General features: G+C 43.2%; 2 protein-coding genes and 1 long non-coding RNA gene across 3 annotated transcripts in view; all 3 read left to right on the forward strand.

The window, feature by feature from the left end:
- The first annotated feature begins 1,395 nt into the window (after positions 1-1,395).
- Positions 1,396-34,497, forward strand: LOC146967113 (uncharacterized). The gene is made up of 15 exons (XM_085762174.1): positions 1,396-1,773; positions 2,490-2,980; positions 4,892-5,142; positions 5,777-5,941; positions 6,942-7,124; positions 7,964-8,028; positions 9,278-9,454; positions 17,504-17,591; positions 18,274-18,358; positions 22,407-22,502; positions 23,446-23,560; positions 24,651-24,734; positions 24,845-24,931; positions 25,191-25,316; positions 33,888-34,497. Exons 1-15 carry the CDS (start codon positions 1,396-1,398, stop codon positions 34,383-34,385), a joined length of 2,889 nt encoding a protein of 962 aa, XP_085618300.1. The 3' UTR covers positions 34,386-34,497.
- A 1,229-nt stretch (positions 34,498-35,726) lies between these two features.
- Positions 35,727-38,943, forward strand: LOC146967114 (uncharacterized). The gene is made up of 2 exons (XR_015034411.1): positions 35,727-36,713; positions 36,755-38,943. It is a non-coding gene; the product is annotated as an uncharacterized LOC146967114 (long non-coding RNA).
- Positions 38,944-69,007: 30,064 nt separating this feature from the next.
- Positions 69,008-72,089, forward strand: part of LOC146967115 (scavenger receptor cysteine-rich type 1 protein M130-like) — a 23,851-nt gene continuing 20,769 nt past the window's right edge. Inside the window, exons 1-3 of the mRNA XM_085762175.1 lie at positions 69,008-69,194; positions 70,925-71,239; positions 71,315-71,596. Of these exons, the coding sequence (XP_085618301.1) occupies positions 69,008-69,194; positions 70,925-71,239; positions 71,315-71,596 (784 nt within the window). The remainder of the gene's footprint in view (positions 69,195-70,924; positions 71,240-71,314; positions 71,597-72,089) is intronic.

Raw genomic sequence — 72,089 nt, forward strand, 5'->3', positions numbered from 1 at the left:
GTGTGTGACGGGTGTGTCTGAATACTGTCTGTCATTATCTCCAGCTGGTTGTTTGTATTAGGGGTGTGGTGCATGTGTGTGTGTGTGTGTGTGTGTGTGTGTGTGTGTGTGTGTGTGTGTGTGAGAGAGAGAGTCAGTGGTGGTTAATATGTTAATCACACACACACACACACACACACACACACACACACACACACACACACACACACACACACACACACACACACACAGGCTCTTCTTGTTCTTGTCTTCAGGGGAGTCTTTTTTATCTCTTGGCTGAAGGATCAGACAGGATCGTTCACAGATGAATGTTTTACTCTCTTTATATAATATAATATAATATTATATTATATTATATTATATTACTGTATATTAGATCAGATTAGGTAGTTTATAATATAAAATTGTTATATAATATTGATTTAAATCTTCATGTTGAAGCTGAAACCAGCAAATGTTTCGATTGTTTCTTGATAAATAGTTAATAATAATAAATAGTTAGTTAAGTTGCTTCAGTTCATGTCAAACTTTCACTTTCATGTCTCAGGTGCGTCGAGGTCATGAACATGTTGTTTTACATATTAAACAAAGCAGAAGATGAAACACTGATGTTATTTATGATTTATAGTTGATATATAACATTGATTTACTGATTTAAATCTTCACATTGAAGCTGAAAGCAGCAAATATTTGGATCTTTTCTTGATTTCTGATTTATTTCAGTCATGATTATTGATTTTTGTTAAAGGGATAATTCAACATTTTAGCAAATTGGCCCATCACCATAATCCCTATAGTCATAGCAGTAGGTTCGTTACCTTTAATTGTCGGTGCAAGCTATTTAAATAGGGAAATACAGAGACTGTTGATGAAAAACTGTCCCTGAAGGCAACGTGCATCAGCGGTTTTGCATGAATTTCCCTCTAAAACAACTCTGTGTGGTAACGTTGTGTTATTATCTCATAGCGTGGTGAATGTGCAGCTCACAACTTGTCCACCAGAGCGTTGTGGAGTTGTTGGATTGTGTATTTGATGAGTTTGATGAGGGAAACCAAGAAATCCCATAATGAGCCTCCGTAGCGTAGCTCTGAGCAGCTCACGGCTCTGCTCCGCCGTTCTAAAAATAGCTTGCACCGACAATTAAAGGTAACGAACCTACTGCTATGACTATAGGGATTATGGCAATGGGCCAATTTGACAAAATGTTGAACTATCCCTTTAAGTTGCTTCAGTTCATATCAAACTCTTTTCTTGCAGCCGCGTTTTAAATATTTAACACTGATGTTTTTATCTTCTTCCTCTTCCTCCTCCTCTTCCTCCAGCTCCGTGTCTCCATGGTGAAGTGGGCGGGGTCTGATGTCAGCCTCTCCTCTCGTCCTGGACGCTGCCGTCGCCATGCCGACCATGGTTTCTCGACTTCCTAAGTTCGGCTCGCGTTCCAAACCCGGCGCCGCTCAGACGGGTCCGACCGCCGCCGTCGCCGCCGCCAACACCAACACCGTCACCGTCACCGCGGCAACAGGCACCCGCCTCACCAACGGCTTCTACCATCACCCCGGGCCGGCGGCGGTCGTCAACGGCGACGGCCTCGCTGCTGCTTCACCGCCGTTGACGTTGACGACTTCTTCTTCCGCGTTGAAGCAGAACGGATTCATCCGAGCGCCGAGCGCCGCGAGCAGCAGGATGGAGGCGGAGCGCCCTCGCCATGGTAACGCCCCCCATCAGTATTATTATTCCCAGTGGCAACAACAACAACAACAACAACAACAACAGGTGGGTCTTTTGTACCTGTCTTGTACTTATTTGTGCTCATTACAGTGTGTACGCTGAGGCCTGGGAGGCAATAACTCTTGTTTTTATTTTTATTTCTTATCTGGGAGATGTGCAATAACTGATGCTTGTTTGTTTGTTTGTTTACTTTTTAATCTTTTTAACCCTTAACTGGGTGTGTCATGAGTGTGTGTGTGTTAGGGCTGGGACGATACGCTTTTCTCCCGATTCGATTCTTCTACGATTTTTTGGATGGCGATTCGATTTAAATTGCGATTCTACGATATTGGCGATTCTCTCTATGATTTTTAGTCTTTAGCATTTTTAACATTTTTCTGCACACAAACACTGTAGGAGCCTATAAATTAACATACTCCGTTATAAAGTGAACTTAAACCCTTTTCAAAACCTGGACTCTCTGGATGTAAAAAAGGTTAACAAATGCACATTGCACAATATTAAAAAAAATCATTTTTTTTTTATTTTTTTTCAAAATAAAATTTTTTTTTTTTTTTCAAAAATCGATTTAAAAATCGTCAAAAAAGATATCGCGATATGTATGTGAATCGATTTTTTCTCCCACCCCTAGTGTGTGTACATGTCAACTGTCATTTATGTATTTTATGTATATTACGGCAGCTTTTTTACCGTGCACCGAGTCCACAACAAATTTCCCCTGTGGGACATTAAAGTTTATTCTATTCTAACAACAACAACAGGCGACGGCCTCGGTGCCTCAGGGCGACGCTAAAAAGACGACGGCAGCAGGAAGAGGGCGTGGCCTCGGACCGGCTGTGACATCATCATCATCATCATCATCATCATCCAGAACACTTCCTGTTTCTAAACCGGCGGCGGCGGTGGCGTTGTCCAGGACGACGAGCAGCAGCAGCAGCGGCGGCGGCAACGGCGCCAAGACGACCCTGAACGTCCCTCGCAGCGGGACCGCCGCCGGGTGTCTGAGACCGCCGCCGTCGCAGCGTTCCGGTCCCGGGTCCCGATCCGGATCGCCGCTCCAGAAGAAGACGCCGGCCGGCCGCTCGCACTCCAGCGACCAGCTCGACTCCGCCCCCTCCTCCGTCCCGCTGAGCGACGGCGACCGACTCCGCTCGCGCAGCCTCACGCAGGTCCGACAGCCGCCGTCCCCCTCCTCGCCGTCCGTCACCATGGCGCACGATCGAGGCCTCGCGTCTCAGGCTCCGCCCACAAGGTTTGGTTTTTTTTGGGGTTTTTTTCATATTGTAACAATGTTTCCAAGACTACCTGTATGTAGGGACCAGAGCGCCGCCGTTAGCTCAGCTGATCCAGACTGGAAGTCACGACCGGAAGTTGCTCTTCTTTGTGTGTATCATTTCTCAGATTAAAAAAACAACTCAGTAACTCAAATGGTCCATGATAAAATATTGTTTTTCCAGCGGGTATTTTAGTTACAACATGATTGAGCTAACTAAATATTGTTTTGCATGGATCGTTCATTAAGTTATTGAGTTATTAAAAAACCCTGCTAACGGCTAATGGCTAATGGCTAACGGCTAGTGGCTAGCGCCGCTCCTGCTGACAGCAGACCAGGAGAGAGAGAGAGAAAAAAGAAATGAAATGTCGTTGGTTGGTGCTTTGGTTGTGTTTAGGCAATGAAGAAAGGAGTTGGTTAAGTTTAGTAAAAAGAGCAGGTAGAGGCGAGACAGGCCAGAGAGATAATATACACGAAGAAAAGCAACTTCCGGTCGTGACTTCTGGTATCGATGAGCTGAGCTATGGCGGCGCCCTCGTCCCTGCACACGGGTCCCTCTCCAATGTTGGGTAGCTTTATTTTTTTTTTGTTTTGTTTTGTTTTTGTTTGTTTGTTTTTTCCTCTGGTTTAGTTTAGTTTAGTTTGTTCCTACGCAAGTATGGAAAAGTATGGAATTTGATTTCATACATTTCCAGGTCTGTAAAAGTATGTAAAACAGAAGCTACTGTATGGAAATATATTTATTTTATTAATCTTATCTTGGTTTGGTCTTATCTGAAGTTCTTTGGGTTATTAATTATTTTGTATCTAGCTACGATCTCCGGGAAATGATTTGGTTGCATATTAGCAGACACATTCAGAATAATGAAAACAAATGATACATTGCATGCTCTTTTTTATATTATGCACATCTATCTATTTACTTAAATATCACAAATTATTTGATTTTTTTTTACCGAGAAGTCTGGAAATTAGAGTCTGGAAAAAGTCTGGAATTTGGAAATTTCAAATGTGTAGGAACCCTGTCATTAGCTTGTTTGTTTGTTAGTTGTTGTCTTATGTTTGTGTTATGTTATGTTATGTTTTATATTGTAACAATGCTGGGTAGCTTAAAGGGATAGTGTCATTTTTTTAAAAGTGGAGTTGTATGATCTCCAAATAGCCCCTAAGTACTTTAATTGCAGTAGAAGACTCTCTGCACTCCTCCCGTTAGCAACGCCAGCCCATAATAGCCCTGCCCAGAGATTTACAACATACAGTGTTGTGAACAGACCCAAAGAAACGGCCTATTTTCACGGCCTAAAAGAGGTTTTACCTGAAAAAAAATACACAGTTCCATTGTTCACTATAATATAATTTTTTCCAGCCCCTCTAAGTGCAGGAAAAACACAGTTTTTATTTGGACCTAACCAACTCACGTATCCCTCCGCCCAGGGTTAGCGCCCGCCGATCAGCAGTTGGTTAGGTCCAAATAAAAACTGTGTTTTTCCTGCACTTAGAGGGGCTGGAAAAAATTATATTATAGTGAACAATGGAACTGTGTATTATTTTTCAGGTAAAACCTCTTTTAGGCCGTGAAAATAGGCCGTTTCTTTGGGTCTGTTCACAACACTGTATGTTGTAAATCTCTGGGCAGGGCTATTATGGGCTGGCGTTGCTAACGGGAGGAGTGCAGAGAGTCTTCTACTGCAATTAAAGTACTTAGGGGCTATTTGGAGATCATACAACCCCACTTTAAAAAAATTATACTATCCCTTTAATGTGGTATGTAGGACAGGCATTAATATCAGCATTATGCTTCTGCCTTTTCAGTCACTATTTTGTCGATAATGTTTGTAGCTATTGTGTGATGATGCGACTGAATAAAGAATTTCAATCAATCAAATCCAGGAGGTCAGGGGTCAACGCCCCCTCCGCCCTAAAGAAGCCCCTCCTCCTCCCCGGCCTCGGCCTCGCCGCCGCCGCCGCCGCCAAGCCCAGCGGCGTCAGCTACAAGCTGTCGCGCCCGTCGCTCATCAACAAGTCCCGCCCCCTGAGGGCGACGACGGCCAATGGGGCGAGAGGAGGAGAACAGGAAGTGAAGCAGCGGCAGAGAGGAGGGGGCGGAGCCGAGACACCGCCGTCCACGGGAAACAGCGCAGGTGAGACGGTGATGTCACATCTCGTCATACGTCTTTAAAGGGACAGTTCAACATTTCTTCAGATCCTCCTCTAACCATAATCCCTATAGTCACAGCAGCAGGTTTGTTATCTTTAATTGTCGGTGCAAGATATTTTTAGAACGGCGGAGCAGAGCCGTGAGCTGCTCAGAGCTACGCTACAGAGGCTCATTATGGGATTTCTTGGTTTCCCTCATCAAACTCATCAAACACACAATCCAAGTTTTAGAGGGAAACACAGAGACTGCTTGATGAAAAACTGTCCCTGAAGGCAACGTGCATCAGTGGTTTTTCATGAATTTCCCTCTAAAACAACTCTGTGTGGTAACGTTGTGTTATTATCTCATAGCGTGGTGAATGTGCAGCTCACAACTTGTCCACCAGAGCGTTGTGGAGTTGTTGGATTGTGTATTTGATGAGTTTGATGAGGGAAACCAAGAAATCCCATAATGAGCCTTCGTAGCGTAGCTCTGAGCAGCTCACGGCTCTGCTCCGCCATTCTAAAAACAGCTTGCACCGACAATTAAAGATAATGAACCTACTGCTATGACTATAGGGGTTATGGCAATGGGCCAATTTGCCTAAATGTTGAACTGTCCCTTTAACTCATCCACAGAGAGCACCCCGGAGGCTCCGGAGACAGGGGGGCTGCCCGCCGACCCCGTGTCCCAGGCAGAGGTGTCGATTGTGGGGGAGACGCTGGAGGACATGTCCCTGTCCTCCACCTCCTCTCTGGACCGGAACGACACCAGTCAGGAATACATGGACGACTTCGACCTGGGTAACGAAGACCGGGACCGTCAGCCTCGCGTTCTCATCTCTAATCAATAGATAGATAGACTTTATTATTAGACTCAAGGTCCATTAAAAAAAAAAAAACACACATACAAATTTAAAAGAGACAGTCATACCAGTGTTTCCACATGGCTGACTGGTATCTCACAGCACTGAGTCCAGGATTGGTCAACAGCATTAAGACAGAATTTTGTGTGTCATTCAGTCGACAGATGAATTTATACATCAATTTCCGCAACAGAGCATGAAAAAACACCAGAACAATTTATGTTTCAGCACATTGGCTTGTGTATATAAAATACGCCGTTGCCTGTACATATCCTCATCATCACACAAATCATCAGTGATGATGTGTCCCAAATACTTAACAGTGTGACAAAAAGGTAATGAAAGAATGAATGACAATGTGTTTATTTTGGTCAGGTCATTCAAAATTAAAAGTCCACCAGAAAACATCAGTTCAACTAGAAAAGAGACAAACCGAAAAGGCATGGATGAAGCTATCGCTTATTTTCGCCTACCTACCCTTCTTACATGATCATCTTATTCAGATCACATCATTCAAAACATTCCCTTTTTTTAAACATGTTCACAATTTTACAAGGTAACAAGTTGTTATACACTTTGTACATTATCAATGCTATTTTATAATCCACTAAGTCCATAAATTTGAAGGCTCTTAATTTAATAAATAATTCATTTGATGGTTCTCTATAATTTGACTTGGTGATAATAATCCTTACAGCTCTTTTTTGAAGAATAAAGATCGGTTTAGTATGGGTAGGATATGCATTCCCCCATATTTCTAGACAGTACGTTATGTAAGGAACAAACATTGTACAATACAGAATATACAAAGCACGCTGGTTCAACATATCTTTTACCTTGTATAATCAATTGCCATATTATACAAGGTAAAAGATCAATCAATCAATAATCGATCGGTGCATTGATCCGTTTTCCTGTTTCTCCATATTTGTCAACAGGAAGTGGCGGCGTCGGCCTGATGCTGCTCTCCTCCGCCAAGAACGACGAGGACGACTCGGGGCTCGACCAGTCGTGCGCCAGGTTCGACGACGACGACAAGGTGTCCATCAACGGCGTCACCAAGGCGACGGGACTGTGTTTCCTAGACGACGGTATGGACTGGACCGGCATGAGGCTCAGTGGTGAGTTTGAGTTTAACACGACCGGCGCAAACACCGGGAACAGAAACGTTCAGTTAAAGGGATGGTTCACCCAAAATTCAAATGTCCCTCATGATCTCCTCCCCCTCACGTGGACTAAGGGCTGGGAGAAGTTTCAGAGTCCTCCGTGGCTTCTCTGAGTTACAGCGGGGCAAAAAGACACACCAAAAACCATCCAAATACCTCCATGCTGCTCGTCTGTAATGTCCGTCTTGTATTGAAGCCCCGACCTGAGAAATTGTTCCGAAAAAAATTGAATAAGTCTATATTTCAAGCTCTCGCCCGAAGTCAGCTGAGACCGTGACCCTAGTGCAGGATAAGCGGTATAGAAAATGAATGAATTTATGAATGAATGTTTTAAGCTTGTTTGTAGTGGAAGCTCCCAGTGTTGCTCTGCCGGAATCTCACGTGATGTGCGGAGCCGTGAACTGGGTGTCTCAAATCGCGCAAGATTTGGACAGACTAGGAAGAGCAGTGCTGGGAGCTTCCGCTACAAACAAGCTTAAAATATAGACTTATTTAATTTTTTCGGAACAGTTTCTCATGTCGGGGCTTCAATACAAGAGGGACATTACATACGAGCAGCATGGAGGTATCTGGATGTTTTTTGGTGTGTCTTTTTGTTACGAAGACAGTTGGTATCCATTCACAACCGTTATATGGACATGCACTGCTACGCCGAGACCCCCTGTAACTCAGAGAAGCCACGGAGGACTCTGAAACTTCTCCCAGCCCTTAGTCCACATGAGGGGGAGGAGATAATGAGGGACATTTGAATTTTGGGTGAACTATCCCTTTTCAAGATGTTCGTTTGTCTCCAGGCGACAGAGCGGAGCATCATGGGACGCGTCGCCGCCGCTGCAGTCAGCAGGAATTCCACGACCAGGTACGACTCAACACACCGCCACTGTTTCCTGTTTCCTGTTTCCTGTTTTTCAGAATAAAATGTCATTTTCAACACCTCTACCTCCGTTGTTCAGCTGATGTAATTATGTCGTTAAGACGCCGCCGCCCTGGCGCCTGACTCACCTGTGGACGACCTCGCCCACGGGTGTGACGGCAGCTCGACACGTCAGTCTCATGTTGAACCGAGACTGAGCTTAAATCATTAGATGATTAATGTGAAACACTGAGTGTCTCTGTTCGTCCTGCTTCACTCTCACTCAGCTGATCAATAATAAACCATTAAAACCCATATATAATCACAGAAACACTGAAATCGTTTTAATGTTTTGCATTATTTGTAATTTCATTATGATAATAACAATAATAAACTTTATTTATAGAGCACTTAAAGTTAAAAAAAATAAAATAAAATAAAATCACAAGGGAGAAAATTTAACATTAAAATGTTTCAGCTGTATAGAAACAAACAGGTGGGAAACATCCAGCAACTCAGTTAAAATCAGGAAAAGCTGAACAAAAGCAATGTGTTTAAAGTAGAGACTTCTCCCTCATGCTGATGAATACTCTGAAGTAGTTTTTTATTCCTCAAAGGTCATCTGGAGACCCGGGAGGCCGGTTCCTAGTCCGACCAAAACTTTATATGAGAGTAATAGAGACTGACACAAAAACGTCCATAAAACTACACAACAACCATTTAATATTCCTCCACACTGCTCGTCCACTGCACGTCCAGAGTTTACTGGAAACTACCTCATTTAGGACATTTTTACAGCCTAAACAGTCCTGTATCGCCTCGGGCAAATTCAATACAGGACTGTGTATCTCCCTTCAGGACCCTTGGTCAGGAAAAAGGACTACAGGAGTGTGTCCTGGACCATATTACATACATTTACATGCATTCCCACATTTCATACACCCACAAATACATAGAAACATAAAACCCCACACCCACATTTACATATGCATTCCCCATGATTATGTTCTTTTCATCTTCTTATTTAGTTCTGTAATGACTGAATTTCATTTTTTGGTGAACTATTCACTATTCAGGAAAAATTAAAAGACCAGAACCAGGAAACAGGATGTTCTTAAACTTAAACAGAAGAAACTACGAGACGCAACATCTGAATGATTAAATTCAACAACCACATTAAACCTCCTCATAGTTGATCTGGTTTATGTGAAACTGAGTCCTCTCCCCCCCCCTCCTCCCCCCTCCTCCCCCTCAGGGCGGCTCCTCCCTCGACCTCTCCCCCTCCGACAGCTGCGGCTCCGGAGGAACCTACATGTGGGACGAGGAGGGTCTGGAGCCACTGGGGGGCGCCGTCACCTCCATCGCCTCCATCAACACCAACGGCAACACCACCCACCACATCGGCAGCTTCGACTCCGACCTCAACAGCATCGTAAGGCCGCCGCACATCTGGACACAGATGTTAACACCTATAAGTTAACATGATGATGTTTACGATGGTGACGACAAGAATAAAACAAAACAAAACAAAAACAAAAACATACAAGACAAGACAATATAGAGTAGCATAGTGAGTAATAACAATAATAATAGTTATATTCATAACTATAACAATAATAATGATAGTTAAACAAACAAACGAGAAGAAAAAAGAAAGAAAAAAGGAAACGAGAGAATTAAAGGATGAAACATGAACACTACGGTCAAAGTTAATATCTTTCTTTCTTTCTTTTTATTTATTCCAACCAAGGCAATTTCACAATTTGACAATATCATCACAACATTTCTTCCATTGGTTGGAAGGGAGCAGGGAGAAGATACATCTTATTATCAGCTAATAGAGATTAAAAAAAAAAAATCTTTGCACTAAGCTAAGATAATAAGAATTTAATAATAAAATGTGTAGTTTCTTTTAAACGTGACAACATGAGAATCTCACTGTTTTCTGTCTGATGTTTTCTTCATTTTTCTCTTAATTGCTTCATTATATCAATGATATTGTATTTTCTTAAGCATCTTGTAACCCTGGTTTTGAAAGGTGCTATAGAAATAAAGTTTATTATTATTATTATTATATATAAAGGTTATTTAAAGCAGAAGTAAGTGGTCCGGTCGTTTTCGCTAATGCTGCGTTCCAGGCAGGCTTTTGAAATCGTAAATTACAGCTTCAAGTCACAACTTACGACTTTGTAGCGTTCCAGGCAACCCACTCGTGTTTTTCCGACCTGTTTTACCGGTGAAAGTCACTATAACGGCCACTCGTAACTTCTGACCCGTGAACTCGTACCAGATCAAACTGGTACCACTTCACGGTCGGAAAAATGCGAGTTTCCTTGAACGCACCATAACAGTCCTCGTCCCTACGTCGCCACATTCACGGCGTTCCTTGGCTGCACACACAGCCCTGCATGCCGTTCTCTCTCCTCATTGGATAAAACTTGTAGGATACAAGGAAAGTTTTCTCCTGGGCTCAGAGCAGAGCAGAGTGACTGACAGACCCGTGTTTCAGACCAAACACTCTATAGAAGTGATTGCTGTCGGAAGATACAACTATTTAAGACTTATATTAACACAAATATATCACTTACTTCTGCTTTAATCAGGTCTCTGGTGTAAAAACCAGATAATTAAAGCAGCAGTTCATAAAGAACCAGTGGAAACAAAGACGTGTGTGGTGTTTGACCCAGAACCTGAAGCTGGTTCTGCTCAGTGAAGCTCTGAGGCTTTTACTGGTTTAACTGGGTGAAACAGAGTGAGTCATTAATATTCCAGCAGCATCGCCTACGTCCATCCTCCCTCTCTCCCTCTTTCTCTCTCTCTTGGCTTGAGAAACCAGCAGCCACCAGAAACTGGGTCAGGACCGTCTGGTCTGGTCTGGTCCGGTCTGGTCTGGTCTCGTGTGCTGGTTGTAGAGTGGGAGCAGATGGTCTAGGTCAGGGGTGTCAAACATGTGGCCCGTGGGCCAGAACCGGCCCTGCAGAGGGTCCAATCTGGCCCTCAGGATGAATTTGTCAAGTGGGAAAATTTGAAATTGCACATATTTTTATCAATAAATTTCAGGTGGTTCATAATATGTTTTGTAAAAGGATAGTTCAGTAACTGTAAACATCTTATTAATGTACTAAAACAGAGGGAAATCTCAATTTTTAAAATATATTTAAAGGTTATTATGCTATTATTTTACTGGTCCGGCCCACTTGAGATTAAATTGTGCTGTTTGTGGCCCCTGAACTAAATTGAGTTTGACATCCCTGGTCTAGGTCTAGTGAGACCGGTGAGGAGCTGAAGGTGGAATCAGACAGAATAAGGCGTCGCTGCTGCAGGTTTGGACCCGGAGCTCAGAGCAGCCGGACCATCAGACATCACAGAACCGTTTCTAAAACATTAAAGGGATAGTTCAACATTGGCCCATTGCCATAATCCTTTATAGTCATAGCAGTAGGTTTGGTTTGTTACCTTTTAATTGTCGGTGCAAGCTAGCAACACAACGTTACCACACAGAGTTGTTTTAAAGGGAAATTCATGCGGAACTGCTGATGCGTGTTGCCTTCAGGGACAGTTTTTCATCAACAGTCTCTGTATTTCCCTCTAAAACAACTCAAGCAAGCTGTTTTTAGAATGGTGGAGCAGAGCCGTGAGCTGCTCAGAGCTAAGCTACGGAGGCTCATTATGGGATTTCTTGGTTTCCCTGCATCAAACTCATCAAATACACAATCCAACAACTCCACAACGCTCTGGTGGACAAGTTGTGAGCTGCACATTCACCACGCTATGAGATAATAACACAACGTTACCACACAGAGTTGTTTTAGAGGGAAATACATACAAAACCTCTGATGCACGTTGCCTTCAGGGACAGTTTTTCATCAACAGTCTCTGTATTTCCCTCTAAAACAACTCTGTGTGGTAACGTTGTGTTATTATCTCATAGCGTGGTGAATGTGCAGCTCACAACTTGTCCACCAGAGCGTTGTGGAGTTGTTGGATTGTGTATTTGATGAGTTTGATGCAGGGAAACCAAGAAATCCCATAATGAGCCTCCGTAGCTTAGCTCTGAGCAGCTCACGGCTCTGCTCCACCATTCTAAAAACAGCTTGCACCGACAATTAAAGGTAACGAACCTGCTGCTATGACTATAGGGATTATGGCATATGTTGAACTATTCCTTTAAATATCAGAGTTGATCGGCCCTAAAAAAAAGAAAATTCCCATCCTTCAGACTGTTCTGTGTTGAACTCATAAAGGACGAGTCCAGACGTGTCCTCGGCTCGGCTCGTCTCTAAAGCATCAGCGTCCACGTCCACTTCCTGTCTGAGGTGGAGGAGTGAGTGAAGTGAAGTGAAGTGAAGTCCTCTGGCTCCCTCTGGTGGCCGAGCTGTGAACCACAATGTGTCATGACTGAAAATACTCATGAGATAATCTATCATCTATAAAATAAGAACTTAATTAAACATAGACAAACATATTTCACAAACCTCCAGATGTGAGCAGTTAAAGGGATAGTTCACCCAAAATTCAAATTTCACTCATTATCTCCTCCCCCTCAAATCAAATCAAATCACATCAAATAGCCTTTATTGTCATTGCAACAGACAAGTGCAATGAAATTTGTGGTGCCACATCCATTCCAGGGCTAAAACAGACTAAAACAAGCTAAAAAGGACAACCTCAATGACACACATGTACACTCACACAAGAAAAAAAAAAAAAGTAAGTCATTCAGTTATTAAAAATCAGTACTATAATAAAACCTGTAGGAATAAATAGATATTGCACAATAACATTAAGAAAGTGCTGTTTGGTGCAGTGGTGCAGAGTTATTTATTTTGGCTGGTTGCTGTGGTTAATAAGTCTGATGGCCCAGGGGTAGAAGCTCATGTGGACTAAGGGCTGGGAGAAGTTTCAGAGTCCTCCGTGGCTTCTCTGAGTTACAGGGGGTCTCGGCGTAGCAGTGCATGTCCATATGACGGTTGCAAATGGATACCAACTGTCAAAATGCGAAAATGTTCTGAAAAAAATTAAATAAGTCTATATTTCAAGCATGTTTGTAGCGGAAGCTTCTCGAAGCTCCTCTTCCCGGTTCGTGAAGCTTCCGCTACAAAACAAGCTTGAAATATAGACTTATTTAATTTTTTTGGGAACAATTTCTCATGTCGGGGCTTCAATACAAGACGGACATTACATACGAGCAGCATGGAGGTATTTGGATGTTTTTTGGTTTGTCTTTTTGTTACGAAGACAGTTGGTATCCATTTGCAACCGTTATATGGACATGCACTGCTACGCCGAGACCCCCTGTAACTCAGAGAAGCCACGGAGGACTCTGAAACTTCTCCCAGCCCTTAGTCCAGGGGAGGAGATAATGAGGGAAATTTCAATTTTGGGTGAACTATCCCTTTAAATGCAGATGTTTCCCGTACAGAGCTCAGGTAAATAAAAATAAGAGGTCTAGGTTCTTGTTTTTAGTTTAATTTATTCTCATTTTAAATATTTTAAACTTTCCTTTCATTTTGTCTGAGGACTACATTACCCATGAGCCTCGGCTGAAGAATGTGTTGCTATGGTTCCTGGGTGCTGTAGTTTTTGTTTTATTTTGTTTTTTTTATCCTCCAGCTGCTTGATGATTGTCGGATGTTTTCCTGCTGAAATGCATCATGGGAGTTGTAGTTTTTAGATCATATTAACACCATGAGTCAGTTTAACGAACGTCAGACTAATTGTTTTAGTTTTAATCGTCGTCTTCAGCGGATTAAAGTCGGAGCGCTGCGTTCAACGACGACCTCCTCCAGTCCTGACTGATGCCGAGTGCTCGTTAATGAGCTCGCCGTCTTCACGCGCCCTTTGTGTTAACGAGCTGTGGGTCTTCAAGAGCGATTGACCCTAATGAGCCTCCGTCCTTAACGATCTGAGGACGTTAACGACTCCTCAGCTCCATGTCTGGAGGCGTCACCGCCAGCAGGGGGCAGTGTGGCTCTGTGGACAGGTGGAGGTGTGTGTGTGTGTGTGTGTGTGTGTGTGTTACTGCCATACATGACTAAAAACATTGATCGGTGCAGAGCAGTGAGGAAGAGGAGGAGCTGCAGAGAAAGAAGGAGAAGAGGAAGTTGGAGACTCGAATCCTAACACAATAAGAGGCCTCTGTAAATTAATATTATAATGACTCGGCACAAATTTTCATCCGCCAATAAGAACTGAGCTCAGAAAGATGTGCTGAGTCACCGTCTAGTTGATCATGTTTGCTGCGCATTCATGGAAGAAATTGAGCTTTTATTTTGCTGAAGAGGAAAAGTGTGAAGATTTTATTTTCTACAAGTGAATAGAGTTCATAGAATAAACACGTTGCCTTCAGGGACAGTTTTTCATCAACAGTCTCTGTATTTCCCTCTAAAACAACTCTGTGTGGTAACGTTGTGTTATCTCATAGCGTGGTGAATGTGCAGCTCATAACTTGTCCACCAGAGCGTTGTGGAGTTGTTGGATTGTGTATTTGATGAGTTTGATGATGAGGGAAACCAAGAAATCCCATAATGAGCCTCCGTAGCGAAGCTCTGAGCAGCTCACGGCTCTGCTCCGCCGTTCTAAAAACAGCTTGCACCGACAATTAAAGGTAACAACAAACCTACTGCTATGACTATAGGGATTATGGCAATGGGCCAATTTGTCAAAAAAAATGTTGAACTATCCCTTTAAAGAAGAGGATGAAGGGAGAGAAGAAGGAATAAAGGAGGAAGAGGGAGATAAGAGAGGAGGAGATTAGGAGGTAATGTGTTGATGTGGATGAGTGCTCCCAACCACCGGTGTGTGTGTGTGTGTGTGTGTGTGTGTGGGGGGGGGGGGGGTTCCTCTCAGGTCACTGTGTTGTGACTAAGCTCCTACTGACAGGAAACACTGTGTGTGTGTGTGTGTTCAAACTCTTCGTTTGCACAAGACAAACTCTCTTAAGCTGAAATTTGTTTTTAATTTATGAGTTTGAAAGAAACTTTAAAATCGTCCTATCCACCACTTTCCGGAGAATGCCGCTGGGTGTCGTCATGACGCTCCATTCCACCGTTACTGTGTTGTTGATAGCATAGACTGGTTGATAGACATCGGTCGTGATGACTTTATTAATAATCACGTAATTTTAATGAGAACAATACGGACGAGGTTTTAGCTATAGGCTATGTCACATTTTCACGTCACTATATCACCGTTGCGACTACTCTGATGTTTATGAAGTCTATAAAACTAATTGTTGAACAAACATTTTAGATTAGCTGGGCTAACCGTTAGCTGTTAGCCGTTAGCAGTGTCAATAAACAATAACTCAATAAACGGCCCATAAAAAAAATATTTTCTCCAGCGGATATCCTAGTTCCAACATGACTGAGCTAACTGGAGTAGTTTCATGTCGTGTCCGACAACGGGAGGGTTTTAACAGCTGACGTCCTGATGTTAGCTTTGCTGCTGCTGTTAGCTGTCAGCAGCAGCTAAGCTAACAACTACGACAACCATGACTAACTAGAAAAAGCATTTCCAAGAATGGAAATGGTGTGACTGCTGACAGCAACTGAACGCTGTTGCAGAATTAGCAAATAGTGCAAGCAGTGATCACCATACAAATGTTTGACCAAGGTCGGAATCGAACTCACATCCTCATGGTCATTAGACTTCCACTCTGCCTCTAGGCCACAGTGCACACACAGTTGCAGAGACTGTTGTCTGTTAATGATCTGCACACTGTCAACATCAAGAAAGCTTGAGAGTCAAGCTTGAATGACTTAGAATGAAAATGTCTGTGAATTTCAGGCTGAGCACTAACCATATGGCCACAGAGAACCTGAGTTACAATGAGCTTTATACTATGAGGAATCAAAGACTGTCCAATGACAGCTGAATAATTGGAATCAAAAGTCAAGCAATGAAGTGAAAAGACTGAGGCAGGAATCGAACCCATGACCATATGATCACTAAACCTTTACTCTGCCACTCGGCTACAGAGAGCACACTGCTTTCAAAACTGTTGTCATTCATTGTAATGTGATGATGTGCTGCAAACTGGTATGAGTAATCAAGGAGATAACAAACACCTGTAACCAATTGAAGGCGGGGGAGGAGAGCAGAATTCAACATAACATAACAAGAGTTCTTCCATTGGATTCGAACCAGTGACCTTAGGGTTGGCAAGCAGTTATCCTAACCCCTACACTACAGTGGAGGTGTGAAGAAGAGAGGTTGAGACTTTGATGAATGTGAGATTTTTTGTGAAAAAGTTAAATATTTTAAAAAGTATAAATAGTTAAAAAGAGAAAAGTAATGCCGATAAAGTTCAAAAAAAGCTGCACGTTTTGATATATGAATTGTTGAAATAGCACAAAGTATGAAGGACTAGAAGAAGACCGTAAAAAGGCGGAAGAAAATGGCCAAACAGAAGAACAATAGTGTGACTGCTTCAGCAGTCACACTAATTACAAAAAAAAAACATGCACACAGAAATAGTAATGTTTGTTCAATAATTCATTTTATAGACTTAACAAACATCAGATTTAGTCAAAACGGTTTTGGCAGCCCGAGCCCCCACATTTGGTACCTACACCAGTGGCTAACGCTACCAGTTAGCCGCTCGCTAGAATGCTACTAAAACCCACTTCCGTTGTGGTCTGACGCAATGGATCATGGGAAAATAAAGTGGCGGATAACAACTGACTGTTCTGATGTGAAAATCAATAAATTATATTTGAATAATTTCATTCTTATCAACAACAACAACCAACAGCGTGTCGTCTATCCGTCCCTCAGCTCCTCCCCCTCCGTCTGCGGCTCCGAGCTCATTGGTTCCTACTGAGGAAGAAGAATTGAAAGAATCGAAAGAATCGAAGAAGAAAGAAAGAACGAGAATCTTTAAACATTTAGTTTAGTTTAGTGTAGTTTAATTTATTAATACAGGACAGTGTACAATACCATTAATCAATTTTAGAATAGAGAAAAGATGGTTGTACCAGATTTAGCCACTAGGGCTAATTTCCATCTGTGAGAGGAGTCTGTCTTCAGAACGTCTGTTCAATAAAGTTTACATTTGGGAAATCAAACGAGCAGAAACACACACTACATTAGATAGCAAAAGAAAGGATGAAGAGGAATAAATAAATGTCTTGGTTCAACGATGTTTTCCTGAATATTATTTAACAACGATGATGAATGATGAACGTCTCAGTCGAACCTTCATCTTCCTCTTCATCCCTCAGACGACCGTCGACCTTCTCTCTGTGAGGAAAAATAAGACCGAGAAATAAAAAAAAACCTTCATCTGAGTTTTATTTTCATTCCTTTGTGTGAGTTTGTTGAAGGACGTTAGTTTGTACGAGGTCAAACAGTCTCATTGTGGTTCTGCTACGTTCATTATTTACTGTATCGGAGGTATTATGTGTTATACAGGATGTAACGTGGTAGAGATGCTACTAATATATATAATCTATAATCTATAATCTATATTCTGTCTCAGGACATCCTGAACAACCTGGACTGTGACCTGGAGGACGATGACCTCATGCTGGACGAGGACTTTGCAGAAGACGTGTCTCTGCACAGCGGTGCGTTCACTGTCCACGCCTCGAGTCGGTTTAAATGTTTTCAGTTTGTTTGCAATCTCTAAAAACTATCGGGCTAACTACGGAGTTCAGTTGAACATTTCTTTACGTTCAGATGGATAAAACTTTATTGTCACTGTGCAATAAGATACACAATTAAATGTACTTGTTTATTTATTGTTTTATTCAACTCCCCATTAACTGTTACTGAATTGAATTAATGAATTTATATTTATTTACGTGTGGTGCACCAGCCTATCAGGGCTTACAAGACACATTATCATCATATTTAGACACCAAACTAAATCATCAGAGCACAGACAAAACCAAACAAAAACAGAAACCACATGGAATTCACATCAATAATTCACTTTATGCCTCGATAACCATATTATAACCGTATTTATCATGGTATTACATAGTTCTTGTTCTAGGAATCATAACATGACCCCTCCCCACCTGTCTTGTTTCATGACAACCATGTGCAGCCTCTCAGAGCAACACTCACATTCACACACAGGCAGTAATATATTAAAAAACATAATTTTAGAAGCTAAAACAGTTGAGTGAATACTGATATCTTGATCTATGACGAGTTAACGGTTCGTTACGTGATGCAGCTCTGCTCTTTATGAGCCTTTTTCCTTTTCCTTTGATAAACTCCTGTTTGATGTGGACTGTGCAGATGGAGACGGGTTGTCCCACATGGCTCAGTGGAGGATGAGACAGCTCTGCTGGGGGACGCAGGACGTCCACAATGACAACGAGAGGTGAGCGAAGCGATTAACGCATGTCGTGGAGTTACACTTATTTCTTCCTGCCTCGGTAAAGAACCTTGAGCTCAAAATGATAAATGATCCCAAACCAGTTCCCAGTTCTTTGCAGCTGAAATGTGTTTAAATTCAGATGACTGCTGTTTACTTTGTGCCAGAAGGCGCCGTGGAGACGTTGCTGCCTCTCTGGCATCTTGTTAATTACAGTGTTGTAGCGCTGCCAGCAGCTGAAGAGACGGTGGCGGAGGGATAGGAAGGTCAGAGAGTCAGAGAGTCATCGTCTTCTCTCTGTCACTTTCATGAATGTTATCAACACGCGACCCGTCCCGTTCATCCACCGACGCCTCAGAGTTGACAAGATGGCAAATGTCAAGTCAATAACGGGTTCTGTTTATGAATATGTGCAGCCATGTTTGTGTCGGTTTATTATCACAAAAAAGGGGAAAGTAAATCTGCAGATTATTGTGGGACAGTCTGATTGGATCAGGAGGAGGTGATGTCATAACCTCTGCTTCTCAGAGGAGGAAGAGGAGGAAGAAGCCGTCGCTTGAGCCGAATAGTTTTAGATGAAGTCTGAATATGAGGTTTTATTAATACTTCATTTATACAGAATATTTAGTTTGTTCGTTTTTCTAATTTACCTTTTATTCGTCTCCTTTTAGTAACACACACATATGCACCAACTCGGCACAAGACACGACACAACACGACATAACATAACATAGCATAGCATAACATTAGCATAGCATAGCATAACATAGCATTAGCATAACATAACATAACATAACATAACATAACATAACATAACATAACATAGCATAACATTAGCATAGCATAGCATAACATAGCATTAGCATAACATAACATAACATAACATAACATAACATAGCATAACATTAGCATAGCATAACATAGCATTAGCATAACATAACATAACATAACATAACATAACATAACATAACATAACATAGCATAGCATAGCATAGCATAGCATTAGCATTAGCATAGCATAACATAACATAACATAACAAAACATTTTCTATTAAAGGGTTTGACCTTATCTTTGCCATCTATATAAATAACAGGTCTTACAGTCGACGCGTAGCTGAGCCATTTTGGCCAGTTTTCTTCAAAAGAAAAAAAAAAGGTATCAATCCACTCATTTATTGTTGTCTTTCTTAAAACATTAAAGCAGGGTTGCCAACTTTTGGTCCTGGGCTGGAGTGAGATTCTGTTGGCGGGGGGGGGGGTTGTCTATAATAATAATAGTTATGTTTATTGTAGTTTTTCTCTCTGTCTCTCTCTCTCTCTCACTCACACACTCACTCACACACTCACACACTCTCTCTCTCACACACACACACACACGCACACACACAAACACACACACATTATACCTGCAAACTGAGTAGGCTAGAGGTGTAATAGGTGACAAAATACGTATATCCCTCTAGGGGGGTCTGGGGGCACCCCCCCAGGAAAAAATTGTGATTTTAACATGTATTTGAAGCATTCTGGTGTACTCTGAGAAGAAAATAAAGGGAAAACACAACATTTGCTTCAGATAACAGGGAAAAAAAGCAGATCTGTGGTTCCTATCATTGGCTGGAGTGTATGAAACTGGTCTAGTGGGGAGCTGTGGCTTTTGGCCTGGACCAGCCTATTGAGCCTATTAATATATGAAAGGACAGAACAGACATGTCCTGTGATTTTCAGTCTTCTACTACAGCCTGATGATACAAGTCAGGTCCTGAAATGTGTGTTTCTCTTCTGTAATAAACATTCTACATACCCATTCGGAGTTTGCAGGTATGGCACACGTGCATGCATGCGCAGTTGCGCACACACGTACACACAGACGTACACACACACACACACCTGTTGCTGCGCTGTCTCTCTCTCCTCTGCTCTCTGGACTGAGCTGCCTGGCTGTACTTTTGTGCTACCCAGTCTGCATCTTGATTTTATAGTTTTCAGCGGACTGGCCCAACCAGCCCGACCGCAGGCGTCAGTTCGAGCCGCGTTCAGTCTGAAAACATAACTCGGTCAGGTCAGGTTGTGTCTCGGGCTTCGCTCTCTCCCTCTTTTTTTTGGCCATCGGATTCGGACCAAGTCGGGTCCAGGCTTCAGCACCGTGCCGCTGTTGGTGGAGGGGGGGGAGGGGGGTGTCGCGGATCGACAACTCCCCGTCCTACTGTGCTGTGATCACAGGCTTGAGCAACCGTCCAATCGACACGCGGATCGCGCACACCAATCAGAGAGCCTATTGATGAGTGCCAAGCTTGCTTTAATTTTTTTTTTTTTTTTTTTTTGCCAAATCGCTTGATTTTGGCGTGAGAATTGTTGGAGTGGCGTGAGAGCGTGAGACAGGACCTAAAAGCGTGTGACACACGCCAGATGCGTGAGAGTTGGCAACCCTGCATTAAAGCCTTTATAGATCCCACTAACAACACCCTAGATAGGTCTTTATCCAGCTTTGTGTAAGAGTTATGGTCAAGTCCATCTGGATCACAGAGGCACATGACTTAAAAATAAATCTTTTAAATACATTTTCCCCCTGGACACAAGAATCTCTTTCCAAAATGGAACCACAGAGGGACAACTCCAGAGTTGAGTTTTTTCCACAGGACGTTTGATTTGAATAGTTAGTCTTTTGTGCTGGAGTACGAAAGAATCGAGTCAGTTTGTTTTGCTTAAAGGAGACATATTCTGCCCCACATGGATTTCAACCTAAGGAGCCTGAAAATTACAGATTTTTTTCTGTCAATTCTCACATTTTGGGGCCAGAAGACAAAACAAACACCTAAGTTAATGTTAAAGAGCCTTCAAAAAGTGATATTTCCATAACATAATGTCCCCATTAATGCAAATACTGTAAAAACGTGTGGATGGAATGGAAACATAGTGACCACTGTGCATTTACACAGTTTTAATGATGCAGTGAAGGAGCTCGGTGCAGAGACCTCGTCTCATTTCACATCTGAAAGAAATGTCAAAAACATTTACAGTTCTGTTTTCAAAGACATTATTAGTGAGTCCCAGTCAAACAGCATTCGCATTAGCAGACGACTCCCTGCTCATTAAAGTGAGCCTTCATTTACCTGAGGGGCTTCATTAAAGCAGAGTCAGTGTGTGTGTGTGTGTGTGTGTGTGTGTGTGTGTTTGCTGCTGTTCACGCACACTCACAGGTTTACAAGAATACAGAGTAATGAAATATGAAATCCTGTCAGCTAGTGATGTCACGGTTATACATTTTCTTGGTACGATTATTGTCAGAGAAATAATCACGGTGTTACGATTATCACGATTATCACGATTATTATGCATTAATTAATTTCACAACACTATGAATGTGTAAAATCAAATATAGTCAAAATATAATTACATTACTCATTGTTTACACAAAATATTTCAAGTATCTATTAATATATGAGCAATTCTTAATCCCCAGGGGAAATGTTTGAAATATTCAGGTTATAAATTGTCATCTATACCAAATGTTTGCGTTTATTTTAATCGTTTTTTGTTTTGTTTTGCTTTTTTTTTTTATTAAAAATGACACGCTAGCATTTAAATTCCTACCAATTCAATGTTACGTTAGTTAAATGGACCAGTATCTGTGCATTTACCTTTACTTTTGCGCACAACTGCTGATAAGATTCCAACATCATCTTTTTGGGAAAGTAACGGTATTTAGGAATCTTTACGATTTAAAGGGACAACGAAACCGAAAGTAAAGAAACGCTGGTCGGCTTGACCAGCATTTCCACCACCACTAATAATAACAAAATAACCATAGAGACAAAACCATAGATTTATCTAAAATGGACCATTAACAAGTGGTAACGGAGATTCATCCACATTAATATGAGACTTTTTTATAACCAAATAGAAACTCCTCGTTGTCCCTTTAATTAAATGTTTCGTTTAATACCACGATTAATTGTGAAAACAGGTAATTGTGACATCCCTACTGTCAGCTCAGGTGTGTGTGTGTGTGTGTGTGATGTTGGACATGATGTTGACTTCTCTGTCGTCCCCTCAGCGACTTCCAGTGTTACAAGCTCACTGAGGATCCGGGGAACATGAGGACAGACACGATCAGGGACAGTGACCTGATTCTGGACCTTTGTCCTTCGAGGTGATTCAGAATTAAAACTCGGGTCACTACTACGTAGATTAGCGCTTGAAGGTTTGTTGCATGTGGCCGTCGGCTCATCTCCGCTGCTGCAGCTTCACCATCTTCTCATATTTTATCCAAATTTATTAAAAGTTTAGGCAGAGGAATGTGAGATTCATCAGCGCTGAGCCTCATTTTTATATGTTTTTTATATGACACCAGGAGACGTTCAGATGTACGGTGCTTTGTGCTGGTCCCTTAAAGGGATAGTTCTCAACATTTTGGCAAAATTAGCCCATTGCCATAATCCCTATAGTCATAGCAGTAGGTTCGTTACCTTTAATTGTCGGTGCAAGCTATTTTTAGAACGGCGGAGCAGAGCCGTGAGCTGCTCAGAGCTACGCTACGGAGGCTCATTATGGGATTTCTTGGTTTCCCCTCATCAAACTCATCAAATACACAATCCAACAACTCCACAACGCTCTGGTGGACAAGTTGTGAGCTGCACATTCACCACGCTATGAGATAATAACACAACGTTACCACACAGAGTTGTTTTAGAGGGAAATTCATGCAAAACCGCTGATGCACGTTGCCTTCAGGGACAGTTTTTTCATCAACAGTCTCTGTATTTCCCTCTAAAACAACTCTGTGTGGTAACGTTGTGTTATTATCTCATAGCGTGGTGAATGTGCAGGTCACAACTTGTCCACCAGAGCGTTGTGGAGTTGTTGGATTGTGTATTTGATGAGTTTGATGAGGGAAACCAAGAAATCCCATAATGAGCCTCCGTAGCGTAGCTCTGAGCAGCTCACGGCTCTGCTCCGCCGTTCTAAAAACAGCTTGCACCGACAATTAAAGGTAACGAACCTACTGCTATGACTATAGGGATTATAGAAATGAGCCAATTAGCCAAAATGTTGAACTATCCCTTTAAACAGCTGTCTGTCTCTCCTCCTGTCAGGTCTCCCTGTCTGTCCCCTGGTAGTCCCGGTCTGGGTCTGGATGTGGAGGAGCTGGCTGACGACTGCTCGGCCGTGCGCTCGCAGCTGGAGCACCTGCAGAGGCTGCTGCTGCAGGTGAGAGGGGGCGGAGCCACGAGGACGAGGGCGCCGCGTTTTAACGTGAAAATCCATGTTTTCTGTGTTCAATGATCATTTTTTATTTATGCATTTATGTCTATGTTTGCATTCTAAAGAAAAAAGGGAATATCCGCACACTGATTTAAGCTCCCATTTATTGGATAGCCTACTTGTGACCGATGTGGTCTTCCTCAGGCAAATGGCGTGACAAGTGGCAGGCATATACATATAGGGTCTATAGGCTGAAGGCCTGATGACACTACACCTCTGTCATTAGTTGGATAGGCTTCAGGTGAGCCAATTATAGGCCACTTAGTGTGCCCAGAGGTCAAGAAAGTACAATAAATCTTAACAAACACAATACACAATATACACAGACACACAGGTCAAGTGTTAAAAAGATGTACACAAAAACATGAGATTATAGTCAATAATCAGAAATAAAATAAATGCACAAAGTCTAAAGAACACTAATATGGAGATTTTTAGACACCAAATACCAGTTCACAAAAAGGGCCTAATGTCTAAGTCCTCATTAAGGCCATTAGATGACATGGTATTGAGGGAGTAGATCCAGTAGGTCTCCCTTTGAAGGAGTTTTCTTTCAATGTCACCACCTCTACGCTGTTTCTGGATCCTCTCTATTCTAACGCAGTGCGCTTTTTTTTTTTTATGTTAACATTCTATACATAGGTTTTTTTTATCTATCCCCATGTTATGACGTTTTTCTTGTGACTTTGAATGTTGTTTCCATTTATTACTACAGATATTCATGGGCTATCAAATAATGTGTAATGTGTGATGTTTTCATATGTAGTTATTAATTTAATTTAATAACTATTTATTAATTTAATTTAATTTAAAAAAGTATTTTTACCTGTCTTTACGCACAAGGAGACAATCTTAAGCCTAATTATGGGATTGGATCACACAGCAACACACCTGCAAGCCCATTGGTGGCTCATGTTTATATATAGATGTGTTTCCCATCGTTCTTTATAATAGCACCTGAAGAAGAAACATTGTGCATAATAATAATAATAATAATAATAATAATAATACATGTCTTTGTCCTTTTTCTCCCCAGGAGGAGGACATGGACGACGACACTCTGACCACAGACACTCTGAGTCCTGAGACCAACGACTCGTCCCACAGCTCTGACACGCAGGTACACATCCACCTTTTATGTCGTTACGGCTGAGATCGCCATAGCAACAGCAAAAACAACCTTGTTTACACCGTGTGTGTGTGTGTGTGTGTGTGTGTGTCTGTGTGCAGGTGCAGGCGCTGCTGCAGGAGGTGCAGCAGCTCAGGGAGGAGCTGAGGAGCCGAGACCGAACCATCGCACAACTCACACTGCAGCTGGTCTGTGTCTATGTCACTGTGTGTGTGTGTGTGTGTGTGTGTGTGTGTGTGTGTGTCTGTGTGCATACCTGAACATGCTAACATCACCATGGTAACGTGCAGACATGTGACAGTCGGTACCGTGACAACAACTGTAGCAACTGTTTAACAACCGTAACAATAACTGGTGATGATCTGCTGCTTCCAGGTGAAGCTGAAGGTTTTAGTGGAGAAATAACTGTGTGCCTGTGTGTGTGTGTGTGTGTGTGTGCGTGTGCAGACTGTCCCCACGGCAACCACCAGGTGTCATTGCCAGGAGACGACAGGAAGGATGGATCGACACACACAGACGAGCGTGGCAGAGAGAGAGAGTGTGGCCTCACAAACTCCCTGGAAAGAGCACACTGTGAGTAACACACACACACACACACACACACACACACACACACACACACACACAGAATTTAGACACCAGACAAACAAAATGAACTTTATTGACAGTAGAAGGAGATCAGAACCACAGTCTGTTGGTGATCAGTGTTTGGGCACGTTGCTTTAAAAAAAAAAAATCCAGCAAAAAAAGACAAAAAAATTCTGGCAAAAAAATAAGATAAAATTTCAAAAAAGATGCATCAAAAAAAAAATTCTGGCAAAAAAAAATGTCGTAAAAAAAAAAAACATCTGGCAAAAAAAAAATCCATCGTAAAAAACAAACAAAACTTTTTTGCCAGATTTTTGATTTTTGAATACTCCTTTGTAGAGGTTGGTTGGTTCCAGATAAACGGCTTTTTTCCGACCAGTTGATGGACTGAAACTAAATGTGTATTTAACGTAGCTACACTTCAACAGGTGTGTTATTGTTTAGTGACGGTGCACTGAGTGAGTTGGAGGAAGAAGAAGATGGTGAATGTTTTTGTGTCGAGACGTCAAATCAGAACGGATTAAAAAAAGAAAGAAAAAAAAACTGTGAAACTCTTTTTCTTCTGTCTCAGTTTATTTACGTCTCCTCTCTCTCTGCTGGTGAAGCTGTAGGTGTGTGTGTGTGTGTGTGTGTTTACACAAGTTTACCTCCTTGCTGTTTGAGCCTGAGCGCAAAGACTTGTGGGTAATGTAGTCCTGACGATGCAACCAGCTGCTCTGGTGTTGACGACGGGACGTGACGAGGTTTCTGACGCAATGTTTTTTTTCGTAGGATAGGTCCGGGAAAGTCCCGCCTTTCCCGACTTTCCCGCCTCTGATTGGCTAGATGGGCTCCATTTTCAACTCTGATTGGCTAGAAGGGCTCTCGCCTGATTGGTTGTTTGTTTTGGCTGTGGAACGGCTGTGAAACGCAGGCTGTCTGCAATCTAGTGTGATTAGTGCCTAGATTTACTGGACTCTCTCTACTTATCTGGCCTGTCTACACTCTACCTGCTCTTTTTACTAAACTTAACCAACTCCTTTCTTCATTGCCTAAACCCAACCAATGGCACAATTACACTTCTCACTCAAACTCAAAATGTAAACTTGGAATATAAATTTAAAAACTACATTTTTCGGTCGGAATGTGAAACCAGCGGGGATCGAACTCGGATTCACCACACTGTGACCGCAGGCGAAAACGCAAACCGCTACGTACTGTACGCCATGGCGTCAGAACACACTAAGTATTTCAGTTTGTGTATATTTTAGTTTACTGCAGCACTTTTGTGAGATGACGTTACACGGCCAAATCAAACAACCAATCGGTGGAGAGTTCATCCAGCCAATCAGAGGCGGGGAAGGCGAGACTTTCCCGAAACTATCCTACGAAAAAAAATATTGCGTTTCTGACGAGGTGTGTGTGTGTGTGTTCTGTGTCCGTCTCCCTCCATCTTTTTCTTTCACCTTCGTCTTCCTGTGTCCTCCTCTTCCTCCTCCTCCCCCCCCCCCCCTCCTCCCCCTCCCCCCCTCCTCCTTCTCTCTCTCCTCAGGCTTTCCCTCCTGTTCCTTTCCTCTCTCCACCCTGGCAGTATCAGCGCTCCCGGCCGTACAGGGGCCGGCCGCGGCCCAGCATCCCCTCCCACCTCGCTAGGAAAAGTGAGTCATGTGACCTGTGACCTCACCCCTTCCTCCCCTTCCTCCCCCCCACCCCCTTTCCCTCCATGGACCCCTACTGTAATTCCACCTTAACCCCTGCTGCCATCACCTGGAAACCCCTCTGACTCTTCTCTCTTCGTCTCACCCTCAACGTCCTCTTCATCACAGCTGAAACAAACAGAGAAAAACCAGATCATGTAGATTTTTACAGTGTAGTTAAAGGGATAGTTCAACATTTTGGCAAATTGGCCCATTTCCATAATCCCTATAGTCATAGCAGTAGGTTCGTTACCTTTAATTGTCAGTGCAAGCTGTTTTTAGAACGGCGGAGCAGAGCCGTGAGCTGCTCAGAGCTACGCTATGGAGGCTCATTATGGGATTTCTTGGTTTCCCTCATCAAACTCATCAAATACACAATCCAACAACTCCACAACGCTCTGGTGGACAAGTTGTGAGCTGCACATTCACCACGCTATGAGATAATAACACAACGTTACCACACAGAGTTGTTTTAGAGGGAAATTCATGCAAAACCGCTGATGCGTGTTGCCTTCAGGGACAGTTTTTCATCAAGCAGTCTCTGTATTTACCTCTAAAACAACTCTTCAGTCAGTATATATCTGTATAATACTAATGATAATAATAATAAAAAATAACATCAACATCAGTGTATATGATAATGATAATGATAATTAACAATTAAAACTGTGTAGTTTTTATATATTTTTTTATCATTTCTGTTTGACGACACACATCTTTTAGTTCAGTCTCAGGATTACTGTCCACGACTGAAGGAGCTCTTCAACCAATCAGAGCTCAGCTAGGTGTGACATCATCATCAACCTCCTTCCCTCCCTCCTCCTTCCTCCTCCTCTTCCTCGTCTCGTGTCTCCGTCCATCCTCTTGCTCTGACAGACGTGTTGTTTTTCTTCTCTGCTGTTTGTTGTTCTCCTGTAACGTCCTCCCTCTGTCCTCTGTCCTCTGTCCTCTCGTCTCTCGTCTCTGCCCGACCAGGAGTGGAAACACTCGTCCTGTACTTCAGTGACACCGCCTGGTACAGTAGAAACTTATTTTTCATCTTCCTCGTCCAGTTTCTGCTCTGTCTTTCATTTATCTCCTAAAAGCAGTTTTTATTTTGGCCACTAGGGGGCGAAACAGCTTCACATCCCACTGCTGTGTGTGTGTGTGTGTGTGTGTTTGTGTGTGTTGGTGTCGTGTCATTTTTCTTATAGTTTAGACCGTATCAGACAAGGCCTCTTGTTGTTGTGGTTGTTTCTTACTTTAATTTTCATTCGTACTTTGTTGTTTTTTAAGAAAACACAAGACGCTCTGTGGAAAAACTCTGGAGAGGATTTGTTTTTGTCTTCGTTGAACTCATTTCAGCCACAAGAGGCGAAAGATCAAATCCCCTAAACTCATAAATCAGCTCTAGGCAAGGCAAGGCAAGGCAATTTTATCTGTATAGCCCGTTTTTTACCACCAGTTTGTCTCAAAGGGCTTTACATCCCATCATAACAACATCCTCTGTCCTTAGACCCTCACATCCACTGAGGAAAAACTCCATAGAAAAACCCTTTTAACAGGGAAAACCAGGAGAAAGGGTGAGCAACAGAGGAGGGATCCCTCACCCGGGACGGACAGACGGGACATACAGTAGATGTTGTTACAGACAAGACTAGCGCCCCCGAGTGGCTGAGATGAGAATGACAAAAACAAAATACTCAAGTTTTCCCAGTTAACTAAACTCTTGTGCAGTCGGAACTCGGATCTTTTCAACCGGGAAAAAAAAAATCTCCCCAGACTTCACAGAGAATCAGTCGTCTGACGTCAAACAACAATATGCGGCCATGCAGAACCAACGGTAAAACATCAAGTAAAATGCATTTAACTCTTTCACTGCCAAAGACGAGTTATCTCGTCTTAGCGAATCCAAGCGTAGTCTGCCAAAGACGAGATAACTCGTCTTAGCGTTTTTTTAATGGCAACGCCATGCTGAATGTCTTGCCCTACTCCTCTGTGAAGATCAGACTTGTATCATCAAAATAAAGTGCAGAAAAACACATTTGGATTGAGAGATGTAAAAAATATAGCGTATTCCCCCCCCCCCTCACGGAGCGGAGCGGGTGTCTGACTGCAGCGGCGCCGCTCCGTGACACTCTGGCCGCCGGTGAGAGCTGAGGGGGCGGCGGCGGGGCTCATGGCGGCTCGGCAGCTCGTCGAAGCTCCGTGCAGCTCCGTGATACAAAGCACAAACGTTAGTAACAACAACCCCGTCGATCGCTCGTCGTTAGTCGTCAAGAGCGTTTGGAAAGTCGCCAGATTTTGCGAGAAATCACTCAGATAGCAGCTTGAAAACCCCGCGATCTACAGTAGTGTGGATGAGGAACGGACGGCGCCGGCGAACGTGACGAGAGGTAAACGTGGTGGGAGTGTCTGTACTCTGTTGTGAGCGCACATGTCTGTGGCTGTGAGTTCAGGGGGCGTCAGCCAGAGCTGTCGGCTGTGTGTGTGTAGATGTGTGTGAGACAGAGAGAGTGAGTGAGACCGCTGCCTGCTGACCAGAGGAAGCTGGATCTGATCTAAAGCGCCGTGTTTCGGCTACAAAAACCTGTCGAACTGATCCGCGCGCGCGCGCGCACACACACACACACACACACAGACACACACACACACACACGTATGCACACACGTATACACACGCACACGTCACGTACGCACACACACTAAAAAAAAGGAAAGAAAAAGTTGTAACTCAAAGAAAAGAAAGAAAAAAGGCTGCAGAAGTGTGTGTCAGTAGCTAAATATTTTGTCTATTGTCATCAAAAGTCATTTGTCAGTGTTGATTTAGTTGTTGTTTACAAGATAACAACTGTACAGATGTTGAGGCATCACTAAAGCAAAATATAAAGGAGCCAATTGTACTGGTTCACCTGAAAATGACAGCCGACACAAAAACCTCTTTTTCTCAAGATTTTGGTGCCAAAATGGCATTTTGGGCTAAACTAACCTATATTCAACCGTCAATTTCACAAGACTGGAACAAGATAGAAACAAACAGGTTTTTTTGCTGGAAACTAGAGACCCTCTTCTTTCCTTTGATGGGTTGAATGTGTATGTAGTAACAGTACATAATATTATGGTGGGTCTACGGAAATCAGTCAAAAAGCTGGAAAATGCCTGGCAAGCTGGAGGAAGCTGCTGTGAGAATGGCTGGCAGTCAAAGAGTTAAATGCCAAAATACATTGAAACGTTCTTTTTTAAATTGATTTTCTGTCCTTTGTGATGTTTTTATGCCTCAATGAAGCACTTTGAATCTTTTTATTTAAAAAGTATATATTTTTATTTTATCCCACATAAGACGCTCACATGACAAACTACAAAAATGGGGAAAATAAAGTAGGTAAAACAGCACACGGACAGAAAAAATAAAATAAAAATAAAAATACAACATACGAGCACTTTGAATCTTAAGTTTGCCCCGGTCCGACTTGTTTTTGTTCCAACACTTTGAAGAAAAACTTGACTCGAACGAAGCATTACATCAATGTAAACATCCTTTTCCCCCAAACACCTTGAAGGCATCTCGTCCCTGTTGGTAACTGGAGCTCACGGTGACGTCGGTTTGTTTCCAAATCTGTTTTAGATTAAATTAATTAATTAGAAATTAGATATTGAACAAACAGATCAGATCATGAGGAGCTGAAACTCTCAGACCGACGTCAATTTATAATAATAAATGATAAAATCCTGGACCAGCTGTCTGCGCCGTGTTACCCATGATTCATTGCAGGTCATCACACCTTCTTCTCCTTCACACTGAGCTGAGCCCGCTGAAGTCCAGAGGCTCGTTAGCGACGCTAAAATTAACCCTAATGGACGACTCTTTAATTTTACATTAGCTGAGGTGCTTCACTTCACTTCAGCTCAAACCGCCGGCGATGACATCACTCAGGTCGACCTTCACCCGGACCTCAACCGGCTTCAACCGGTTCATCATCATGAAGCTAAAGGCCGTTACGTTACATTCACTTTATTAGCAATTTGTGCTGAGTTCATGCGATAGAGGAATAATTGGAAAAATGAATTTCTCTGTGTGAATTCACACATTCCTTAAGTGTTTTGCCAATTTTTAATCCATAAAAAGCTTTTAACATCCGGTTGTATCTTTAAATTATTTAAAAGTCACAGACAAATATTATTTATCAGCTGCCTAGAAGCACTTGAATGCACCAAAGTCTGAAGAGTGAGACGTCAGGAAACACAAACATCCGAGCTGCACGTGAACGCAGCATCAGACTCATCAGAATCAATTAGCCGTTTTCATCATCATTGATTATATTTTTCAGTATTTAAGGACTGATAATGATAAGAACAGTTTTCACTGCGCAATGACATGACACTTGAACGCCTCTTTATCATTATTAATTGGTCTAAATGACCCCCCTCTTTTAATTATTGCATCATTTTAATAATTGAGTTAATTGATGAAGCGGTATGAGAAGATATTATTCATCTAACGAGGCTCCGGGGGCCAGCGAGGGGGGGTCAGCACTTTGTATGCCTTAACACACACACGGACACACATAGAGGCTGCAGTACCACCGTCCACCACCAGGTGTCAGTCTTCACCAGCGAATGGTGAAAGTTTCCAGATGTTTTCATGTCTCTGTTTTTCCCTTTGTCAGCAAATCAATTGATTATTATGATCAGTTTATTATTACATCACTAATAGGGCTTTCAATAAATAGAGTGGATTATTAATAATCATATTATATATATATATGATTGGATATAGATGAACAGATGAAGATGTATTTGGCTCTTTGGTTCATTCACTGTAGTTTAGTTTATTCTAGTCACATTGTGTGGAAACGTCAGTGAGCAGCTGTTTCACTAAATCACATCACTGATTATTAACAGTAGAAAAATACAGGAAAAAAAAGTTAAATTCTGAATGAAGTTTGTTTCTCTTTGTCTCTTTGACACTGAGCTCAGATCCACACTGCAACAACTCAAACATCTTTCCAAGAATATTTGTCCTATTTCTAGTCAAAATGTCATTTCTAGTCAAGACAAATCTCATTCTACTTAAAATGAGACTCATCACATTAAAAAGTAGCTTGTTTTTAGACACTTTTTACCTCTTTCAAGTAGATTTCCACTTGGAATAAGTAGAAAAATCTGATAGTGGATCAAGTTTTTCTTTCTTATTACAAACACAAAAAAACCTGCTTTCACTGGCAGATTTTTCGACTTATTTCAAGTGAAAATTAGTTTGAAACAAGTGAAAATGATCTAAAAACAAGTTCATTTTTAGGTGATGAGTCTTATTTTAAGTGGAAAGAGATTAGTTTTGACTAGAAATGAGACATTTTGACAAGGAATAAGACAAATATTCTTGGAAAGATTTTGAGTTTTTGCAGTGCAGGTGTTTCCCTCTGCAGGCTGAATCAGCTGATTCAAGATGGAGAGAGCGTCAAAGTTTTCATGGTTTCTTTCAGTTGATAATCTGTGAAAATGAGTCGGAAACTTAAAACATCGTCGTTGTCACCTCCGGCTGCAGTTTTTCTTTGTGTTTTTCCTCATAGTTTGTTGCAGCGTTTAACACAGATCGTCTCCCCTGTTGTGTTTTATATTGGAGCAGATTTTGTCTCATTATCGAACAAAATCTGTTTCTGCAGCACAAAATATCAAAAAGCTGCTGATTCGTAATCTCATTCAGTTTAAGAATCTTTTGCTGAACGAGTAAAACCTTTTATCTGTTCATTTATTTATAGTTTTATAATCATTACAGGAACCATGAGAGGCAGGAACACAATCACGGCTTAATTTATTACACAAAGTCAACAATGAGAAAGTAAATGTTTGGTTTGGTGTCACAGCCAACTTCAGTGTTTCTGCTGCATCGACAGGAAGTTCAGACGTCTTTTAAAGATGTTAAAAACAGCTGGATGTGACTGATACAGATGTGTTTGACCAAAACTGATCAGGTTTATTGATCCTGGTAATACCCATCACCCATCACCTGTCACCTGCTGCTGCTGCTTCTGTTGTTTCTGCTGTTCAATGTCTCGTTCATATTTTGGTTTTAGTGACCTTTTATTTTGAAGTTTACAAGCGAGCTGATTGGCTGCCTTTTGCTGGTTAGATTTACTCATTTAGTGACCATAAACACATGAAATAAGACTTTAAAGGGATAGTTCAACATTTTGGCAGATTGGTCCATCGCCATAATCCCTATAGTCATAGCAGTGGGTTCGTTACCTTTAATTGTCAGTGCAAGCTGTTTTTAGAACGGCGGAGCAGAGCCGTGAGCTGCTCAGAGCTACGCTACGGAGGCTCATGGGATTTCTTGGTTTCCCTCATCAAACTCATCAAATACACAATCCAACAACTCCACAACGCTCTGGTGGACAAGTTGTGAGCTGCACATTCACCACGCTATGAGATAATAACACAACGTTACCACACAGAGTTGTTTTAGAGGGAAATTCAGAGACTGTTGATGAAAAACTGTTCCTGAAGGCAACGTGCATCAGCGGTTTTGCATGAATTTCCCTCTAAAACAACTCTGTGTGGTAACGTTGTGTTATTATCTCATAGCGTGGTGAATGTGCAGCTCACAACTTGTCCACCAGAGCGTTGTGGAGTTGTTGGATTGTGTATTTGATGAGTTTGATGAGGGAAACCAAAGAAATCCCATAATGAGCCTCCATTGGTAGCGTAGCTCTGAGCAGCTCACGGCTCTGCTCCTCTGTTCTAAAAACAGCTTGCACCGACAATTAAAGGTAACGAACCTACTGCTATGACTATAGGGATTATGGCAATGGGGCCAATTTGCCCAAATGTTCAACTATCCCTTTAATTGACACATTAATGAGTTAATTACTAATTAAATGAATAATCCTCTGTCTCTCAGTCACAGGTACTTCACTCCTCCAGCCAGAAAGACCAGAAGCCACTGATGGACTCGGTCCTTCTGCCGCCGCCGCCAACACCGCTAAACCAAGCTCCGCCTCCAGCCAACCGTTGCTCCAAGATCCCCGCCGACGCCAACACCGCTGACCCCGCCCCCGAGGACAGAGGGGATGATGGGAAAAGACCGAGGAGGGAGGAGAACAAGAGAGAGACGAAGGAGAAGAGAGGAGGAGGAGGAGGAGGAGGAGGAGGAGGTCGATGCCTGAGGCCGCCTCAGCCCTCTAAGCTCCACCTCTTCCAGTCTCTGTCGCCCAAACCACCAGACCCCTCCCCCGCCGCCACCGCTGCTGCTGCTGCCCCGCCCCCGAAGACCAGGAAGCCCCGGCCGCTGTCGATGCCCCTCTACCCGGAGAGCAGCGCCTCCTCCTCCGGGGGGAAGCTGAAGGCGCCGGCCTCTTACTCCTCCTACTCCCGTCTGCCCAAACCAAAGAGCCACTGACAAGGGGGCGTCGGCCTCGGAAAGAAGTGGGCGTCGCCTTTAACAAAGCTTCCTAACATGCAGCTAGAGCTCTGGAAAAGAGAGTAACGACACCTCCATTGACTCCCGTGGTAAGGGTTTAAGGGTTTAAGGGTTTAAGGGTTTAAGGGTTTAAGGGTTTAAGGGTTTAAGGGTTTAAGGGTTTTGCCCCCCTAGTGGCAGGATATGGGTATTGCAAAAGCGCCCAGAAAACCCATTCACTCCAATGTGTGTGTGTTGCCCACTTGCTGGTAAATTGATGAAAACGACCGTGTTTTTGTTTTTAGGTGTCTTGGTCATATCAAATTATACTTATAATTTGTTTATTACAAAATGTAAATTGAAACATTAATGTAGACAACTCTTTTTTTTACTGGCCTATGTGTTAATGTTTATCTGTAAAGGATCCTGAATGATGCTATTAACGTGGGTGATCTATAAATGTCCTTAAATGATTGAAAACACCACACTTGCTCATTCACCAACAATGCAGAGATGTCAGTTCTTGGGCGCTTTTGCAAAACCCATATTCCTCCACCAGGAGGCGCTCCCATTGGACTAGAGCACTGGAAAAGAGAGTAAGGACAGCATTGGTCAATAATTTAAGGACATTTATAGATCACCCACGTTAATAGCATCATTGAGGATCCTTTACAGATAAACATTAACACATAGACGAGTAAAAAAAACAAAAAACAAAAAAACAGTTGTCTACATGAATGTTTCAATCTACATTTTGTAATAGACAAAATCTAAGTATAATCTGATATGACCAAGACACCTAAAAACAAAAACACGGCCGTTTTCATCAATTTACAAGCCAGTGGGCAACACACATACATTGGAGTGAATGGGTTTTCTGGGTGCTTTTGCAATACCCATATCCTGCCACTAGGGGCGCAAAACCCTTACTCTCTTTTCCAGTGCTCTACTAACACGCAGCGACATGAAGTTTCCCACTTCACCCGTCTTCAGTGGTTAGAAGCTTCCTGTCCTCATAAACACTCTCACTCTCCTCATAATTGAATCTGTTCATGTTTATTTAGTTTATTTATTCATTGATTATTTAATGGATGAATTGAGTTTCGGTCTAAAACACCAGTGCAGAGCTGGCTGTTGATTGGTTGGTTGATTGATTGATTCGCTCGCTGTGTGTTAGGAACCTCGTCCACTGGTCCACATGTCCAGCACAGCATGGAGCCTCCGACCCAAACACTGAATGACTTCACCTGCACTGCAAAAACTCTACATCTTTCCAAGAATATTTGTCTTATTTCTTGTCAAAATGTCTCATTTCTAGTCAAAACTAAACTCTTTCCACTTAAAATAAGACTCATCACCTAAAAATTAACTTGTTTTTAGATCATTTTCACTTGTTTCAAACTAATTTTCAATTGAAATAAGTTTTTTGTGCTTGTAATAAGAAAGAAAAATTTGCTTGAAAAAAGTAGAAAGTGTCTAAAAACAAGCTACTTTTTAATGTGATGAGTCTTATTTTAAGTATAATTAGATTTATTTTGACTAGAAATGACATTTTGAGTAGAAATAAGACAAATATTCTTGGTAAGATTTTGAATTTTGTACAGTGTGTTCATCGTCGAGTTTCTTTCTGCGGGATTTAAACGTTCTTCACTGTTTCTTCTGCTGCTGTTCATCAGAAAAAACTTCCTGAAGCCTCCAGGTCTGATCATCACTTTGTTCCTCTATACTTACTTTTATAAAACCTGTTCAAAGGAAGAGGAGGAGGAGGAAAAGGAGGAAGAGGAGGAAACATGTTGGAGTCGAGAGGTTTTTACAAACTCTGGCTGAACGCCGGCTTGTAGAAGTTGGTGAACGCCTCCTGAGATATTTATTTATTTATGTTTAGCTTGACGAGTGTTGGACATTTCACCGATTCATCACAGACGAGACTGTGGAGGTCCGAGGGCCGTGATTGGTCGGAGCTCGGATGTCTTCTGTGCTCTGATTGGAGCAGAAGACACGCCCACCCACCCAGGCACCACCGCTGCTGCTGCTGCTGCTGCTGCTGCTGCCGCTGCCGCTTGCTTTGATATAATTAACTTGTATATGCAAAAGAATATGCAACACAGTCGCGGGTTCGATCCCCACACACTGACGCTGCGTCCCGCCCACGTGCCCTCGAGCAGAGACGACGCTGAGCTGAAAATATGCAAAAAAAAAAACGAAACGAAAAACAAACTAAAAACTGAAGTTAGTAGTAGTTTCACATTTCACACGGGAGGAGGAATCTACAGACAATCTCACCGTCGCCCGAACGCCACACACACACACACACACACACACACAGATGTCTGTAAACTCACACACGACACAACGACAAACAACCGTAGATGAACTCCATTTCCCAGAATCCTCCTCTCCTCCTCTCCTCCAGTTTTCTCTTTCATTTCACTCGTCCAGGTTCAAACTAAACCTGCAGTTCATCGCCAGCGGCTCGTTAGTGTCACGTTAATTAGCCGAGTGTGTGTCATCATCAGATCATCGGATTAACGGTGGATTCACCGGGTGAAGGTCGTTTTATCTTAACGATGATTCATTAATAAAGAAAACGGGAGTTAATCTGCCGCAGCCAATTAAAACCCTCCGCTGATGAAACAGCTGGAAACACCTGGATTTGGTTTATTCTAAGTAATCTTTGTCTTTGTGTCGGTGAGATTCAGTTTAGAAACAAAGACTCAGACACAAATGATTCTTAAATGTTTATTATTTTATTAAATATTTAAACTTCACAGCTTCAAGAAGCTCCTTACAGCTGCTGCTCTGACTATGATGATGATGATGATGCACATCTGCAGAGCAGCTGGATACGATCTCATCTTCACCCGCGACACAGTGGACGTGGTCGTTAATGTTCACGCCTCATTTTTTTCGTGTCTTATTTTGAAATGTAGCCTATAGATTTTATTTGTACTTGACGGTGGTTTTTCTCCGTGACGAGGTTTAACTTGATCAAATATTGTAAATTATTTAGATCGAACGAGTGAAGCCCGGAACAAAGTTCAACACTTGATGGAGTCGGTCACACGGTGAATTAGTCAAAATGTTCATTTCCACAGTTTTTTTTGTCTTTTTAATCATCACTTGTTAATTGATTCACCTGACTCAACACAAAGGCAACTCTTCCTGCGCTGGTGTTTCACAATAAGAGTCTTCTAGACAATCAGAGGTCAAGTTTTTGATCTGCCAGAGGACTTTTAATGTGAAATACCTGTGCAGGAAGTGTTGAATTTGTATTTACAGCGACAATCAAACTGTCAAAAAGACGTCAAAGTAGAACGGAAACAGGAGCGATGAGGCTTTGAACCTCCGAAAAAGGAAAAAAAAGGAAGTAATAAAATCTAAATGTTAATTAATGTGTAGCCAGAAAGTTATTGTTTAGTTTTGTACCGGCTGGTGAAGTGGCTGCTTCAGGTCTGTGGAAATGTACATTACCCAGAATTCATGTCGTGACAGGTAAACATGGAGGTGTGTTGTGTCTGGAAACAGAAGCTGCTGTCGATAAAGTTTCAGTCTCTGTATTTACACGTATTTAAACAAGAGGTTAAATATCAGCTCAGTAGATAATCAATAATCAATCAATACTCACTCCTCATGTCTGTACTGCAATATCTGCAATATATCTGCAATATATCCTCTCTGCTGCGTCCTGTACTCACTCACTCACTCTCTCTCTGAGGGGAAATGCTCTTATTTTGAAAAACTTGAAGTACATGTGTTTTATTTTGACAGACTTCCTGCCGTTTCCTGTTTCCACCTGCTGGTTTTGCAGAATTTTGATTTTTGTGCAATAAACTCTGCAGAACTCAGTGTGTTACCTCGACACCGCCGCCGCCACGCTAACTCTTATTTATGTGACAAACTGTACAAAGTCTGATCCACTGTAATTATTATTATTATTATTATTATTATTATTATTACTGTTATTATTGTAATTAACAATGAATCGTGAGCTTGTAAAGCGTCTCAGTCTGAAAATGCACTTTAAATGAAATGATGTGGGGCTTCGTTCAGAGACATAAAAACGTCTCGACTGCTGCAACTTTTATTCTTTGTTTTGTTTTGTTTTGTTTTGTTTAGTTTCTGGACTCGCGCTGCGTTCAAGTCCAACGAAAAAAACCGACATCATGTCTTTGATTCAACATCCAATAATTTCACTTTCCAAAACAAATAAATATTTGTCGTGTCACATCTTTTCATGATCCTGCAAACACAAACGATCACAGCAGCGTCCTGAATTCCCACGGGAAGTGAATGCAGCGTCGACTCAGCTCTTCTCTCATTGGCTGATACAAGAATTTAAAAAAAAGAAAAAACACCAACAACCTAACCTGCTGAGTGTTTCCTCCTCACCGCTGGTGCAGAAGGTTTCATTGTCCTCCGTTATGATTGGCCGATACAGCCCCGCCCCCCCCTCTGGTTGGTTGCTCATTGGTTAATGTTCATGGTCTTCTTCTGTCATTGGCTGTGACGTCTCTGATGCTGCTGAGAAGCCGAACGCTGAAATAAAGATAATAAACACACAGATTGAGTTCATTGATGTTTTTTTATTTTTTTAATAATTCTTTTTAACCTGGTTGTCAAGGTAACCCAGTGAATTGATTGGTTAATGAGATGAACTGAGTTTAAATAACACGATGAAGAAGATGAAGAAGAAACTCATTGTCACCTGCAGATCATGAGGGACTTTTAATGTGAAACATTTTTTACAGGAAGTAGAAACGAATGGGTTTAAATTGTGAATAAAAACTAATAATATCTTTATAATATATAATTTTAAAACTTATAACAGGTGATAACCTTCATTAATTTTCATACACATATGATGGAGGGTAGAAGAAATTAATAAAGGTTTTATATGGAGAATGCTTATTACGTAAGCTATATTTTTTCAAAAATAATACATCCATGTGGCGTTTAGAGGGCTGCAGAATACAAGTATTGTTTTTCCATAAAAATTATATTTATCTAACCAATTTAAGACAATTTGACGTGTTCGACAACGACTTCCGTTTACTATTGGAGTTCATTTCTCCGCTGTTTTGCTATAAGCCTCCTCCCTCGGTCGTGTGCGTTTGTTTTCAACAAAGCCTTTTATAATCAATCGGCAGATCAAAGGATTATCATAAACATGTTACGATGTGTGTATTTGTGTAGTTTTATGTGTCATAAACAAGAGATTACGGTTTACATTTGTGTCATAGTCTGTGACACCGGGTCAGAGGCTGATCGCAGGTTTGGTTTTAAGCCTCCACTCTCCCTGTAACAAGTTACAAGTCATTTATTTAATAACATCACAGTTAGTCTGAAACAGTTTAATGAAGGTTAAGATGAAACATAAGCTAAATATCCTGTTAGTTCTTCTCCTCTGTGTCTTCAGATCAGAGCTGCGTCCCAACAGACTGCTGGGATTATTCTTCTGTTGTTGCAGTTCCCGTCTCTGATCAATAGATGATGCTATTCTGCTCATTCTTCACTGACTCAACATATTCAATATAGGATCTATGTTTAATAACTACATTGATCAATATACATCACAACAGGAAATAAAGACAATTTAAATAGCGGAAAATAGCTGAAAAATAAATAAAATATATTATATTATGATTGCCTTCATCCTGACAGAGTCTGTAGTTGTGTGTCAGATGACCTTTGACCTCCAGTGGCTCCTGTACAAGATGTGTGAGATGTGTTTAGTGTGAGCGTGTTGTTATGCTGCTGACACCTGTTCATCTTCCTCCTTCTCCTCCTCTTTCTCCTCCTCTGTGTCAATGATCCCTTCATTTCTCTCACCTCCTATCGGCTGCTGGACGTTTTCATGCAGCAGGACAATTAGGAAAAGACGGACTGTGATGATGATGATGAGGAGGATGATGCTGCTCCTGAGAGATAAGGCCATGATGAGGCAGGAAGACGAACTCCTCCTCTTCTCCGCATTGGAAAAACCCCCCAGCTTAGACTGTGTCCTGAGCCTCGTCAGCCATTTTTAGCCCAAACGAACAGTTTTCTATTAAAATTATCTTTTATTATGACAACGACATCATCATCATCAGGTCTGTATGTTCCTGTCTGTGAGAGTAAATGTGTTTTTAATGAATAGGGCTGATGGGGTCGTACTCATTTAATGATGCTTATTACAAACAATACAGTATAAAGGTAGATGTTTGTAAAGCTCCTTCAATAAAGGTAGATGTTTGTGTTAAAGCTCCATACAGTATAAAGGTAAAGGTGGATGTTTGTATTAAAGCTCCATACGGTATAAAGGTAGATGTTTGTATTAAAGCTCCATACAGTATAAAGGTAGATGTTTGTGTTAAAGCTCCATACAGTATAAAGGTAGATGTTTGTGTTAAAGCTCCATACAGTATAAAGGTAGATGTTTGTGTTAAAGCTCCATACAGTATAAAGGTAGATGTTTGTGTTAAAGCTCCATACAGTATAAAGGTAGATGTTTGTATTAAAGCTCCATACAGTATAAAGGTAGATGTTTGTGTTAAAGCTCCATACAGTATAAAGGTAGATGTTTGTGTTAAAGCTCCATACAGTATAAAGGTAGATGTTCGTGTTAAAGCTCCATACAGTATAAAGGTAGATGTTTGTATTAAAGCTCCATACGGTATAAAGGTAGATGTTTGTGTTAAAGCTCCATACAGTATAAAGGTAGATGTTTGTATTAAAGCTCCATACAGTATAAAGGTAGATGTCCATGTGTAGTGTGATTATAAAGCAGCTCTAGGTTCTATATTAATACTGTGAAAGTATCAAGTATCAGTATTCAGAAACTGAGCCTTGAAACCAGCCGTCAGGACTTCCTGTCACTTTGTGATGTCACAACTAAGCCCCGCCCCTCACCAACACCTGGACCCACCATCCAACAATAACTTGCATAATTTGGTTTGACACATTTCTCCTGCTAAATAACTTAAGTTATTACGACTGAGTTGGAGGGCAGATTTATGATGTCAGATTGTTATATATATTAGATTTTGTTATTATAATAGTGTATTTTCTAAAGTTAATAATAAAAGAAGTGTTCAACAAACTGGAGCAGACTGTTGCTCCAACATCTGTTTGGTTTTTGTTTGTCGTTCACAACGGTCACATCCTCCAATCAGATCAGAGCGTTTAGTTTGACAAGTACAGGAAGTTTAATGTCGGTGCTCACAAGTACAGCTACTGTGTGTGTGTGTGTGTGTGTGTGAGAGAGAGCTCACAGTCACCCATCTTTATTTGAGGGTGTATCCGTCATTACTCTGTCTCATCAGGCAGGTAAAGAGCCACAGCCAGAGTGTGTGTGTGTGTGTGTGTGTGTGTGTGTGTGTGTGGATAAGATTGATGAGAGTTCATCAGTTCCTGGCGATCACTAAACTTTCTTTTCATTTCTTGCCGACTCTGACTGCGGTCATTCATCATCCTCTCTCTCTATCCCCCCCCCCCCCTCCATCCCTCTTGTCTCTCTCTCTTCTGTCTATATTTAAACATGCAGGTCATCCAAACGTCCAGGTGAGGGTTCGATTCCTGACTCCTCCAGGCCACATGTTTAGGGTGACAGTGTTTAAATACCTTTTTTATTATCAAATGAATACAACAACAAAAAAGATTTAGTGGTTGTGAAGTTTTTTGACACAGATTTATCCTCCAGGTAATTTACTATGTAAAACCAGGTAGCTATCACAGTGTCACAGCTCTTGTCAATCAGATTTATTTGTCTTTTTAATATATAAATAAACAGCAACAGTCGAGTCTTCATCGCTAACAGACAAGGACTTTAACATTAACTCCTGTTTCACACTCATTATAAGTTGTTATTATGATTGGTGCTAATTAAATAAATGCAACTTGGACTCTATATAGCTATCAATAGGCTAATTAATACTATTTTGTCAATCACCACCACCACGCTGTTATCACAGTTTTTCCCACTGTTTTCTGTCATATTTTATTATATATTCACATTTTTTGTCATGAGATTTTCTATCATTATTATCCCTGTTTTTAATATTGATGGGATGTAAATGTTAATGATTATCATTGTTGAATATATCTGTCATTAATTATTATTTTTTTAATATGATTTCATTCCTACATGTACACAACACCATGCACAATCTTTCAATTTATGTCTTTTCAAGTGTTTTTTTTGTCTTTTACATGTTTGTACATTATGTGTTTTTGTTCTGCTGAATCACTAAAAATCAAAATAAAAGGTTAAATGTAAATTTACTGGTCAGACAAGACCTGTAGATGTTAAACACTCTCCTCTGTGTGTGTGTATGAGCAGTTTTCGTTGCAGCCTCAGGAGGAGGTTGTTAGCGGTTACAACAGTTGACCTCTGACCTCTGACTTACAGCCGCACGGCACGCCACCCCTCCGTCCAATCAGCAGCAGCGTTGGACCTCGACTCTCGGAGGTGAAGGAGCTTTGTTCTTCCTGCACCTGCAGATAAGAAGATGAACCCCAGAGCCTCGGAGGCGTCGACGTTGCTCCGAGAGCCGAGCAGGAAATAGAGCAGGAAACGACGGCCCGAGTCAATTTATTTCACCTGGAACATGAAGGAAAGCCGACGGCCATGTTTTATCGGAGCAAGGGAGAGGAAGAGAGGAAGAGAGGAAGAAAGAGGGAGAGAGAGATGCTGGTGTCCATAAATTAGATGCTGCAGGAGAGCGAGGTGCTGCAGGAGATGGAGTCAGGAAGAGTAGGCAGGTAATGAAGTGAGGAGGTGGGGGGAGTGGAGGGGGAGTAGTGGTGGTGGTGGTGGTACGGTTGCTCCATTGTTTCTTGTTAAACCTCCAACATCCCATAATTCAGGCCTCCGGGGGGTGAGGGGTGAGGGGGTGGCTCAGACTCGACAGAGACGATGCTGTTTTACACCAGGTAGTTGAGCGGCTGCTGCAGCTGATTGGTTCACAGCCTGCAGGTCTACTAATTAATTAGCTCGTTGGGCTCGTTTGTCGTCTCGGTGACCAATGAGAGGCCTCGGATGCAGCTGGAGGTGATTAGCTGCTCGCCCGGCCTCCTCTGGTCATGTGACTGTCGGTGCAGCGCTGCCAAAACACTGAGATAAAGTTTCCATGATGAATCTAATATTTATAAATGTTGTTAAAGAGTAACTAAAGCCCAAAGTTTCACCACCAGCTCTGAACTCGACCAGGACACGTCTGAGTTTGACGTCTTTTGTGGGCGCGCTAACTGATGAGAGGCTGATTGAGAGTACAGATTACACCGTCACCATGGCAACCGAGGAGAGTGTTCCCATGCACGACCATGCACAACACCAAACACACACACACAGACACATGTTGATAACACAAGTGAAAAACGAATATTGAGTAGGCCTATGTGAATATTAATGGATGTTGTCGTTCTTTTTCTTCTCTCTGGGTCGACCATGCTCTGAGCTTTGGAACTACAGTTCCCATGATGCTTAGAGGGATTTAAGTGAGTGACATGTTGCCACGGACCACAGTGAACCTGGATTATAAAACCCTGCACACAGAGTTACACATCGCTCATGTTAGCATGTTAGCATGTAGCCCAAAGTGTGTGTGACTGTGCTGCTCTCATGTTGCTCTCATTGGTCCAACTGTGTTGATCCGTGTTGGTTTCTACACGTATGATGCAAAGCTCCTGTCATGAGTCACTGCAGCGGGTGAGGACATCATGTTTGGTTCCTCAGACCGAGGGGACATGAGGAGCTCGTCCACTGGACAGCACCTGTGTCCTGCTCTGTGGAAGGGGTCTCCCAGGCCCAGCAGCAGGGGCTCCTCCAGGTGACTTCTGTGGTCATTCAGGCAGCTTAACCTTCAGTCAATAATGTTTCCTGGTTTTATTCTGACTGGACTACATGTACCCCCACCTCCTGTTAAAGCAGCTTCACAGCCCTGTGTGTGTGTGTGTGTGTGTGTGTGTGACATCAAGTGCATCTGATAAAAAGTTAAAAACATTTCGTGGAAAGTTCTTTGGGCAGCAGATGTTATCAGGTCGTCAGAGTGACAGAAACCACAGGGATCTGATCAGTCACTCAGCAACAGGTAGCAGCTAAAGGGGGGTTGGGGGGGGGGGGGGGGGGTAGAGCATGTATGTGTTTTATATTACTGTTGTCTGGTAAAGCGAGGGACCGGTCTGGGGCCTTTAGTTGTTGTTCTTCCGGACTTTAAAAGTTGTGCAGACAGCTTCCTGTTAGTGGGTTTGACAAGTATAGACCACTTCGGCGTCGACGTCACAGTGACGTACTGGTGGCAGAAAAATACCGGAAGTAAGCAACAAATACACGTCCTGACCATAGGTCCTGACATACAGCTCAACTTTAAAAAGCAGCGCAGCTGCTTGGCTGCAGCACGACCCTAAGCTGTGATGATGAGCCACATTAGAGGGTGAATTTTATTTAATTTTCGTAATCGCGGTGCAGAACAGTGAGTCTGGAGCTGACGAAAGGAGAGAAAAAAGAGAGTCGTGCCGCGGCGAGACCGGTGAAATGCTGATTAGAGGAGTGATCAGCGGTGACCGCCACGCTGACGGACCCGGTGGAAATTGGGGTGATACAACGACTGCTGAGGAGGAACTATAAAGAACTCAGCTGTGATTTAAACTAGGACCTAAACCGAGTGGAGTAGAGCCGAGCTGTAACTGTGTAGTGGAGAAGCAGCAACACACGCGCGTCCCCCCAGATGCGGCTGCATCTCTAGGTCACTGGTGTGTGAGTGTGCGAGAAATAAAAGCTCTGACTTGCTTGGGCGGAGTTGTTTGGTGTCACCCGCTGATTTGCACATGTAGGCTACAATATCTAGACCCCGAATATAAGACGACCCGTCCTTTCCAACTTTTTTCGACGGAAAAAATACTCTTATCAGTCAGTGTATAAAATATAGATATTGCGTGCATCGTTTAGGGATTTTTATTAAACATTTACTGTTTCATTCAGTGTAAACGTTAACACGTGTACACGTTCACCCTCTTATTCATTTATTTTGACATTCATTCATTCATTTTTACACACATCGGGTCATGAGCGGTGTCCCTAGCAACGGTCTGTGATATATAGCCTAACAACGGTCTGACTAATACAGAAATAACAGACATGGATCCGTTAAATAAACTGTAATATACAGCCATACAAGTAGGCTACAGTTTGCTGTCATACCGTAGTTGATGGACTTGTTGATGATCGCCCACGCAGCGTTTTGTGTCCCTAGGCAGTAGCCTACGTCGGTCCGTAACACACAACACACTCCGTTGCTAATCGTTAACTTAGCCTACTCAGGTATGACAACCTGTTTTCTGTTAACAAAACATTAAAATAATCAGAGAAGGCCTCTGTATGATCCATCTTCCTCTGATTTGATCGCTCTTGATGCCGGCTTTCCACTGTTGACACCAGATCAGCTGTCACGTTCTGCCACCAGTGAAGCCCCGCCTACAACATACGTCATCAATGTTTATAAACATAGAAATGGTCTATTGTATTATGAAGTTGCTTAATATTGGACGCTGAAGGAAGAGAAAAGAGGTTTTCCAGTTTCTATTGGATTTGTAGTTGATCTGAAGACACAGAAACAAAAACTGTGCAATAAAAAAAAATTAATGAGATGAAAAGAGAATAAAGGACGAGGAGGTGGTGGAGAGAGAAACACTGTGACCACATGTGTCACATGATCACCATCCTCTGCTCATGTGACTGTCGGTGCAGCGCTGCCAAAACACTGAGATAAAGTTTCCATGATGAATCTAATATTTATAAATGTTGTTAAAGAGTAACTAAAGCCCAAAGTTTCACCACCAGCTCTGAACACGACCAGGACACGTCTGAGTTTGACGTCTTTTGTGGGCGCGCTAACTGATGAGAGGCTGATTGAGAGCACAGATTACACAGTCACCATGGCAACCGAGGAGAGTGTCCCGCCCCCATGCATGATACTAAACACACACACACACACACACACCTAGACACATGTTTATAACACATCACAAGTAATAAACAAGTGAATATTAATGGATGTTGTCGTTCTTTTTCTTCTCTCTGGGTCGACCATGCTCTGAGCTTTGGAACTACAGTTCCCATGATGCTTAGAGAGATTTAAGTGAGTGACATGTTGCCACGGCTACAGTGAACCTGGATTATAAAACCCTGCACACAGAGTTACACATGGCTCATGTTAGCATGTTAGCATGTAGCCCAAAGTGTGTGTGACTGTGCTGCTCTCATGTTGCTCTCATTGGTCCAACTGTGTTGATCCGTGTTGGTTTCTACACGTATGATGCAAAGCTCCTGTCATGAGTCACTGCAGCGGGTGATGACGTCATGTTTGGTTCCTCAGACCGAGGGGACGTGAGGAGCTCGTCCACTGGAGAGCACCTGTGTCCTGCTCTGTGGAAGGGGTCTCCCAGGCCCAGCAGCAGGGGCTCCTCCAGGTGACTTCTGTGGTCATTCAGGCAGCTTTACCTTCAGTCAATAATGTTTCCATTCGTTTTTATTCTGACTGGACTACATGTACCCCCACCTCCTGTTAAAGCAGCTTCACAGCCCTGTGTGTGTGTGTGTGTGTGTGTGTGTGTGTGTGTGTGTGTGTGTGTGTGTGTGTGTGTGTGTGACATCAAGTGCATCTGATAAAAAGTTAAAAACATTTCGTGGAAAGTTATTTGGGCAGCAGATGTTATCAGGTCGTCAGAGTGACAGAAACCACAGGGATCTGATCAGTCACTCAGCAACAGGTAGCAGCTAAAGGGGGGTTGGGGAGGTGGGGGGGGGGGTAGAGTATGTATGTGTTTTATATTACTGTTGTCTGATAAAGTGAGGGACCGGTCTGGGGCCTTTAGTTGTTGTTCTTCTGGACTTTAAAAGTTGTGCAGACAGCTTCCTGTTAGTGGGTTTGACAATTATTGTATTTATGAAGTTGCTTAATATTGGACGCTGAAGGAAGAGAAAAGAGGTTTTCCAGTTTCTATTGGATTTGTAGTTGATCTGAAGACACAGAAACAAAAACTGTGCAATAAAAAAAAATTAATGAGATGAAAAGAGAATAAAGGACGAGGAGGTGGTGGAGACAGTAACACTGTGACCTCATGTGTCACATGATCACCCTCCTCTGGTCATGTGACTGTCGGTGCAGCGCTGCCAAAACACTGAGATAAAGTTTCCATGATGAATCTAATATTTATAAATGTTGTTAAAGAGTAACTAAAGCCCAAAGTTTCACCACCAGCTCTGAACACGACCAGGACACGTCTGAGTTTGACGTCTTTTGTGGGCGCGCTAACTGATGAGAGGCTGATTCAGAGCGCAGATTACACCGTCACCATGGCAACCGAGGAGAGTGTTCCCATGCACGACCATGCACAACACCAAACACACACACACAGACACATGTTGATAACACAAGTGAAAAACGAATATTGAGTAGGCCTATGTGAATATTAATGGATGTTGTCATTCTTTTTCTTCTCTCTGGGTCGACCATGCTCTGAGCTTTGGAACTACAGTTCCCATGATGCTTAGAGAGATTTAAGTGAGTGACATGTTGCCACGGGCCACAGTGAACCTGGATTATAAAACCCTGCACACAGAGTTACACATGGCTCATATTAGCATGTAGCCCAAAGTGTGTGTGACTGTGCTGCTCTCATGTTGCTCTCATTGGTCCAACTGTGTTGATCCGTGTTGGTTTCTACACGTATGATGCAAAGCTCCTGTCATGAGTCACTGCAGCGGGTGAGGACGTCATGTTTGGTTCCTCAGACCGAGGGGACGCGAGGAGCTCGTCCACTGGACAGCACCTGTGTCCTGCTCTGTGGAAGGGGTCTCCCAGGCCCAGCAGCAGGGGCTCCTCCAGGTGACTTCTGTGGTCATTCAGGCAGCTTTACCTTCAGTCAATAATGTTTCCATTCGTTTTTATTCTGACTGGACTACATGTACCCCCACCTCCTGTTAAAGCAGCTTCACAGCCCTGTGTGTGTGTGTGTGTGTGTGTGTGTGTGTGTGTGTGTGTGTGTGTGTGTGTGACATCAAGTGCATCTGATAAAAAGTTAAAAACATTTCGTGGAAAGTTCTTTGGGCAGCAGATGTTATCAGGTCGTCACATTGACAGAAACCACAGGGATCTGATCAGTCACTCAGCAACAGGTAGCAGCTAAAGGGGGGGGGGGGTAGAGTATGTATGTGTTTTATATTACTGTTGTCTGATAAAGTGAGGGACCGGTCTGGGGCCTTTAGTTGTTGTTGTTCTGGACTTTAAAAGTTGTGCAGACAGCTTCCTGTTAGTGGGTTTGACAATTATTGTATTTATGAAGTTGCTTAATATTGGACGCTGAAGGAAGAGAAAAGAGGTTTTCCAGTTTCTATTGGATTTGTAGTTGATCTGAAGACACAGAAACAAAAACTGTGCAATAAAAAAAAATTAATGAGATGAAAAGAGAATAAAGGAAGAGGAGGTGGTGGAGACAGTAACACTGTGACCTCATGTGTCACATGATCACCCTCCTCTGGTCATGTGACTGTCGGTGCAGCGCTGCCAAAACACCGAGATAAAGTTTCCATGATGAATCTAATATTTATAAATGTTGTTAAAGAGTAACTAAAGCCCAAAGTTTCACCACCAGCTCTGAACACGACCAGGACACGTCTGAGTTTGACGTCTTTTGTGGGCGCGCTAACTGATGAGAGGCTGATTGCAGGGTTGCCAACTTTTGGTCCTGGGCTGGAGTGAGATTGTGTTGGCGGGGGGGGGCGCGTCGGTTTGTCTATAATAATAATAATAGTTATGTTTATTGTAGTTTCTCTCTCTCTCTCTCTCTCTCTCACACACACACACACATTATACCTGCAAACTGAGTAGGCTAGAGGTGTAGTAGGTGACAAAATACGTATATCCCTCTAGGGGGGTCTGGGGGCACCCCCCCAGAAAAAATTGTGATTTTAACATGTACTATTTGAAGCATTCTGGTGTACTCTGAGAAGAAAATAAAGGGAAAACACAACATTTGCTTCAGATAAGAGGGAAAAAAGCAGATCTGTGGTTCCTATCATTGTATGGCTGGAGTGTATTTATTTATTTATTTGGTTCATTTCGGGCATGTCAATTAGTCATCATCATCACACATCATCTCAATCCAATTAATACAATACACATGACCGAAAGGGAAAGCGGGAGAAGCAAAAGCTTATCTAGTCCCGCCCCCAATACTCACATATTCATTTTTTCTGCATGTTAAAGTTTTACTGGTCTAGTGGGGAGCTGTGGCTTTTGGCCTGGACCAGCCTATTGAGCCTATTAATATATGAAAGGACAGAACAGACATGTCCTGTGATTTTCAGTCTTCTATTACAGCCTGATGATACAAGTCAGGTCCTGAAATGTGTGTTTCTCTAATTGTAATAAACATTCTACATACCCATTCGGAGTTTGCAGGTATGGCACACGTGCACGCATGCGCAGTTGCGCACACACGTACACACACACACACACACACACACACCTGTTGCTGCGCTGTCTCTCTCTCCTCTGCTCTCTGGACTGAGCTGCCTGGCTGTACTTTTGTGCTACCCAGTCTGCATCTTGATTTTATAGTTTTCAACGGACTGGCCCAACCAGCCCGACCGCAGGCGTCAGTTCGAGCCACATTCAGTCCGAAAACAGAACTCGGTCAGGTCAGGTTGTGTCTCGGGCTTCGCTCTCTCCCTCTTTTTTTTGGCCATTGGATTCGGACCAAGTCGGGTCCAGGCTTCAGCACCGTGCCGCTGTTGGTGGACAACTCCCCGTCCTACTGTGCTGTGATCACAGGCTTGAGCAGCCGTCCAATCGACACGCGGATAAGCATCGCACACCAATCAGAGAGCCTATTGATGAGTGCCAAAGCTTGCTTTAAATTTTTTTTTTCTTTTTGCCAAATCGCTTGATTTTGGCATGAGAATTGTTTGAGTGGCGTGAGAGCGTGAGACAAGACCTAAAAGCATGTGACACACGCCAGATGCATGAGAGCTGGCAACCCTGCTGATTGAGAGTACAGATTACACCGTCACCATGGCAACCGAGGAGAGTGTCCCGCCCCCATGCATGATACTAAACACACACACACACACACCTAGACACATGTAAATAACACATCACAAGTAATAAACAAGTGAATATTAATGGATGTTGTCGTTCTTTTTCTTCTCTCTGGGTCGACCATGCTCTGAGTTTTGGAACTACAGTTCCCATGATGCTTAGAGAGATTTAAAGCAGAAGTAAGTGATATATTTGTGTTAATCTAAGTCTTAAATAGTTATATCTTCCGACAGCAATCACTTCTATAGAGTGTTTGGACTGAAACACGGGTCTGTCAGTCACTCTGCTCTGCTCTGAGCCGAAGAGAAAACATTTATCGTATCCTACAGTTTTTATCCAATGAGGAGAGAGAACGGCATGCAGGGCTGTGTGTGCAGCCAAGGAACGCCGTGAATGTGGTGACGTAGTGACGAGGACTGTTATGGTGCGTTCAAGGAAACTCGTATTTTTCCGACCGTGAAGTGGTACCAGTTCGATCTGGTACGAGTTCACCGGTCCGAAGTTACGAGTGGCCGTTATAGTGACTTTCACCGGTAAAACAGGTCGGAGAAACACGAGTGGGTTGCCTGAAACGCTACAAAGTCGTAAGTTGTGACTTGAAGCTGTAATTTACGATTTCAAAAGCCTGCCTGGAACGCAGCATTAGCGAAAACAGACCACTTACTTCTGTTTTAAGTGAGTGACATGTTGCCACGGCTACAGTGAACCTGGATTATAAGACCCTGCACACAGAGTTACACATGGCTCATGTTAGCATGTTAGCATTTAGCCCAAAGTGTGTGTGACTGTGCTGCTCTCATTGGTCCAACTGTGTTGATCCGTGTTGGTTTCTACACGTATGATGCAAAGCTCCTGTCATGAGTCACTGCAGCGGGTGATGACGTCATGTTTGGTTCCTCAGACCGAGGGGACGTGAGGAGCTCGTCCACTGGACAGCACCTGTGTCCTGCTCTGTGGAAGGGGTCTCCCAGGCCCAGCAGCAGGGGCTCCTCCAGGTGACTTCTGTGGTCATTCAGGCAGCTTAACCTTCAGTCAATAATGTTTCCTGGTTTTATTCTGACTGGACTACATGTACCCCCACCTCCTGTTAAAGCAGCTTCACAGCCCTGTGTGTGTGTGTGTGTGTGTGTGTGTGTGTGTGTGTGTGTGTGTGACACTGATGGTATCGTTTCAGGAGCTGCACCGTTGCGACATCGAGTGGATCTGATAAAAAGTTAAAAACATTTCGTGGAAAGTTCTTTGGGCAGCAGATGTTATCAGGTCGTCACATTGACAGAAACCACAGGGATCTGATCAGTCACTCAGCAACAGGCAGCAGCTAAAGGGTGGGGGGTGGGGGGACACGATAAAGCGAGGGACCGGTCTGGGGACCCGATAAAGCGAGGGACCGGTCCGGGGACACGATAAAGTGAGGGACCGGTCTGGGGACATGTACCCCCACCTCCTGTTAAAGCAGCTTCACAGCCCCGTGTGTGTGTGTGTGTTCTTGTACTTACTACGTTGTGAGGACCGTAAAGAGTTTTTAACCAACAGAGTGAGGACATTTTTAGCAAGTGAGGACATTTGGGCTGATCCTCACTTATTCCAAGGGCTGTTGGAGGGTTAAGACGTTAGATTATAATCAGGTTTATATTAGGTTAAGAGTAATGGTTAAGGTTAGGGTAAGGGGCTAGGAGAGAGAGGAACCGGTCTGGGGACACGATAGAGCGAGGGACCGGTCTGGGGACATGATAAAGCGAAGGAACGGTCTGGGGACATGTACCCCCACCTCCTGTTAAAGCAGCTTCACAGCCCTGTGTGTGTGTGTGTGTGTGTGTGTGTGTGTTCTTGTACTTACTACATTGTGAGGACTGTAAAGAGTTTTTAACCAACAGAGTGAGGACATTTTTAGCAAGTGAGGACATTTTGGCTGTTCCTCACTTTTTCCAAGGGCTGTTTGTGGGTTAAGACTTGGGTTATAATTAGGTTAAGAGTAATGGTTAAGGTTAGGGTAAGGGGCTAAGAGAGAGAGGAACCGGTCTGGGGACACGATAAAGTGAGGGACCGGTCCGGGGACACTATAAAGCGAAGGACCGGTTTAGGGACACGATAGAGCGAGGGACCGGTCTGGGGACACGATAAAGCGAGGGACCGGTCTGGAGACACGATAAAGCGAGGGACCGGTCTGGGGACACTATAAAGCGAGGGACCGGTCTGGGGACACGATAGAGCGAGGGGCCGGTCTGGGGACACGATAAAGCGAGGGACCGGTCTGGAGACACGATAAAGCGAGGGACCGGTCACGATAAAGTGAGGGACCGGTCTGGGGACATGTACCCCCACCTCCTGTTAAAGCAGCTTCACAGCCCTGTGTGTGTGTGTGTGTGTGTTCTTGTACTTACTACGTTGTGAGGACCGTAAAGAGTTTTTGACCAACAGAGTGAGGACATTTTTAGCAAGTGAGGACATTTTGGCTGTTCCTCACTTTTTCCAAGGGCTGTTTGAGGGTTAAGACTTGGGTTATAATTAGGTTTATATTAGGTTAAGAGTAATGGTTAAGGTTAGGGTAAGGGGCTAGGAGAGCGAGGGACCGGTCTGGGGACACGATAGAGCGAGGGACCGGTCTGGGGACACGATAAAGTGAGGGTGTGACACTGATCGTATCGTCTCAGGAGCTGCAACATTGCGACATCAAGTGCATCTGATAATAACTTAAAAACATTTAAAGGAAACATGGAAAGTTTTCTGAGCAGCAGCAGCGGGCATCAGGTCGGTCTCAGTGACAGAAACCACAGAGATCTGACGTCAGTCGCTCAGCAACAGGCAGCAGCTCAACCTCTGAGAGGAGGAGGGGGGCATGTGTGTGTTTTATATTACTGTTGTCTGAGTGTCACTGTTATTCATGTGGAGTTAAAATAAAAGTATTTCAGGATAAAACCTGAGGTCAGGAGGCCCATTTATAAAACTGTGCATAGGAGAGATCACTACAGGTGGCGTCCGGAGGAAACACAGGAAATGCGCACGCACGTCCTACGCCTGTTTCCATTTATAAACCACAACCAATTCTAAAGTTGGCGCACGTTGAGATAGCTCTTCAGTTGGCGAAAAAGGGGAAAAGAGCCAAGAAAATAAATTTTACATGGAAATGTGGAAATACCAAATCGGTCCAACCAACCCATGCGGGCACGCTGGTTTGGGTGAACAAATGATCGGGTCGGGCCCCCGGAGTTCACATTTTATTCACTTTTACTTTCTTAAAAAAATATTTGTGTTTTATTCTGCCCCCCCATGTACTGGCTCAACTAAATTGCTGACCCCTGCTTTACTATGTTGTTTAATCTTAGTTGTAAATAAATTTGGGTTGATTTACTTACTTACTTACTGAGCCTGGGCTGTGACAACATGCAGCAGAAAAAAAAATATACGTGATAAGGCAGCAGATGTGTTTCTATGATACCATCATACAGGAAATAACAAGTCGTGCCATGTTAAATAAGGTGTACAGACCACATATAGATAATGAGGAGGTTAAACCTGAGCAGTCAGAGAGGAGACAGAGACGAAGACAGACGTCTACATGGACATGGATCACCTGCTGCTGCTGCTGCTGCTGTGGAGCTCAGGTAGGACTGAGGGACATGGATGGAGGAATTATTGTTACTTTATTATTTGCAAATGTGTATCTTAATCCGTATAAGCGTAATCATTTTTGTGTAAAAAGAAAAAATCCTTAGGCTATCTATATTCAGATTTGCAAGTGAAGACAAATCTGCAAATACGTGCAAAGATCTGTGGATTCATACACAGATCTGTTAATGTACATAAATCCCTAAATGTGTAATCTGTGACAGTGTAAACAGATCTATAAATATGTAGATCGATCTGTAAATGTCTGTTATCAGTTACAACTGCCTTTAGCAGTAACTTAGTTGCCAGAGATATTATTGCTGAGCTTTGTTAGGGTTAGGGTAGGTGCTAATACACAGAGCATCAAACAGTGAGCTGAATGTCTGGGCAGGTAACGTTACTGTTTACATGAAGCAGCGTGGAGCCGATGGTACTCAGCTGTCAGGCTGAACAAATCTACAACCAACCAGACCGGACGCCGGTTGGTCGGGTCGGCCAGTCTGTTGAGAACTCACATCTAAGACCAGGCAGACTACAGTGAAGTACAGGGAGGATAACAGCCAGGCAGCCCCCTCCTTTAGAGCAGAGGGAGGATAACAGCCAGGCAGCCCCCTCCTTTAGAGCAGAGGGAGGATAACAGCCAGGCAGCCCCCTCCTTTAGAGCAGAGGGAGGATAACAGCCAGGCAGCCCCCTCCTTTAGAGCAGAGGGAGGATAACAGCCAGGCAGCCCCCTCCTTTAGAGCAGAGGGAGGATAACAGCCAGGCTGCCCCCTCCTTTAGAGCAGAGGGAGGATAACAGCCAGGCAGCCTCCTCCTTTAGAGCAGAGGGAGGATAACAGCCAGGCTGCGCCCTCCTTTAGAGCAGAGGGAGGATAACAGCCAGGCTGCCCCCTCCTTTACGGGGTGTTCCCACCAAACGCGATGACGCTTCATCGCGCGTCGAGATTACATGTAAAGTCAATGCAAACACGCGATTAGTCGCGTCATCGCACCGGGCGATGCGATGGACGCGATAGCGCGGCGCGATGGACGCGTTGGCCGCGAAAAATCGCCTCCATCGCGTCGCCCGGCGCGATGACGCTTCATCGCTCGAGTTGAAATAATTGAACTTTTGCGGCGAATTCGCGTGAAGACGCGCCGCGACAGCCAATCAGCTTTGAGATCGTCACCGACGTGCTGACGTACGGACGTACTGGTGTTCCCTTGGCAGCTTAGTCAGAGCGAGTCTATTGACAATATTAGAAGTTTTCTGGTTTAGTTTAGTTTATTATTCAGATCCCCATTAGCTGCTGCAAAGCCACAGCTCTTCACTGTTGCTTTTCCGGTGCTGTTACAAACGTTTCTGATTTGGAGATTCGGACCTGAAAGCCCGTTATCACTGCTGTTTTCAACCAGCGGGCGCTGCGAGCCGGCCGCCCCGTCCCAAAGCACTCAACAGGCGGTCAGTCACACAGTAGTTCACGGAGCCGTCTCCTCCTCCTCCTCCTGCAGCCAGAGACCCACACCGCTGTTCCTCTCCCATCTACAGGGACAGGAACAGTGCAGCAATAGTGGTTATCTCTGCCAGAGAATGAAATAGTGGGAGAAATGTTGTTGTTTGGGCGGGCTCGTCGCGCGACGCGATGCCGCGACGAGGCGTTTTTTGCATATTGGACCAGCGTCAAAACTGGAGCGTCTAGCGCGACGCGATTTCATTTGACGCGCGATTCAATCGCGTTCATCGCGTTTGGTGGGAACACCCCGTTAGAGCAGAGGGAGGATAACAGCCAGGCTGCCCCCTCCTTTAGAGCAGAGGGAGGATAACAGCCAGGCAGCCCCCTCCTTTAGAGCAGAGTGAGGATAACAGCCAGGCTGCCCCCTCCTTTAGAGCAGAGGGAGGATAACAGCCAGGCAGCCCCCTCCTTTAGAGCAGAGGGAGGATAACAGCCAGGCTGCCCCCTCCTTTAGAGCAGAGGGAGGATAACAGCCAGGCAGCCCCCTCCTTTAGAGCAGAGGGAGGATAACAGCCAGGCAGCCCCCTCCTTTAGAGCAGAGGGAGGGAACAGCCAGGCAGCCCCCTCCTTTAGAGCAGAGGTGTGTGTGTGTGTGTGTGTGTGTGTGTGTGTGTGTGTGTGTGTGTGTGTGTGTGTGTGTGTGTGTGTAACCCTGATAAAGCTCAGCAATAACACTTTGTTCAACCAAGTTAATACTAAAACATGAACTTTGACTTACAGCAAACAATCTAGATCCCATAGTCCAGTGTTTTTCAACCCTTTTTTGAGCCACGGCACATTTTGTTCATTAAAAAAATCCCGCGGCACACCACTAACCAAAAATGTTAGAAAATGACACAGTGCAGCCTAATACAGTAAATATAATACACATTTTGTCTCTTACAGTGTAGTTAGTTTGTTCTGACTCAGCAATGGTCATTGCTAAGGCCTGGTCATTGTGCAGGCTCCTGCCACTTCACTCATTGACATAAAAAAAAGTCTTATTTTATTAGCCAACTCTGCCAAACAGTCACTATTGCAGACACAGATGCTCAACAAAGCCAAATTATTTTAGGAGCTAAATGATATTTGTTTGGACACAAACTGTTCACTGATAACAAGAACTTGGATTCTGATTTGACTCTTCTTGATTCTTCTTTTTTTTTAGCTGTCAATCAACTCATGGGAGCTTGTCAACACGTGCACACTTCCACTCGTGCCTTCAGCCATATTTCACAGCAAACATGAGAGGACTTAAACTTATGCTGTGCACTCCCTGTGATAGAAAGTCAGAACAAACTCTGAGTGCAACCTGCAACGCGTGCTTCACTCTGCCTGGTCGCACATCTAGCGCTCTGGGGCGCAGTGCGCGCGCCTGCAGCGCTTCAGATCGGTTCAGTTCTAGTATTTTTCACGCGAGCCGCGAGCCCCGAGGGCGCCGTCTGTCAAGCTGGATAGACCAGATCGTACCAGACAGGAAGTCGGGCACAGAAAAGGCGAGAGAGTCCGGTCAATTTTCAAAATAAAATAACTAAATGATGATTAATTAAGTTGTTGCTTGTCCGTCTATACATATTTGACCGTTGCGTTTGCACACGAGACACACACACATGTTTAAAATGACGTGTGTGTGGAAAACGGAGGGAAGGCGCTCTCCAGCCGGCTCCCCCGTCACTCACCTGCAGCTGCACAGACGAGCAGAGGAGCGCTCAGCTGTTCTGGCGTGGATGAGCCGCAGCACAGCGGGAGCAGCGCGCGTGTGTTTTATAAAAATAAAAAACAAACAAAAACAAAAAGAGACTGGCCGGTCGGCACGAGCCTAGTCACAGACACTCATGGAGTGCTGAATCTCACTCGTTAACGGTTATAATCGCCTATGAGCGTCGGTTATCGGTCTGAAAAAAAAAATTCAAAATGTGCATCGCTAATTTGGATCAATTAAGTCAAATTTGGTAATTTTCCACGGCACACTTGGCGAACGCTCACGGCACACTAGTGTGCCGCGGCACAGTGGTTGAAAATCACTGCCATAGTCCACCTTGTAGCTGCACAATTACAGCCACAGCTATCACCAGCCCAGCAATATTACGGGTGCTAGGCTGCAGCCTGGGCCGGTGAGCCTGAGCTCAGGGCAAAGAAAGTTACACACAAATGTTTATTACAGATCGCTGCACGCATTTGTGGATCTGCCACAGAAGTGTTGCAAAATTTAGACAGCCAATCGGGAGCTCCTGCCTTGAGTTGTAATTGATGACAAACACTTACAGATTTATCTACGTATTTATACATGTCTTTACACCTTCACAGATTTACAAACACATTTACAGATTCATGCACACTTACAGATCTGTGTGTGCATTCACAGATCTTTATACTTATTTGCAGATTGGTCTTCACTTGCAAATCTGAATATAGATACAAATCTGATTACACACACACATCTCAATCACAACCACAACACCCCCATAGACATGAGACAGGTTCAGACCCATAGAGGAAAAACACTGAGGTACAACATTTCACTTTACTCTCACAACATTATATCTTAACATAATTAAGACATACAAACTGATCATGCTCTACAAACAAAACATTTGTTATTGGTGTAGCAGGGGACATCCCATTTTATGTATGTTTATGTGTCTGTTTTGGCCACATGTTATTCATTGTGTATGTCGCCAACTATACATTTATTGATTGTATGTATCTGTATCTCTCAAATGCCTAAGACAAATTTAGGAGACAACAAAGTCTCATCTTAATCTTAAAGTGTTCTAACATCTTGCATGTGAAACCTTCAGGCTCCTGTTTGAACGAGGAAACAGAGAGTGGAGAATAAACTGGACATGAGAGTAAACTGAGGAACGTGGCTCATTTACATTTGATTTGATCCAGTTTTACTTCATATTTGGGTTGAGACGACCAGATTCTCCTTTAGTGACACAAAGATGCCTCGTCACTACTGCAGTAACGTCTGCAATGGGCTACAAGCTGGTTTTCATCCAAACCAGCTGGAGAAGTCAGAGGATAGATGGACTGATAAAAACAACTGAATAGAAACAGACAGAAACACTCCCATCACCCTAAGCATCATGGGAGCTAAAGAGCAGATACGTATAGGAGCTCAGTGCGGAGGATTGTGGGAGCTGATGCTGCTGTGATGCTGCTGTGATGGATGTGTTGGGGATTCATTTCATTGTTCCTGACCTGTATGATGGTTAGGGATGGGTACCGAAATCCAGTACTTTTTTGGTACCGACCGAATTCCCACCAAAGTACCGAGTATCGATTCAATCCGTGTGACAATCCGTACCGAAGCAGTCCGGACCCGAGTCCCGCTTCTCATCACAACGGCGCCATTCAAGTCCTCGTCACGTAATGAGAGCACATCTAAACGAGGATGAAGTCTCCCCCTCTCCTCTCGTCAAAACGTGAAGTCCACATGTTGCAGAGTTTGCACTGCAGTTTCAGTTGTTTTTTTATTTGACAAAGTTTCACACAGAGCTTTCTGATGGCTGTAGGAGTCTCTCCGTGTTTCTCATTTTCCCACAGTAAAAACGGACATTTTTTCAGACAAGAGGATAGTCTCATAAACTTTTTTTTTTTTTTCTTCTTCATTGAATGACTATTCCATTATATGAAAATCACTGCCAATCCCTAAAATATAAAATACTCTTAAAGGCTGAGGAGTTGTGATGTTGTTAAAAGGTAAATATTAAAATTTTACACATTTTGATTTATTTTATTTTTTTAAAATTACCACACACACAAAAAGTACCGAAAACACGATATCGGTTCCCAGGTACAGAGTATCGATACCGTATCGATTCAAATGCAAAAGGTACCCATCCCTAATGATGGTGCGACTGTTTCTGCTTCTTAGTGACGTCGCTGTCTTCACAAATCTCACTGATGTTTCCTTTCTGGTTTTCTCCTCAGGACTCTGGGCTGAAGGAAGCCACAGCTCCACAGGTAAACAGAGAGGATGAGGACACATGAAGATGCTGGTGGATGGATGAGGGTGGTGTCTATGTCTCAACACTGAAATGAGCATGACTACATGATTTCACTGTTCCACTGATCATCAGCTGATGGTCCGTCACCTTCCTGGTCACAGATCCTCTGGTTTACATTTAAAATGAGTTTATAGATTGAAAAATAAAAAAGTAGAACTGTTTAAATGAGGATAGCTTGCAAGGGTTACTGAAGGTCCTGAAATAGAGTGAACTTAAGAGTAGGAAGAGGAACAACCACTAATGAAGCTCCATTTACTTTATTAACATCTCCAGCAGATCGAAGGGTTCGCTCCATCAGCACATCAAGGTTTCATTCTCTCATGTTTTTATATTAGTGTCATTCTTCATGCTACCACAAGATGGAGCAAAATAAACCCTTCACCTGCTCAGGTACTTCAAACTTCAAAACTTCAAACTTTATTTATATAGCACCTTTCATACATATAAAAATGCAACACAAAGTGCTTTACAATGTTAAAAGACCCAACCAGGACAGACAGAGGACCCCACACCACGGCTGTGAAGATGGCCGTGATGCGGTGCCACCCCATCCATCCAGGCCAGGACAGCCCCCCAGGTGGCACCCCCTCAGGTGGAGCAAGCTACTCCCAGCGTGGAGGGCCCCCCGTGAGGAAAACACTGGAGCTAGACTTTAAAGAAAATATGATAAAATCAACATTAAAAAGATTAAGAATAGAGAGGCTAAAAGAAAAAACCTAAGATACAATACATAAAACTATATCCTAGAAGTTTCTAAAAAATATTCTAAGGTCTGAATAAAACCATAAATAACTAGTTAAAAGGGAGTTTAAGAGAAGGATAAGAAGATATCAGTTAAAAGCCAAGTTAAAAAGGTGTGTCTTGAGCCTGCTTTTAAAAACATCAACAGTCTCTGCGGCCCTGAGGCTCTCCGGCAGGCCATTCCACAAACGTGGGCCGTAGTAATAAAAGGAGGCCTCACCATGGGTTTTTGTCCGGACGCTTGGGATGACTAAAAGGCTGGAGCCAGAGGACCTCAGGGTCCGCGAGGGTTGGTAATGTAAAAGCAAATCAGATAAATAAGAAGGCCCAAGACCATTAAGACACTTAAAAACTAATAAGAGAACCTTAAAATCGATCCTGAAATGCACAGGGAGCCAATGCAGCGATTTTAAAACAGGTGTAATTTGCTCCTGCCTTCTGGTCCTCGTCAGCACACGTGCTGCTGAATTTTGAAGTAGCTGGAGATTGTAAGTGCTCTTTATGGGAAGACCAGAAAGCAGGCCATTGCAGTAATCTATATAATAATAATAACTAGAAAATTTCCTCTCGGGAAATTTTGAATGGGCCGCGGGGCTACTGCCGATTTTGCCATCTCTGTCAACATGGGAATCAAACCCACGATCTTAAGGTCAAGACAGAGCTGATCAGACAGACACATGATCATCTTTCTATAAGCACTGATATGGAGGAGCTGTAACCACATTAGGTTAAGTGTGTGTGTGTGTGTGTGTGTGTGTGTGTGTGTGTGTGTGTGTGTGTGTGTGTGTGTGTGTGTGTGTGTGTGTGTGTCACCAACAAGGTTTAACTTTAAAACCAGATTAAATCATGGTTTAAGTTTAAATTCTGTTGCACGTTAACTGTGTTTTAATCACATGAAGGTGTGTGTGTGTGTGTGTGTGTGTGTGTGTGTGTGTGTGTGTGTGACTGTAATCACATGAAGCTGGCTCTAGAGTCTGTGTGTGTGTGTGTGTGACTGACTTGACACATAGTTAGTTAGTAGCTGCATCCTGTGTCAGTCTGATTTAGCTGTGTCTGTGTTTATAAACATTTAAACGAGCGCCAGGTGGATTGTTTATGAAGTTAACGAGCTCTGGCCTGAGGATCAAAGAGGTTACCACGGCGATAGGGGCCCCCGCAGGCTGAGACAGACAGAAACGTGGAGAAAAAGAGCCATTTTCTGCCTCTAAACCGGTCTCACAATTAGGCTTAGCATGACAAAACGGTAACTCCTATCAGAACAAAACACAGATCAACGTTGCTCTAAGGACTTACTGAAAATTTCGGTACGATTTGGTGTTTCTACAGTAAATATTTTGGCGACGCTGGCAGTTTTAAAACATCAGGCCGTTCTGCTCCTCTCAGAAAATATTTGTATTGGACTCAATGAGGAGCAGAGCCAGACGTGGCTGCACTCAGAGGCTGATTCTGTCAATTCTGTAAGTCTCTCTGATATTTTGAGCACATGACATGAGAGATAACAAGTTTGTCTTACAAATTCTGAAAAAATTATGTCTGTAGAGTGTAAATTGTGGCCGTGGTCACAGTTTATCCAGAAAAAATACAGAATGTTTCTTCACTCTCTCCCACTCTAACCGATGATGTCACGCACTCTGACACGAACATTCCATGCAATACACACCCATTATAAACTCATAATTTCTCCAAAAATGATCATGGTCATTGATCAGGGATTGATCAAAAACTATATGACCTATCAAAACGTGGAGTAATACGACAATACACAAGACTTGTGTCTACTGTTTAAAGTTTAAATGGAGTCTCTAGGTGAAAGTATGCCTGAGCAGTAGACGTTTGTTAAACTCCAATGATTGGTCTTTTTCGCTCTTTTTTTTTCGCCCGTCCCATTGACTTACATGCAAATTTTTTGCGCAGTTTTTCGCGACTATGTCGCGAAAAATTCGTAAACTGTTGAGAAAAGTAATAGCACACCGATCCCGATCAAGACGCACGTTTTGATATATAATATGTCCTGCAACTCGAAGAGTTGCAGGACTAGATGCGAATCGAAATCTGGCCGGAAGTGGAAAAATAACTAGAAAAAACATTTCCAAGAATGGAAATGGTGTGAATGCTGGAAGCAATGCTGAATGAGCTGAAGAAATTGTTGAAAGAAAGAAAGAAAGAAAGATTGAAACAAGAGAGAAAAAAGAAAAGGACAGAAAGAAAGAAAGAAAGAAAGAATCAAACAAACAAAGAAGTAAAAAGACAGAAATGGAGTGAAAGAAAGAAAGAAAGAAAGAAAGAAAGAAAGAAAGAAAGAAAGAAAGAAAAACAAAGGAAGAGAAAAGGAGAAGAAAGAAAGAAAGAATCAAACAAAGAAGTAAAAAGACAGAAATGGAGTGAAAGAAAGAAAGAAAGAAAGAAAGAAAGAAAGAAAGAAAGAAAGAAAGAAAGAAAGAAAGAAAGAAAGAAAGAAAGAAAGAAAGAAAGAAATGGAGTAAAAACAAAGGAAGAGAAAAGGAATAGAAAGAAAGAAACAATCAAACAAACAAAGAAGTAAAAAGACAGAAATGGAGTGAAAGAAAGAAAGAAAGAAAGAAAGAAAGAAAGAAAGAAAGAAAGAAAGAAAGAAATGGAGTAAAAACAAAGGAAGAGAAAAGGAGTAGAAAGAAAGAAAGAAAGAAAGAATCAAACAAACAAAGAAGTAAAAAGACAGAAATGGAGTGAAAGAAAGAAAGAAAGAAAGAAAGAAAGAAAGAAAGAAAGAAAGAAAGAAATGGAGTAAAAACAAAGGAAGAGAAAAGGAATAGAAAGAAAGAAAGAAACAATCAAACAAACAAAGAAGTAAAAAGACAGAAATGGAGTGAAAGAAAGAAAGAAAGAAAGAAAGAAAGAAAGAAAGAAAGAAAGAAAGAAAGAAAGAAAGAAGAAAAAGAGAGAGGGGGATGATAGATTGAAAGAGGTAGATGGATGGATGGATGGATGGATGGATGGATGGATGGATGGATGGATGGATGGATGGATAGAGAGGGAAGGATATAAAAAGTTACGTAAAATACAAATGAAGGAGTAGAAGAAAGAAAGAAAGAAAGAAAGAAAGAAAGAAAGAAAGAAAGAAAGAAAGAAAAAAAGGAGACAGAGGGGTTAAAAAATAGGGAGGGGTATGTATAGATAGATAGATAGATAGATAGATAGATAGATAGATAGATAGATAGATAGATAGATAGATAGATAGATAGATAGATAGATAGATAGATAGATAGATAGGACACATGTTAAAAGCTGCATCCTATGTCCTAGGCTCCACCTGTAATTGTACTACTATTAATAGAATTGGAAAGACTAAACGTCTGAACTTAAATTCATGAGAAAAATATAAATTGTTGGAGATGTTTACATCAAAAGTATAAAATAATTGAGAGCCTGATGAATTTGAGCTGAAAACCTGTGTGTGTGTGTGTGTGTGTGTGAGTCTGACGGTCTCTCTGTCTGTGCGTACATGTGCAGAAAGTAAAACTGTTAAGCGCCACAAAACTCCTCTCTCCCTAATGATCTGATTGATTGGCAGCCTGCCCTCAGAAGTTGCCATGACGACTACCATGCTTACATTTTACTGTGTGGAACAGTGTTGTGTTTGTGTGTTTGTCTGTTTGTGTATGTGTGTGTGTGTGACTGTGTGTGAGCGTCTGTGTGTGTCTGTCTGTGTGAGTGTGATGCCTGTGTTTGTGCGTGGACATCCTCTGTCAGTCTGGTTTATCATGTGTGTGTGTGGGGCTGTGTTTAAAAACATCTTAACGAGCGGCCAGGCTGCACCTGACCTGTTCTATTTATAGACTTTGATAACGAGCTGGCCCCAACAGCTGGACCAACTGCACACAGAGCAGAGCAGAGCAGAGAGATTTGTGCTCTGAGCAGCTTCCCAAAACAGCCCAGAAAAAGAGAACCGTAACTCTTATTAGAATGTGGTCCTCCTGACCATCTGGGCAAGCAGACCTTCCTGAGCACATTGATGTGCATTAAATGTTTGTAGGGCAAAAACTTTTCTCAGGGTCGCAAGGTAGAAAAGGGGGGCATTTCTGCTTTTCTAAAAAAATCAGCTCCTACTTTTATATTGAAGTGGATGAGCCACTGGAGTGGGTCTAGCTGCACAATTAGGCTCACTGAGACAATTCTGTAAGTCTGTCTGCTGTTTTGAGCACATTAAATGAGACACAACAAGTGTGGCTACAAACCGGTGAGGAAATCATGTGTCTAGAGTTTAATTTGTGGCCGTGCTGGCAATTTATCCAGAAAAAATCCTGAATGTTTTTTCGATCCCTCTCACTCTAACGATGATGTCACTCACTCTGACCCAACCCCATACACACTCATTGAAAAGTGTGAAATTTGTCAGAAATCCTCATGTGCTTTTAAAGGATTTATCTCAAAAACGGTGCAAACTATGAAAAAGTTGTAAATACAGGATGAATACATTAGAAGTTTGTCTACAGCTCAGAATTTGAATGAAGTCTCTAGCTGAAAGTATGTGGACGCTTTAAAGGCTGAAAGAAGTAAGAAGATTTGAAGAGTTTCAAGACTGTTCCAATGCATTCTCTATGGGGAAAAAAAAATCAGAAATAGTTGAATATTGCAAAAAGTATGAATAGTTGAAAAGAGAAAAGACATAGCACACCTGTCCCGAAAAGGCTGAACATTTTGATATTTGAATTGTTGAAATAGCACAAAGTATGAAGGACTAGTTACATGACAAAGAAAGGCAGAAAATGGCCGAACCGAATAACAATAGTGTGAATGCTTCCAGCATTCACACTAATAAGAAGAAAAAATCCACACAATAACAGTAGTGCCCGGGCTTTGCCCGGGCACTGGTCCCTGCAGCTATTTCATAGCTGTTGGGACCAGTGCCCGGTGCGATTGCCCGCGGCCCTAATAATACATTTTATTTGGAGGCGTCTTTCAAGTCACCCAAGGTCACCTTACAAAAAAGGAGTGGAGGCATCATAGCAGCAATAAAAACAAAACATCAAGATAAAAGTGAGTGCAGTGCAGTGTCTGGATTATAGGGAGTGTGCCAGTTTGAACAGGTGGGTTTTAAGTTGGGATTTGAATGTTGTGATGGAGTCTGACTGTCTTGTGTGGTGGGAGGGAGTTCCAGAGTTTTGGTGCTGAGCAGCTGAAGGCTCGGGCACCCATCGTGCTGAGGCGTGACGTGGGGGTGGTTAACAGTCCAGCAGAGGTGGAGCGGAGGGAGCGGGAGGGAGTGTATTCGTGGAGAAGGTCGCGGAGGTAAGTGGGGGCTAGATTGTGGAGAGCTTTGTAGGTGAGGAGAAGATTTTTGTAGTGGATGCGGTATTGAACCGGGAGCCAGTGGAGTTGGATGAGAACATGGGTGATGTGGTCAGATGATTTGATGCGGACCTGATCCGGGCGGCTGAGTTCTGGATGATCTGCAGTCTGTTGATGAGTTTGGTGGGGAGTCCGGTGAGAAGGGCGTTGCAGTAGTCGATGCGTGATGTGACAAAAGAGTGGACCAGGATTTCGGTGCTGGATTGGGACAGTGATGGGCGGAGTCTGGAGATGTTGCGGAGGTGGAAGAATGCAGTCCGGGTGATATTTTGAATATGGGGTGCAAATGAGAGGGTGTTGTCCAGGATGACGCCGAGGCTCTTGACTTGGTGGGAGAAGGGTACAGGGAAACCGTCGATGATGATGGGTATGGCTGGGGTGTGTTGTGATTTGGCGAGGGTGGATTTGGAGCCGATGAGCAGGGCCCCGTTAAGCTTTAAAAAGTTCCTGCTCATCCATCTCCGGATGTCTTCCAGGCAGGTGATGAGGGAGGTGGGAGGGATGGCAGCGGTGGGTTTGGTGGAGATGTAGACCTGTGTGTCATCAGTGTAACAATGAAAATGGACCCCATGGTGACGGAGGAGTGTGCCCAGGGGGAGGAGGTAGATGGTGAACAGGAGTGGACCCAAGACTGACCCCTGGGGGACACCCAGTGAAACACCCGAACACCCAGACTTGTGGTGGCATATAATATATGACACTACAAGTGGAGCTACAGTTTGGATTTGCTTCATTTCTGTTTGAATCAAACTCACTTCTTTTACTCTTCACTCTCTTCTCTGTGTTTAGAGTCTGTCAGGTTGGTGGGAGGAGCCAGTCGCTGTGCAGGTGAACTGCAGCTGAAACGAGGAGAGTGGAGACCAGTGGACAACTCTTTTTGGAGCCTGAAGGCAGCATCTGTATTTTGTAGAGAGCTGGACTGTGGCTCTGCTGTTTCAACAAGAAGAAGAGAGGAGTCCTCAGAGAGGTCTGTGTGGTTGATCGACACTGGCTGTGTTCAGTCTGGAGTTACCTTTAGGGAGTGTTCATCATCACCAGATTTCTCTCCCTTCACCATGGAGATCACCTGTTCAGGTAAGTCCATCAGTGACATCATCAGTGACAGTCAGGTTTAGTGTCTTCCTTCCTTTGTTGTGGAGACAGAAATGTTCAGTAACATGTTATTTTTGTATTTAAGTGAGTGAAGGTCTGAAAACAAGATGTTTAATATCTTGGATCATACGATTCTGACTATATAGGGGTGCTCACTGCTGCTGAACATCTGATTCTACGTAGAGTATCATTCTGTTCTCACACGTCATGATATATAGCCTATCTTGATACAAACATCAGCAGTGTTTAATCTGTCCACGAGGAAGTCCTGGTACTGAGAGGGTTCTGGTGCTGTTCTGGATGGGTCAGAGGGAGAGAGAAGCTCCAGGGTCAGGAAGGAGCCGTCGCCCTCACTTCATGTCGTTTCCCTACAATGGAGGGAAAATTGAATTTGTGGCAAAAGTTTTATTTACAAGTTTAAACTGAGTGACACATTCTCTGTACACAGACACACACAACCCTTGAACCGGCATTAAATCCCTGATGCACACATCATGCCCACACAACGATGGGACTTAGAAGTTTTCATTCACCATACACACTCATTAATTCCCAGCACAAACTCATATACTCATCGCTACACCGTCGACAGAAGAGAGACAGTGATGCATGTCGTTCAACCAAGCCTGGATAGATGGACAATGTCCTGTTATCATTATCTTATGCCAACTAAAGAATTAAATTGGTTTACAGTGGAAACCGCTTATAGTGATCACGGATATAGTAATCAACCGCTTATATGGTTTAAAAGGCTTGGGACGGAATCATTTCTATACAAATGCTGTTTAAATAATTTGTTTATAGTAATCAAGAAATCCGCTTATAGTGTTCATTTTTGGTCATTTTATGGATGAAAACATGCGCAAAAACAATTTAAAAACTACGTGTAGCCTATTTATTTTATTTTCGGCGGTGTTCCTTTGACGTGCACTGGTGCAGCAGCCCACGCATGTCGATGTCACTGTGTGTTGTTGTGCTGTGTGCGTCACCTGGCTGGCTGAACCCAGAGAGAGAGAGAGAGAGAGAGAGAGAGAGAGGAGCGCACTGCATGACAGCAGCGCACGGTAGAAGTGAAACTCATACGGCCCGACCGGACGATCTGGTCTGACAGTGACATATTGCCTGTTCATTCATGAAAATCACCCCGAAACACTTTCAGTCAAACAAGGTGCGGAATGAGAAATCTGTGGCGCTACTGTAGCCTAGAGTAGTTCGCTAATTTTAAAAACACAGCAGCAGCAGCGCCCGTTAATCTGTACTGAGACGTGTCACGCGAGTTACTGTAAATGATGCTATGTGGAAAACCAGCTGTGGTCTGTGATTGAGGTGCAGATGGGTGAATTTGGAGCTGACGAGAGGATCGCGCTGACGATTGCTTCGTTACATTTTTCTCATTGAAGAACTATACAAATGGCATTTAGATGATGTTCTGCATAAAAAAATAAGTGAAATAATAAAAATTCTGTTTTAGTAATCAACTGCTTATAGTGATCAAATTGACTCTGGACCAACATGATCACTATAAGCGGTTTCCACTGTATTTGGTTGTTTTAGCTCATTTCTCTGGAGCAGAACAAGACGCAAATGAGATCATGAATCAATGAGGAAAAAAACAACATGATTTGATGATTAGTGGACTAAAGTCAAAATCCTTAGTAGAGGACACCTCTAGTGTGTGTGTGTGTACATCTATATACTGTATATTCTTATTTCATGCTGATGACTTTAAAGTTGATATGACAGTAAATAAAGGTCAGGATCAAAGTTTAAATGTTGTGTCTCTCTCTGCAGACTCTGTCAGGCTGGTGAATGGGACCAGTCTGTGTTCAGGCAGACTGGAGGTCAAGTCCAACCAGTCTGACCAGTGGTGGTCCTCAGTGTGTGAAGATAACTTTGACCAGCAGGATGCAGAGGTGGTCTGTAGGGAGCTTGGCTGTGGGGCTCCTTCAGTCCTCCAGGGGGCGCTCTATGGAGCAGTGGAGGCTCCAATGTGGACCAAAGAGTTCCAGTGTGGAGGCAATGAGTCAGCTCTCCTGGACTGTAGAAGCTCAGGCTCAACTAGAACCAGCTGCTCACCTGGCAAAGCTGTTGGACTCACCTGCTCAGGTACAAGTGGAGCTACAGTTTGGATCTGCTTCATTTCTGTTTGAATCAAACTCACTTCTTTTACTTTTCACTCTCTTGTCTGTGTTCAGAGTCTGTCAGGTTGGTGGGAGGAGCCAGTCGCTGTGCAGGTCAGCTGCAGCTGAAACTAGGAGAGTGGAGACCAGTGGTTGACTACACCTGGAACATGAAAAAATCATCTGTAGTCTGTAGAGAACTGGACTGTGGCTCTGCTGTTTCAACAAGAAAAAGAGAGGAGTCCTCAGAGAGGTCTGTGTGGGAGATCAATACTGACTGTGTTCAGTCTGGATCTACCCTGAGGGACTGTTCATTACCATATTCCTCTTCCTCCACCCTGGAGATCACCTGTTCAGGTAAGTCCATCAGTGACATAATCAGTGACAGTCAGTTTAGTGTTTTCCTTCCTTTGTTGCGGAGACAGCCTATAGCCTATCTTGATACAAACATCAGCAGTGCTTAATCCATCCACGAGGAAGTCCTGGTACCGAGAAGGTTCTGGTGCTGTTCTGGATGGGTCAGAGGGAGAGAGGAGCTCCAGGGTCAGGAAGGAGCCATCGCCCTCACTTCATGTTGTTTCCCTACAATGGAGGGAAAATTTAGTTTGGGACAAAAGTTTTATTTACATGTTTAAACTGAGTGACACATTCACTGTACACAGACACACACACACACACACACACACACACACACACACACACACACACACACACTTTATCCCTGAACCGGCTATACAAGCCCTGATTCACACATCATGCCCACACAACGATGGGACTTACAAGTTTTCATTCACCATACACACTCATTAATTCACAGCACAAACTCATATACTCATCCCTACGCCGTTGACAGAAGAGAGACCGTGATGCATGTCGTGTAACCAAGCCTGGATAGATGGAGAATGTCCTGTTATTATTATCTTATGCCAACTGAAGAATTAAATTGGTTTATTTGGTTGTTTTAGCTCATTTCTCTGGAGCAGAACAAGACACAAATGAGATCATGAATCAATGAGGAAAAAAACAACATGATTTGATGATTAGTGGACTAAAGTCAAAATCTGGGCAATCAGATTCGACAATGAAAATTCTTAGTAGAGGACACCTCTAGAGCAGTGGTCCCCAACCACCGGGCTGCGAACCGGTACCGGTCCGTGGATCATTTGGTACCGGGCCGCAGAAAGATGAAATGAAAATGAAAAAAAAAAAAAAATGTTTGTTTCGTCTATTTCACACTTCCGGTCGTTTTATTTTGAAAATGTTGCCACTTCCGTTTGTGCATCTTCCCAGTGCTGCGCAATTGACAGGCAGGCACAAACGTAAAAGAGTGAAAAACACACGTCGCTGGGCCGGGAAAAACTCAATAATGAGACGACAGAAGACCCGACGCCTTCCAACAAGAAGAAAGCTATTCTAAAAGAAAAGGCATGAGTCCTGTTTAAATTACGGGTTCATTGCAACAGGTGATTCACATGCTCCAAGCTCCGCAATGTGTGTGCGGGACCCGGCCGGCTCTCTGCCGCTTCATCACTTCACAGAAAACTTCTCTCCCTGCGTTCTGGATTTAAGCAGAATATCCTGAGATCGGCACAAAAGCACGGAAAACCTGCTTCCATTACAAACATATTATGTTTGTGAAACGGAGTTTTCTGCAGCTTCAGCAGCAAAACGAGATGACAGAGTAGACAGGAACCGAGATGACAGACGGAGCATCACCCCCGGATGACTGACATTATTATAGTGATACTATATTATGGTGAGTTGTAACAAAGAACGTAAACGTAAGAGAAAACTAGGCTATGTGAACGTGTAGTCCTGTTTATACAGTAGGCCTGCATGTAATGTAAACAGGAGAACGTACGCTACCCCCCCCCCCCCCCCCCCGAAGAGAAAGGCCGGCGCCCCCACCCCGGGCCGCGGTAAAATTTTCCACCGGTGACCGGAGATAAAAAGGTTGGGGACCGTTGCTCTAGAGTATGTGTGTACATCTATATATATATTCATATTTCATGCTGATGACTTTAAAGTTGATATGACAGTAAATAAAGGTCAGGATCAAAGTTTAAATGTTGTGTCTCTCTCTGCAGACTCTGTCAGGCTGGTGAATGGGACCAGTGTTTGTTCAGGCAGACTGGAGGTCAAGTCCAACCAGTCCAACCAGTGGTGGTCCTCAGTGTGTGAAGATGACTTTGACCAGCAGGATGCAGAGGTGGTCTGTAGGGAGCTTGGCTGTGGGGCTCCTTCAGTCCTCCAGGGGGCGCTCTATGGAGCAGTGGAGGCTCCAATGTGGACCAAAGAGTTCCAGTGTGGAGGCAATGAGTCAGCTCTCCTGGACTGTAGAAGCTCAGGCTCAACTAGAAACAGCTGCTCACCTGGCAAAGCTGTTGGGCTCACCTGCTCAGGTACAAGTGGAGCTACAGTTTGGATTTGCTTCATTTCTCACTTCTTTTACTCTTCACTCTCTTCTCTGTGTACAGAGCCTGTCAGGTTGGTGGGAGGAGCCAGTCGCTGTGCAGGTGAACTGCAGCTGAAACGAGGAAAGTGGAGACCAGTGGACAGCTACAACTGGAACCTGAAGGAAGCATCTGTAGTCTGTAGAGATCTGAACTGTGGCTCTGCTGTTTCAACAAGAAGAAGAGAGGAGTCCTCAAAGAGGTCTGTGTGGGAGATCGACGGTATCTGTGTTCAGTCTGGAGTTACCCTGAGGGACTGTTCATTATCATATTCCTCTTCCTCCATCGTGGAGATCACCTGTTCAGGTAAGTCCATCAGTGACAGTCAGGTTTAGTGTCTTCCTTCCTTTGTTGCGGAGGCAGAAATGTTCAGTTATTTTTGTATTTAAGTGAGTGAAGGTTTGAAAACAAGATATTTAATATCTCAACATGTTAAGGGCTATCCCGATTAATCGACCTAATCGATTACATCGATGACGTAAATACGTCGACACGAGCACCATACCGTCGTGTTGTTTCCGATTTCGTCGATGACGTAAATACATCGACAGGTACAACACACCGTCGGGTTGTGAACCATATGTGACAGTTGAGGTTGATCATGTGCCCTGGCTACTTGGCCAAGGGGATGTCCCTTTGGGTGACTGGCAAGCGCGCATGACTCTTGCCCGGGAGGTGTGGGTTCAATCCCCGCCCGGGCCCTCTTCACCTTGCCACACATAGACACATGCAGCAGAAAAACACATGCTGAACCACAGCAGCACCACGGCGATGAACGAGCACCTGAAGCTGCAATATA

Source organism: Trachurus japonicus, chromosome 19 (assembly GCF_045865225.1).
Source record: "Trachurus japonicus isolate A0001 chromosome 19, Traja_1.0".
In the NCBI taxonomy this organism is placed as follows: domain Eukaryota; kingdom Metazoa; phylum Chordata; class Actinopteri; order Carangiformes; family Carangidae; genus Trachurus; species Trachurus japonicus.

Coding starts and splice junctions, on each gene's coding strand:
- LOC146967113 (XM_085762174.1), top strand. CDS start 1,396: ATGCCGACCATGGTTTCTCGACTTCCTAAGTTCGGCTCGCGTTCCAAA. Junction 2,981..4,891: donor TCTCAGGCTCCGCCCACAAG/GTTTGGTTTTTT, acceptor AATCAAATCCAG/GAGGTCAGGGGTCAACGCCC. Junction 24,735..24,844: donor CCCACAGCTCTGACACGCAG/GTACACATCCAC, acceptor GTCTGTGTGCAG/GTGCAGGCGCTGCTGCAGGA.